We start from the raw sequence: 72,089 nt of genomic DNA on the forward strand, positions 1-72,089 counted from the left end.
GCGTGCTGCGGTATGCGGAGACACTAAAATCACCATAGTAGAACACAGATGAAGCTTCTATGATGATGTAATAGCCAGTAAGAAGTAGTCCAATTCTAGTTTTAGGTATCGATTATTGACTTTTTAGCTGGCTTTGGTGACTTGGACATGAGCTAGGACCTTAAGATTCTGCATGAAATTAGGACTAGCAGCCGAGTTGCACGGGAGAATGTGAAAGGTGTTTATATGTAGTAAAAACCTGAGAAATCCGTCCGTTTTCGTCATTTGTTATCGAATCGACTTATAGCCAGGTCGTCACATTGGTCGCTCTTCTCCCTGAAACGGTTGTACTTATCGTCTGCAAAGCTATGTCGCGTGCTGCGGTATGCAGGGACGCTAAAATCACCATAGTAGAACACAGATGAAGCTTCTAAGTTGATGCAATAGCCAGTAAGAAGTAGTACAATTCATGTTTTAGGTATCGATTATTGACTTTTTAGCTGGCTTTGGTGCCTTGGACATGAGCTAGGACCTTAAGATTCTGCATGAGAGGAGGACTAGCAGCCGAGTTGCACGGGAGAATGTGAAAAGTGTTCATATGTAGTGAAAACCTGAGAAATCCGTCCGTTTTCGTCATTTGTTATCGAATCGACTTAAAGCCAGATCGTCACATTGGCCGCTCTTCTCTCTGAAACGGTTGTACTTATCGTCTGCAAAGCTATGACGCGTACTGCGATATTCGGAGACACTAAAAACAACATAGTAGAACACAGATGAAGCTTTTAAGATGATGTAACAGCCAGTAAGAAGTAGTACAATTCAATTTTTAGGTATCGATTATTGACTTTTTAGCTGGCTTTGGTGCCTTGGACATGAGCCAGGACCTTAAGATTCTGCATGAAAGGAGGACTAGCAGCCGAGTTGCACGGGAGAATGTGAAAAGTGTTCATATGTAGTAAAAACCTGAGAAATCCGTCCGTTTTCGTCATTTGTTATCTAATCGACTTAAAGCCAGATCGTCACATTGGCTACTCTTCTCTCAGAAACGGTTGTACTTATTGTCTGCAAAGTTATGTCGCGTGCTGCGGTATGCGGAGACACGAAAATCATCATAGTAGAACACAGATAAAGCTTCTAAGTTGATGTAATAGCCAGTAAGAAGTAGTACAATTCTAGTTTTAGGTATCGATTATTGACTTTTTAGCGGGCTTTGGTGCCTTGGACATGAGCTAGGACCTTAAGATTCAGCATGAAAGTAGGACTAGCAGCCGAGTTGCACGGGAGAATGTGAAAAGTGTTCAAATGTAGTAAAAACCTGAGAAATCCGTCCGTTTTCGTCATTTGTTATCGAATCGACTTAAAGCCAAATCGGCACATTGGCCGCTCTGCTCTCTGAAACGTTTGTACTTATCGTCTGCAAAGCTATGTCGCGTACTGCGGTATTCGGAGACACTAAACGCACCATAGTAGAACACAGATGAAGCTTCTAAGATGATATAATAGCGAGTAAGAAATAGTACAATTCAAGTTTTAGGTATAGTTATTGACTTTTTAGCTGGCTTTGGTGCCTTGGACATGAGCTATGACCTTAAGATTCTGCATGAAAGGAGGACTAGCCCTCGAGTTGCACGGGAGAATGTGAAAAGTGTTCATATCTAGTAAAAACCTCAGAAATCCGTCCGTTTTCGTCATTTGTTATCGAATCGACTTAAAGCCAGATCGTAACATTTGCCGTTCTTCTCTCTGAATCCGTTGTACTTATCGTCTGCAAAGCTACGTCGCGTGCTGCGGTATGCGGAGACACTAAAAGCACCATAGTAGAACACAGATGAAACTTCTAAGTTGATGTAATAGCCAGTAAGCAGTAGTACAATTTAAGTTTTAGATATCGATTATTGACTTTTTAGCTGGCTTTGGTGCCTTGGACATGAGCTAGGACCTTAAGATTCTGCATGAGAGGAGGACTAGCAGCCGAGTTGCACGGGAGAATGTGAAAAGTGTTCATATGTAGTGAAAACCTGAGAAATCCGTCCGTTTTCGTCATTTGTTATCGAATCGACTTAAAGCCAGATCGTCACATTGGCCGCTCTTCTCTCTGAAACGGTTGTACTTATCGTCTGCAAAGCTATGACGCGTACTGCGATATTCGGAGACACTAAAAACAACATAGTAGAACACAGATGAAGCTTTTAAGATGATGTAACAGCCAGTAAGAAGTAGTACAATTCAATTTTTAGGTATCGATTATTGACTTTTTAGCTGGCTTTGGTGCCTTGGACATGAGCCAGGACCTTAAGATTCTGCATGAAAGGAGGACTAGCAGCCGAGTTGCACGGGAGAATGTGAAAAGTGTTCATATGTAGTAAAAACCTGAGATATCCGTCCGTTTTCGTCATTTGTTATCGAATCGACTTAAAGCCAGATGGTCACATTGGCCGCTCTTCTCTCTGAAACGGTTGTACTTATCGTCTGCAAAGCTATGTCGCGTGCTGCGGTATGTGGAGACACTAAAATCACCATAGTAGAACACAGATGAAGCTTCTAAGTTGATGTAATAGCCAGTAAGAAGTAGTACAATTCAAGTTTTAGGTATCGATTATTGACTTTTTAGCTGGCTTTGGTGCCTTGGACATGAGCAAGGACCTTGAGATTCTGCATGAAAGGAGGACTAGCAGCCGAGTTGCACGGGACAATGTGAAAAGAGTTCATATGTAGTAAAAACCTGAGAAATCCGTCCGTTTTCGTCATTTGTTATCGAATCGACTTAAAGCCAGATCATCACATTGGCCGCTCTTATCTCTGAAACGGTTGTACTTATCGTCTGCAAAGATATGTCGCGTGCTGCGGTATGCGGAGACACTAAAATCACCATAGTAGAACACAGATGGAGCTTCTAAGATGATATAATAGCCAGTAAGAAGTAGTACAATTTAAGTTTTAGGTATCGATTATTGACTTTTTAGCTGGCTTTGGTGCTTTGGACATGAGCTAGGACCTTGAGTTTCGGCATGAAAGGAGGACTGGCAGCCGAGTTGCACCGGAGAATGTGAAAAGTGTTCATATGTAGTAAAAACCTGAGAAATCCGTCCGTTTTCGTCATTTGTTATCGAATCGACTTAAAGCCCGATCGTCACATTGGTCGCTCTTCTCTCTAAAACGGTTGTACTTATCGTCTGCAAAGCTATGTCGCGTACTGTTGTATTCGGAGACACTAAACACACCATAGTAGAACACAGATGAAGCTTCTAAGATGATATAATAGCCAGTAAGAAATAGTAGAATTCAAGTTTTAGGTATACTTATTGACTTTTTAGCTGGCTTTAGTGCCTTGGACATGAGCTATGACCTTAAGATTCTGCATGAAAGGAGGACTAGCACCCGAGTTGCACGGGAGAATGTGAAAAGTGTTCATATGTAGTAAAAACATGAGAAATCCGTCCGTTTTCGTCATTTGTTATCTAATCGACTTAAAGCCAGATCATCACATTTGCCGTTCTTTTCTCTGAAACCGTTGTACTTTTCGTCTGCAAAGCTATGTCGCGTGCTGCGGTATGCGGAGACACTAAAAGCACCATAGTAGAACACAGATGAAGCTTCTAAGTTGATGTAATGGCCAGTAAGAAGTAGTCCAATTCAAGTTTTAGGTATCGATTATTGACTTTTTAGCTGACTTTGGTGCCTTGGACATGATCTAGGACCTTAAGATTCTGCATAAAAGGAGGACTAGCAGCCGAGTTGCACGGGAGAATGTGAAAAGTGTTCATATGTAATAAAAACCTGAGACATCCGTCAGTTTTCGTCACTTGTTATCGAATTGACTTAAAGCCAGATGGTCACATTGACCGCTCTTCTCTCTGAAACGGTTGTACTTATCGTCTGCAAAGCTATGTCGCGTGCTGCGGTGTGCGGAGGCACTAAAAGCACCATAATAGAACACAGATGAAGCTTCTAAGATGATGTAATAGAAAGTAATAAGTTTTACAATTCAAGTTTTAGGTATTGATTATTGACTTTTTATCTGGCTTTGGTGCCTTGGACATGAGCTAGGACCTTAAGATTCTTCATGAAAGGAGGAGTAGCAGCCGAGTTGCACGGGAGAATGTGAAAAGTGTTCATATGTAGTAAAAACCTGAGAAATCCGTCCGTTTTCGTCATTTGTTATCGAATCGACTTAAAGCCAGATCTTCACATTGGCCGCTCTTCTCTCTGAAACGGTTGTACTTATCGTCTGCAAAGCTATGTCGCGTGCTGCGGTATGCGGAGACACTAAAAGCACCATAGTAGAACACAGATGAAGCTTCTAAGTTGATGTAATAGCCAGTAAGAAGTAATCCAATTCAAGTTTTAGGTATCGATTATTGACTTTTTAGCTGGCTTTGGTGCCTTGGACATGAGCTAGGACCTTAAGATTCTGCATAAAAGGAGGACTAGCTGCCCAGTTGCACGGGAGAATGTGAAAAGTGTTCATATGTAGTAAAAACCTGAGACATCCGTCCGTTTTCGTCATTTGTTATCGAATAGACTTAAAGCCAGATCGTCACATTGGCCGCTCTTCTCTCTGAAACCGTTGTACTTATCGTCTGCAAAGCTATGTCGCGTGCTGCGGTATGCGGAGACACTAAAAGCACCATAGTAGAACACAGATGAAGCTTTTAAGTTGATGTAATAGCCAGTAAGAAGTAGTAGAATTCAAGTTTTAGGTATCGATTATTGACTTTTTAGCTGGCTTCGGTGCCTTGGACATGAGCTAGGACCTTAAGATTCTGCATGAAAGGAGGACTAACAGCCGAGTTGCACGGGAGAATGTGAAAAGTGTTCATATGTAGTAAAAACCTGAGAAATCCGTCCGTTTTCGTCATTTGTTATGAAATCGACTTAAAGCCAGATGGACACATTGGCCGCTCTTCTCTCTTAAACGGTTGTACTTATCGTCTGGAGAGCTATGTCGCGTGCTGCGCTATGTGGAGACACTAAAATCACCATAGTAGAACACAGATGAGGCTTCTAAGTTGATGTAATAGCCACTAAGAAATAGTACAATTCAAGTTTTAGGTATCGATTATTGACTTTTTAGCTAGCTTTGGTGCCTTGGACATGAGCTAGGACCTTGAGATTCGGCATGAAAGGAGGACTAGCAGCCGAGTTGCACGGGAGAATGTGAAAGTGTTCATATGTAGTAAAAACCTGAGAAATCCGTCCGTTTTCGTCATTTGTTATCGAATCGACTTAAAGCCCGATCGTCACATTGGCCGCTCTTCTCTCTGAAACGGTTGTACTTATCGTCTGCAAAGCTATGTCGCGTACTGTTGTATTCGGAGACACTAAACGCACCATAGTAGAACACAGATGAAGCTTCTAAGATGATATAATAGCCAGTAAGAAATAGTAGAATTCAAGTTTTAGGTATACTTATTGACTTTTTAGCTGGCTTTAGTGCCTTGGACATGAGCTATGACCTTAAGATTCTGCATGAAAGGAGGACTAGCACCCGAGTTGCACGGGAGAATGTGAAAAGTGTTCATATGTAGTAAAAACCTGAGAAATCCGTCCGTTTTCGTCATTTGTTATCTAATCGACTTAAAGCCAGATAGTCACATTTGCCGTTCTTTTCTCTTAAACCGTTGTACTTTTCGTCTGCAAAGCTATGTCGCGTGCTGCGGTATGCGGAGACACTAAAAGCACCATAGTAGAACACAGATGAAGCTTCTAAGTTGATGTAGTAGCCAGTAAGAAGTAGTCCAATTCAAGTTTTAGGTATCGATTATTGACTTTTTAGCTGGCTTTGGTGCCTTGGACATGAGCTAGGACCTTAAGATTCTGCATAAAAGGAGGACTAGCAGCCGAGTTGCACGGGAGAATGTGAAAAGTGTTCATATGTAATAAAAACCTGAGACATCCGTCAGTTTTCGTCATTTGTTATCGAATCGACTTAAAGCCAGATGGTCACATTGGCCGCTCTTCTCTCTGAAACGGTTGTACTTATCGTCTGCAAAGCTATGTCGCATGCTGCGGTATGTGGAGACAATAAAATCACCATAGTAGAACACAGATGAAGCTTCTAAGATGACGTAATAGGAAGTAATAAGTTGTACAATTCAAGTTTTAGGTATTGATTATTGACTTTTTAGCTGGCTTTGGTGCCTTGGACATGAGCTAGGACCTTAAGATTCTGCATAAAAGGAGGACTAGCTGCCCAGTTGCACGGGAGAATGTGAAAAGTGTTCATATGTAGTAAAAACCTGAGACATCCGTCAGTTTTCGTCATTTGTTATCGAAAAGACTTAAAGCCAGATCGTCACATTGGCCGCTCTTCTCTCTGAAACCGTTGTACTTATTTTCAGCAAAGCTATGTCGCGTGCTGCGGTATGCAGGAGACACTAAAAGCACCATAGTAGAACACAGATGAAGCTTTTAAGTTGATGTAATAGCCACTGAGGAATAGTACAATTCAAGTTTTAGGTATCGATTATTGACATTTTAGCTGGCTTTGGTGCCTTGGACATGAGCTAGGACCTTGAGATTCGGCATGAAAGGAGGACTAGCAGCCGAGTTGCACGGGAGAATGTGAAAAGTGTTCATATGTTGTAAAAACCTGAGAAATCCGTCCGTTTTCGTCATTTGTTATCGAATCGACTTAAAGCCCGATTGTCACATCGGCCGCTCTTCTCTCTGAAACGGTTGTACTTATCGTCTGCAAAGCTATGTCGCGTACTGTTGTATTCGGAGACACTAAACGCACCATAGTAGAACACAGATGAAGCTTCTAAGATGATATAATAGCCAGTAAGAAATAGTAGAATTCAAGTTTTAGGTATACTTATTGACTTTTTAGCTGGCTTTAGTGCCTTGGACATGAGCTATGACCTTAAGATTCTGCATGAAAGGAGGACTAGCACCCGAGTTGCACGGGAGAATGTGAAAAGTGTTCATATGTAGTAAAAACCTGAGAAATCCGTCCGTTTTCGTCATTTGTTATCTAATCGACTTAAAGCCAGATCGTCACATTTGCCGTTCTTTTCTCTTAAACCGTTGTACTTATCGTCTGCAAAGCTATGTCGCGTGCTGCGGTATGCGGAGACCCTAAAAGCACCATAGTAGAACACAGATGAAGTTTCTAAGTTGATGTAATAGCCAGTAAGAAATAGTACAATTCAAGTTTTAGGTATCGTTATTGACTTTTTAGCTGGCTTTGGTGCCTTGGACATGAGCTATGACCTTAAGATTCTGCATGAAAGGAGGACTAGCAGCCGAGTTGCACGGGAGAATGTGAAAAGTGTTCATATGTAGTAAAAACCTGAGAAATCCGTCCGTTTTCGTCATTTGTTATCGAATCGACTTAAAGCCAGATCGGCACATAGGCCACTCTTCTCTCTGAGACGGTGGTACTTATCGTCTGCAAAGCTATGTCGCGTGCTGCGCTATGCGGAGACACTAAAAGCACCATAGTAGAACACAGATGAAGCTTCTAAGTTGATGTAATAGCCAGTATTAAGTAGTACAATTCAAGTTTTAGGTACCGGTTATTGACTTTTTAGCTGGCTTTGGTGCCTTGGACATGAGCTAGGACCTTAAGATTCTGCATGAAAGGAGGACTAGCAGCCGAGTTGCACGGGAGAATGTAATAGTGTTCAAATGTAGTAAAAACCTGAGAAATCCGTCCGTTTTCGTCATTTGTTATCGAATCGACTTAAAGCCAGATCGTCACATTGGCCGCTCTTCTCTCTGAAACGGTTGTACTTATCGTCTGCAAAACTATGTCGCGTGCTGCGGTATGCGGAGACATGAAAATCATCATTGTAGAACACAGATGAAGCTTCTAAGTTGATGTAATAGCCAGTAAGAACTAGTACAATTCAAGTTTTAGGTATCGATTATTGACTTTTTAGCTGGCTTTGGTGCCTTGGACATGAGCTAGGACCTTAAGATTCTGCATGAAAGGAGGACTAGCTGCCTAATTGCACGGGAGAATGTGAAAAGTGTTAATATAGAGTAAAAATCTGAGAAATCCGTTCGTTTTCGTCATTTGTTATCGAATCGACTTAAAGCCAGATGGTCACATTGGCCGCTCTTCTCTCTGAAACGGTTGTACTTACCGTCTGCAGAGCTATGTCGCGTGCTGCGGTGTGCAGAGACACTAAAAGCACCATAGTAGAACACAGATGATACTTCCAAGTTGATGTAATAGCCAGTAAGAAGTAGTAAAATTCAAGTTTTAGGTACTGATTATTGACTTTTTAGCTGGCTTTGGTGCCTTGGACATGAGCTAGGACATTAAGATTCTGCATGAAAGGAGGACTAGCAGCCGAGTTGCACGGGAGAATGTGAAAAGTGTTCATATGTGGTAAAAACGTGAGAAATCCGTCCGTTTTCGTCATTTGTTATCGAATCGACTTAAAGCCAGATCGTCACACTGGCCACTCTTCTCTCTGAAACGGTTGTACTTATCGTCTGCAAAACTATGTCGCATGCTGCGGTATGCGGAGACACTAAGAGCACCATAGTAAAACACCGATGAAGCTTCTAAGTTGATGTAATAGCCAGTAAGATGTAGTACAATTCAAGTTTTAACTACTGATTATTGACTTTTTAGCTGGCTTTGGAGCCTTGGACACGAGCTAGGACCTTAAGATTCTGCATGAAAGGAGGACTAGCAGCCGAGTTGCACAGGAGAATGTGAAAAGTGTTCATATGTAGTAAAAACCTGAGAATTCCGTCCGTTTTCGTCATTTGTTATCGAATCGACTTAAAGCCAAATCGTCACATTGGCCGCTGTTCTCTCTGAAACGGTTGTACCTATCGTCTGCAAAGCTATGTCGCGAGCTGCGGTATGCGGGGACACTAAAATCACCATACTAGAACACAGATGAAGCTTCTACGTTGATGTAATAGCCAGTAAGAAGTAGTACAATTCAAGTTTTAGGAATCGATTATTGACTTCTTAGTTGGCTTTGGTGCCTTGGACATGAGCTATTACCTTAAGATTCTGCATGAAAGCAGGACTAGCAGCCGAGTTGCACGGGAGAATGTGAAAAGTGTTCATATGTAATAAAAACCTGAGACATCCGTCAGTTTTCGTCATTTGTTATCGAATTGACTTAAAGCCAGATGGTCACATTGACCGCTCTTCTCTCTGAAACGGTTGTACTTATCGTCTGCAAAGCTATGTCGCATGCTGCGGTATGTGGAGACAATAAAATCACCATAGAAGAACACAGATGAAGCTTCTAAGATGACGTAATAGGAAGTAATAAGTTGTACAATTCAAGTTTTAGGTATTGATTATTGACTTTTTAGCTGGCTTTGGTGCCTTGGACATGAGCTAGGACCTTAAGATTCTTCATGAAAGGAGGAGTAGCAGCCGAGTTGCACGGGAGAATTTGAAAACTGTTCATATGTAGTAAAAACCTGAGAAATCCGTCCGTTTTCGTCATTTGTTATCGAATCGACTTAAAGCCAGATCGTCACATTGGCCGCTCTTGTCTCTGAAACGGTTGTACTTATCGTCTGCAAAGCTATGTCGCGTGCTGCGGTATGCGGAGACACTAAAAGCACCATAGTAGAACACAGATGAAGCTTCTAAGTTGATGTAATAGCCAGTAAGAAGTAATCCAATTCAAGTTTTAGGTATCGATTATTGACTTTTTAGCTGGCTTTGGTGCCTTGGACATGAGCTAGGACCTTAAGATTCTGCATAAAAGGAGGACTAGCTGCCCAGTTGCACGGGAGAATGTGAAAAGTGTTCATATGTAGTAAAAACCTTAGACATCCGTCCGTTTTCGTCATTTTTTATCGAATAGACTTAAAGCCAGATCGTCACATTGGCCGCTCTTCTCTCTGAAACCGTTGTACTTATCGTCTGAAAAGCTATGTCGCGTGCTGCGGTATGCGGAGACACTAAAAGCACCATAGTAGAACACAGATGAAGCTTTTAAGTTGATGTAATAGCCAGTAAGAAGTAGTAGAATTCAAGTTTTAGTTATCGATTATTGACTTTTTAGCTGGCTTCGGTGCCTTGGACATGAGCTAGGACCTTAAGATTCTGCATGAAAGGAGGACTAGCAGCCGAGTTGCACGGGAGAATGTGAATAGTGTTCATATGTAGTAAAAACCTGAGAAATCCGTCCGTTTTCGTCATTTGTTATCGAATCGACTTAAAGCCAGAAGGACACATTGGCCGCTCTTCTCTCTTAAACGGTTGTACTTATCGTCTGGAGAGCTATGTCGCGTGCTGCGCTATGTGGAGACACTAAAATCACCATAGTAGAACACAGATGAAGCTTCTAAGTTGATGTAATAGCCACTAAGAAATAGTACAATTCAAGTTTTAGGTATCGATTATTGACTTTTTAGCTGGCTTTGGTGCCTTGGACATGAGCTAGGACCTTGAGATTCGGCATGAAAGGAGGACTAGCACCCGAGTTGCACGGGAGAATGTGAAAAGTGTTCATATGTTGTAAAAACCTGAGAAATCCGTCCGTTTTCGTCATTTGTTATCTAATCGACTTAAAGCCAGATCGTCACATTTGCCGTTCTTTTCTCTTAAACCGTTGTACTTATCGTCTGCAAAGCTATGTCGCGTGCTGCGGTATGCGGAGACACTAAAAGCACCATAGTAGAACACAGATGAAGTTTCTAAGTTGATGTAATAGCCAGTAATAAATAGTACAATTCAAGTTTTTGGTATCGTTATTGACTTTTTAGCTGGCTTTGGTGCCTTGGACATGAGCTATGACCTTAAGATTCTGCATGAAAGGAGGACTAGCAGCCGAGTTGCACGGCAGAATGTGAAAAGTGTTCATATGTAGTAAAAACCTGAGAAATCCGTCCGTTTTCGTCATTTGTTATCGAATCGACTTAAAGCCAGATCGTCACATTGGCCACTCTTCTCTCTGAGACGGTGGTACTTATCGTCTGCAAAGCTATGTCGCGTGCTGCGCTATGCGGAGACACTAAAAGCACCATAGTAGAACACAGATGAAGCTTCTAAGTTGATGTAATAGCCAGTATTAAGTAGTACAATTCAAGTTTTAGGTACCGGTTATTGACTTTTTAGCTGGCTTTGGTGCCTTGGACATGAGCTAGGACCTTAAGATTCTGCATGAAAGGAGGACTAGCAGCCGTGTTGCACGGGAGAATGTAATAGTGTTCAAATGTAGTAAAAACCTGAGAAATCCGTCCGTTTTCGTCATTTGTTATCGAATCGACTTAAAGCCAGATCGTCACATTGGCCGCTCTTCTCTCTGAAACGGTTGTACTTATCGTCTGCAAAACTATGTCGCGTGCTGCGGTATGCGGAGACATGAAAATCATCATAGTAGAACACAGATGAAGCTTCTAAGTTGATGTAATAGCCAGTAAGAACTAGTACAATTCAAGTTTTAGGTATCGATTATTGACTTTTTAGCTGGCTTTGGTGCCTTGGACATGAGCTAGGACCTTAAGATTCTGCATGAAAGGAGGACTAGCTGCCTAATTGCACGGGAGAATGTGAAAAGTGTTAATATAGAGTAAAAATCTGAGAAATCCGTTCGTTTTCGTCATTTGTTATCGAATCGACTTAAAGCCAGATGGTCACATTGGCCGCTCTTCTCTCTGAAACGGTTGTACTTACCGTCTGCAGAGCTATGTCGCGTGCTGCGGTATGCAGAGACACTAAAAGCACCATAGTAGAACACAGATGATACTTCCAAGTTGATGTAATAGCCAGTAAGAAGTAGTAAAATTCAAGTTTTAGGTACTGATTATTGACTTTTTAGCTGGCTTTGGTGCCTTGGACATGAGCTAGGACATTAAGATTCTGCATGAAAGGAGGACTAGCAGCCGAGTTGCACGGGAGAATGTGAAAAGTGTTCATATGTAGTAAAAACGTGAGAAATCCGTCCGTTTTCGTCATTTGTTATCGATTCGACTTAAAGCCAGATCGTCACACTGGCCACTCTTCTCTCTGAAACGGTTGTACTTATCGTCTGCAAAACTATGTCGCATGCTGCGGTATGCGGAGACACTAAGAGCACCATAGTAAAACACCGATGAAGCTTCTAAGTTGATGTAATAGCCAGTAAGATGTAGTACAATTCAAGTTTTAGCTACTGATTATTGACTTTTTAGCTGGCTTTGGAGCCTTGGACACGAGCTAGGACCTTAAGATTCTGCATGAAAGGAGGACTAGCAGCCGAGTTGCACAGGAGAATGTGAAAAGAGTTCATATGTAGTAAAAACCTGAGAATTCCGTCCGTTTTCGTCATTTGTTATCGAATCGACTTAAAGCCAAATCGTCACATTGGCCGCTGTTCTCTCTGAAACGGTTGTACCTATCGTCTGCAAAGCTATGTCGCGAGCTGCGGTATGCGGGGACACTAAAATCACCATACTAGAACACAGATGAAGCTTCTAAGTTGATGTAATAGCCAGTAAGAAGTAGTACAATTCAAGTTTTAGGAATCGATTATTGACTTCTTAGTTGGCTTTGGTGCCTTGGACATGAGCTATTACCTTAAGATTCTGCATGAAAGGAGGACTAGCAGCCGAGTTGCACGGGAGAATGTGAAAAGTGTTCATATGTAGTAAAAACCTGAGAAATCCGTCCGTTTTCGTCATTTGTTATCGAATCGACTTAAAGCCCGATCGCCACATTGGCCGCTCTTCTCTCTGAAACGGTTGTACTTATCGTCTGCAATGCTATGTAGCGTGCTGCGGTATGCGGAGAAACTAAAATCTCCATAGTAGAACACAGATGAAGCTTCTAAGTTGATGTAATAGTCAGTAAGAAGTAGTACAATTCAAGTTTTAGGTATGGATTATTGAATTTTTAGCTGGCTTTGGTGCCTTGGACATGAGCTAGGACCTTAAGATTCTACATGAAAGGAGGACTAGCAGCCGAGTTGCACGGGAGAATGTGCAAAGTGTTCATATGTAGTAAAAACCTGAGAAATCCGTTCGTTTTCGTCATTTGTTATCGAATCCACTTAAAGCCAGATGGTAACATTGGCCGCTCTTCTCTCTGAAACGGTTGTACTTACCGTCTGCAGAGCTATGTCGCGTGCTGCGGTATGCAGAAACACTAAAAGCACCATAGTAGAACACAGACGATACTTCCAAGTTAATGTAATAGCCAGTAAGAAATAGTAAAATTCAACTTTTAGGTACTGATTATTGACTTTTTAGCTGGCTTTGGTGCCTTGGACATGAGCTAGGACCTTAAGATTCTGCATGAAAGGAGGACTAGCAGCCTAATTGCACGGGAGAATGTGAAAAGTGTTCATATAGAGTAAAAACCTGAGAAATCCGTTCGTTTTCGTCATTTGTTATCGAATCGACTTAAAGCCAAATCGTCACATTGGCCGCTCTTCTCTCTGAAACGGTTGTATTTATCGTCTGCAAAGCTATGTCGCGTACTGCGGTATTCGGAGACACTAAAAGCACCATAGTAGAACACAGATGAAGCTTCTAAGATGATGTAATAGGCAGTAAGAAATTGTACAATTCAAGTTTTAGGAATCGGTTATTGCCTTTTTACCCTTGTTTGGTGACTTGGACATGAGCTAGCACCTTAAGATTCTGCATGAAAGGAGGACTAGCAGCCGAGTTGCACGGGAGAATGTGTAAAGTGTTCATATGTAGTAAAAACCTGAGAAATCCGTTCGTTTTTGTCATTTGTTATCGAATCGACTTAAAGCCAGATGGTCACTTTGGCCGCTCTTCTCTCTGAAACGGTTGTACTTACCGTCTGCAGAGCTATGTCGCGTGCTGCGGTATGCAGAGACACTAAAAGCACCATAGTAGAACACAGATGATACTTCCAAGTTGGTGTAATAGCCAGTAAGAAGTAGTAAAATTCAAGTTTTAGGTACTGATTATTGATTTTAGCTGGATTTGGTGCCTTGGACATGAGCTAGGACCTTAAGATTCTGCATGAAAGGAGGACTAGCAGCCTAATTGCACGGGAGAATGTGAAAAGTGTTCATATAGAGTAAAAACCTGAGAAATCCGTTCGTTTTCCTCATTTGTTATAGAATCGACTTAAAGCCAGATGGTCACATTGGCCGCTCTTCTCTCTGAAACGGTTGTACTTATCGTCTGCAGAGCTATGTCGCGTGCTGCGGTATGCGGGGACACTAAAATCACCATACTAGAACACAAATGAAGCTTCTAAGTTGATGTAATAGCCACTATAAAGTAGTAGAATTCAAGTTTTAGTTATCGATTATTGACTTCTTAGTTGGCTTTGGTGCCTTGGACATGAGCTATTACCTTAAGATTCTGCATGAAAGGAGGACTAGCAGCCGAGTTGCACGGGAGAATGTGAAAAGTGTTCATATATGGTAAAAACCTGAGAAATCCGTTCGTTTTCGTCATTTGTTATCGAATCGACTTAAAGCCAGATCGTCACATTGGCCGCTCTTCTGTCTGAAACGGTTGTACTTATCGTCTGCAAAGCTATGTCGCGTGCTGCGGTATGCGGAGACACTAAAAGCACCATAGTAGAACACAGATGAAGCTTCTAAGTTGATGTGATAGCCAGTAAGAAGTAGTACAATTCAAGTTTTAGGTATCGATTATTGACTTTTTAGCTGGCTTTGGTGCCTTGGAGATGAGCTAGGACCTTAAGATTCTGCATGAAAGGAGGACTAGCAGCCGTGTTGCACGGGAGAATGTAATAGTGTTCAAATGTAGTAAAAACCTGAGAAATCCGTCCGTTTTCGTCATTTGTTATCGAATCGACTTAAAGCCAGATCGTCACATTGGCCGCTCTTCTCTCTGAAACGGTTGTACTTATCGTCTGCAAAACTATGTCGCGTGCTGCGGTATGCGGAGACATGAAAATCATCATAGTAGAACACAGATGAAGCTTCTAAGTTGATGTAATAGCCAGTAAGAACTAGTACAATTCAAGTTTTAGGTATCGATTATTGACTTTTTAGCTGGCTTTGGTGCCTTGGACATGAGCTAGGACCTTAAGATTCTGCATGAAAGGAGGACTAGCTGCCTAATTGCACGGGAGAATGTGAAAAGTGTTAATATAGAGTAAAAATCTGAGAAATCCGTTCGTTTTCGTCATTTGTTATCGAATCGACTTAAAGCCAGATGGTCACATTGGCCGCTCTTCTCTCTGAAACGGTTGTACTTACCGTCTGCAGAGCTATGTCGCGTGCTGCGGTATGCAGAGACACTAAAAGCACCATAGTAGAACACAGATGATACTTCCAAGTTGATGTAATAGCCAGTAAGAAGTAGTAAAATTCAAGTTTTAGGTACTGATTATTGACTTTTTAGCTGGCTTTGGTGCCTTGGACATGAGCTAGGACATTAAGATTCTGCATGAAAGGAGGACTAGCAGCCGAGTTGCACGGGAGAATGTGAAAAGTGTTCATATGTAGTAAAAACGTGAGAAATCCGTCCGTTTTCGTCATTTGTTATCGATTCGACTTAAAGCCAGATCGTCACACTGGCCACTCTTCTCTCTGAAACGGTTGTACTTATCGTCTGCAAAACTATGTCGCATGCTGCGGTATGCGGAGACACTAAGAGCACCATAGTAAAACACCGATGAAGCTTCTAAGTTGATGTAATAGCCAGTAAGATGTAGTACAATTCAAGTTTTAGCTACTGATTATTGACTTTTTAGCTGGCTTTGGAGCCTTGGACACGAGCTAGGACCTTAAGATTCTGCATGAAAGGAGGACTAGCAGCCGAGTTGCACAGGAGAATGTGAAAAGAGTTCATATGTAGTAAAAACCTGAGAATTCCGTCCGTTTTCGTCATTTGTTATCGAATCGACTTAAAGCCAAATCGTCACATTGGCCGCTGTTCTCTCTGAAACGGTTGTACCTATCGTCTGCAAAGCTATGTCGCGAGCTGCGGTATGCGGGGACACTAAAATCACCATACTAGAACACAGATGAAGCTTCTAAGTTGATGTAATAGCCAGTAAGAAGTAGTACAATTCAAGTTTTAGGAATCGATTATTGACTTCTTAGTTGGCTTTGGTGCCTTGGACATGAGCTATTACCTTAAGATTCTGCATGAAAGGAGGACTAGCAGCCGAGTTGCACGGGAGAATGTGAAAAGTGTTCATATGTAGTAAAAACCTGAGAAATCCGTCCGTTTTCGTCATTTGTTATCGAATCGACTTAAAGCCCGATCGCCACATTGGCCGCTCTTCTCTCTGAAACGGTTGTACTTATCGTCTGCAATGCTATGTAGCGTGCTGCGGTATGCGGAGAAACTAAAATCTCCATAGTAGAACACAGATGAAGCTTCTAAGTTGATGTAATAGTCAGTAAGAAGTAGTACAATTCAAGTTTTAGGTATGGATTATTGAATTTTTAGCTGGCTTTGGTGCCTTGGACATGAGCTAGGACCTTAAGATTCTACATGAAAGGAGGACTAGCAGCCGAGTTGCACGGGAGAATGTGAAAAGTGTTCATATGTAGTAAAAACCTGAGAAATCCGTTCGTTTTCGTCATTTGTTATCGAATCCACTTAAAGCCAGATGGTAACATTGGCCGCTCTTCTCTCTGAAACGGTTGTACTTACCGTCTGCAGAGCTATGTCGCGTGCTGCGGTATGCAGAAACACTAAAAGCACCATAGTAGAACACAGACGATACTTCCAAGTTAATGTAATAGCCAGTAAGAAATAGTAAAATTCAACTTTTAGGTACTGATTATTGACTTTTTAGCTGGCTTTGGTGCCTTGGACATGAGCTAGGACCTTAAGATTCTGCATGAAAGGAGGACTAGCAGCCTAATTGCACGGGAGAATGTGAAAAGTGTTCATATAGAGTAAAAACCTGAGAAATCCGTTCGTTTTCGTCATTTGTTATCGAATCGACTTAAAGCCAAATCGTCACATTGGCCGCTCTTCTCTCTGAAACGGTTGTATTTATCGTCTGCAAAGCTATGTCGCGTACTGCGGTATTCGGAGACACTAAAAGCACCATAGTAGAACACAGATGAAGCTTCTAAGATGATGTAATAGGCAGTAAGAAATTGTACAATTCAAGTTTTAGGAATCGGTTATTGCCTTTTTACCCTTGTTTGGTGACTTGGACATGAGCTAGCACCTTAAGATTCTGCATGAAAGGAGGACTAGCAGCCGAGTTGCACGGGAGAATGTGTAAAGTGTTCATATGTAGTAAAAACCTGAGAAATCCGTTTGTTTTTGTCATTTGTTATCGAATCGACTTAAAGCCAGATGGTCACTTTGGCCGCTCTTCTCTCTGAAACGGTTGTACTTACCGTCTGCAGAGCTATGTCGCGTGCTGCGGTATGCAGAGACACTAAAAGCACCATAGTAGAACACAGATGATACTTCCAAGTTGGTGTAATAGCCAGTAAGAAGTAGTAAAATTCAAGTTTTAGGTACTGATTATTGATTTTAGCTGGCTTTGGTGCCTTGGACATGAGCTAGGACCTTAAGATTCTGCATGAAAGGAGGACTAGCAGCCTAATTGCACGGGAGAATGTGAAAAGTGTTCATATAGAGTAAAAACCTGAGAAATCCGTTCGTTTTCCTCATTTGTTATAGAATCGACTTAAAGCCAGATGGTCACATTGGCCGCTCTTCTCTCTGAAACGGTTGTACTTACCGTCTGCAGAGCTATGTCGCGTGCTGCGGTATGCGGGGACACTAAAATCACCATACTAGAACACAAATGAAGCTTCTAAGTTGATGTAATAGCCACTATAAAGTAGTAGAATTCAAGTTTTAGTTATCGATTATTGACTTCTTAGTTGGCTTTGGTGCCTTGGACATGAGCTATTACCTTAAGATTCTGCATGAAAGGAGGACTAGCAGCCGAGTTGCACGGGAGAATGTGAAAAGTGTTCATATATGGTAAAAACCTGAGAAATCCGTTCGTTTTCGTCATTTGTTATCGAATCGACTTAAAGCCCGATCGTCACATTGGCCGCTCTTCTCTCCGAAACGGTTGTACTTATCGTCTGCAATGCTATGTCGCGTGCTGCGGTATGCGGAGACACTAAAATCTCCATAGTAGAACACAGATGAAGCTTCTAAGTTGATGTAATAGCCAGTAAGAAGTAGTACAATTCAAGTTTTATGTATCGATTATTGACTTCTTCGTTGGCTTTGGTGCCTTGGACAAGAGATATTACCTTAAGATTCTGCATGAAAGGAGAACTAGCAGCCGAGTTGCACGGGATACTGTGAAAAGTGTTCATATGTAGTAAAAACCTGAGAAATCCGTCCGTTTTCGTCATTTGTTATCGAATCGACTTAAAGCCCGATCGTCACATTGGCCGCTCTTCTCTCTGAAACGGTTGTACTTATCGTCTGCAATGGTATGTCGCGTGCTGCGGTATGCGGAGACACTAAAATCTCCATAGTAGAACACAGATGAAGCTTCTAAGTTGATGTAATAGATAGTAAGAAGTAGTACAATTCAAGTTTTAGGTATCGATTATTGACTTCTTAGTTGGCTTTGGTGCCTTGGACATGAGCTATTACCTTAAGATTCTGCATGAAAGGAGGACTAGCAGCCGAGTTGCACGGGAAAATTTGAAAAGTGTTCATATGTAGTAAAAACCAACCTGAGAAATCCGTCCGTTTTCGTCATTTGTTATCGAATCGACTTAAAGCCCGATCGTCACATTGGCCGCTCTTCTCTCTGAAACGGTTGTACTTATCGTCTGCAATGCTATGTCGCGTGCTGCGGTATGCGGAGACACTAAAATCTCCATAGTAGAACACAGATGAAGCTTCTAAGTTGATGTAATAGCCAGTAAGAAGTAGTACAATTCAAGTTTTAGGTATTGATTATTGAATTTTTAGCTGGCTTTGGTGCCTTGGACATGAGCTAGGACCTTAAGATTCTGCATGAAAGGAGGACTAGCAGCCGAGTTGCACGGGAGAATGTGAAAAGTGTTCATATGTAGTAAAAACCTGAGAAATCCGTCCGTTTTCGTCATTTGTTATCGAATCGACTTGAAGCCAGATCGTCACATTGGCCGCTCTTCTCTCCGAAACGGTTGTACTTATCGTCTGCAAAGCTATGTCGCATGCTGCGGTATGCGGAGACACTAAAAGCACCATAGTAGAACACCGATGAAGCTTCTAAGTTGATGTAATAGCCAGTAAGAAGTAGTAGAATTCGAGTTTTGGTATCGATTATTGATTTTTTGTTGGCTTTGGTACCTTGGACATGAGCTAGGACCTTAAGATTCTGCATGAAAGGAGGACTAGCAGCCGAGTTGCACGGGAGGATGTGAAAAGTGTTCATATGTAGTAAAAACGTGAGAAATCCGTCCGTTTTTGTCATTTGTTATCGAATCGACTTAAAGGCAGATCGTCACACTGGCCACTCTTCTCTCTGAAACGGTTGTACTTATCGTCTGCAAAGCTATGTCGCATGATGCGGTATGCGGAGTCACTAAAAGCACCATAGTAAAACACCGATGAAGCTTCTAAGTTGATGTAATAGCCAGTAAGATGTAATACAATTCAAGTTTTAGCTACTGATTATTGACTTTTTAGCTGGCTTTGGTGCCTTGGACATGAGCTAGGACCTTAAGATTCTGCATGAAAGGAGGACTAGCAGCCGAGTTGCACAGGAGAATGTGAAATGTGTTCATATGTAGTAAAAACCTGAGAAATCCGTCCGTTTTCGTCATTTGTTATCGAATCGACTTAAAGCCAAATCGTCACATTGGCCGCTCTTCTCTCTGAAACGGTTGTACTTATCGTCTGCAAAGCTATGTCGCGTGCTCCGGTATTCGGAGACACTAAGAGCACCATAATAGAACACAGAAGAAGCTTCTAAGTTGATGTGATAGCCAGTAAGAAGCAGTACAATTCAAGTTTTAGTTATCGATTATTGACTTTTTAGATGGCTTTGGTGCCTTGGACGTGAGCTGGGACCATAAGATTTTGCATGAAGGAGTTATAGCAGCCGCGTTGCACGGGGGAATGTGAAATGTGTTCATATGTAGTGAATACCTGAGAAATCCGCCCGTTTTCCTCATTTGCTATCGAATCGACTTAATGCCAGATCGTCATATTGCACGCTCTTCGCTTTGAAACGGTTACATTTATCGTCTGCAAAGCAATGTCGCGTGCTGCGGTATGCGGAGACACTAAAAGCACCATAATAGAACACAGAAGAAGCATCTAAGTTGATGTGATAGCAAGTATGAAGCAGTACAAATTAAGTTTTAGATATCGACTATTGAATTTTTAGACGGTTTTGGTGCCTTGGACATGAGCTAGGACATTACGATTTTGCATGAATGGAGGTCTAGCATCCGCGTTCCACGGGTGAATGTGAAATGTGTTCATATGTAATGAAATTCTGAGAAATCCGCCCGTTTTCGTCATTTGCTATAGAATCGACTTTTGCCAGATCGTCATATTTGCCGCTCTTCCCTATGAAACGGTTACAATTATCGTGTGCAAAGCTATGTCGCGTGCTGCGGAATGCGGAGACACTACAAGCACCATAGTAGAACACAGAAGAAGCTTCTAAGTTGACGTAATAGCCAGTAAGAAGCCGTAAAATAATTCTTTTAGCTATCGATTATTGACATTTTAGTCGGCTTTGGTGCACTGGACATGAGCTAGGATATTAAGATTTTGCATGAGGGAGTTCTAGCAGCCGCGTTGCACGGGGGAATGTGCAAAGTGTTCATATGTAGTAAAAACCGAGAAATCCGCCGATTACGTCATTTGCTATCGAATCGACTTTTGTCAGATCGTCATATTGGCCGCTCTTCTCTCTGAAACGGTTACATTTATCGTGTGAAAAGTATGTCGCGTGCTGCGGTATGCGTAGACAATAAAAGCACCATAATAGAACAGAGAAGATGTTTCTAAGTTGGTGTGATAGCCAAAACGAAGCAGTGCAAATCTAGTTTAAGTCATCGATTATTCACTTGTTAGACGGCTTTGGTGCTTTGGACATGAGCTAGGACCTTAAGATTTTGCATGAAGGGAGGTCTAGCAGCCGCGTTGCACGGGGGAATGTGAAAAGTGTCCATATGTAGTGAAAACCTGAAATATCCGCCCGTTTTCGTATTTGTTATCGAATCGACATAATGCCAGATCGCTATATTGGCCGCTCTTCTCTCTGAAACGGTTACAATTATCGTGTGCAAAGCTATGTCGCGTGCTGCGGTATGGAGAGACACTAAAAGCACCATAATAGAACACAGAAGATGCTTCTATGTAAATGTGATAGCCAGTAAGAATCAGTGCAATTCAGGTTTTAGTTATCGATTATTGACTTCTTAGACGGCTTTTGTGCCTTGGACATGAGATAGGACCTTAAGATTTTGCATGAAGGGAGGTCTAGCAGCCGCATTGCACGGGGGAATGTGAAAAGTGTTCATATGTTGTGAAACCCTAGAAATCCGCCCGTTTTCGTCATTTGCTATGGAATCGACTTTTGCCAGATCGTCATATTGGCCGCTCTTTTCTCTGAAACGGTTACATTTATCGTGTGCAAATCTCAGTAGCGTGTTGCGGTATGCGGAGACACTAAAAGCACCATAATAGAACACAGAAGAAGCTTCTAAGTTGATGTGATAGCTAGTACGAAACAGTACAATTTAACTCTTAGTTATCGATTATTGAATTTTTAGACGGCTTCGGTGCCTTGGACATGAGCTAGGACATTACCATTTTGCATTAAGGGAGGTCTAGCGACCGCGTTGCACGGGGGAATGTAAAAAGTGTTCATATGTAGTGAAAACCTGAGAAATCCGCCCGTTTTCGTCATTTGTAATCGAATCGACTTAATGCCAGATCGTCATATTGCCCGCTATTCTCTCTGAAACCGGTACATATATCGTGTGCAAAGCTATATCGCGTGCTGCGGTATGTGGAGACACTAAAAGCACCATAAAAGAACACAGATTAAGCTTCTAAGTTGATGTGATAGCCAAAACGAAGCAGTACAATTCAAGTTTTACCTATCGATTATTGACTTTTTAGACGGCGTTGGTGCCTTCGACATGAGCTAGGACCTTAAAATTTTGCATGAATGGAGATCTAGCAGCCGCGTTGCACGGGGGAATGTGAAAAGTGTTCTTATGTAGCGAAAACCGGAGAAATCCGCCCGTCTTCCTCATTTGCTGTCGATTCGAGTTTTGCCAGATCGTCATATTGGCCGGTTTTCACCCTGAGAAGGTTACATTTATCGTTAGGAAAGCTATGTCACGTGCTGCGGTATGCGGAGTCACTAAAAGCACCATAATAGATCAAAGAAGAAGCTTCTAAGTTGATGTGATATCCAGTTCGAAGCAGTCCAATTCAAGTTTTAACTATCGATTATTGACTTTTTAGACGGCTTTCGTGGCTTGGACATGAGGTAGGTCCTTTAGATTTTGCATTAGGGAGGTCTAGCAGCCGCGTTTGACGGGGGAATGTGAGAAGTGTTCATATGTACTGAAAACCTGGGAAATCCGCCCGTTCTCCTCATTTGCTATCGAATCGACGTTTGAAAGATCGTCGTATTGGCGGCTCTTCTCACTGAAACGGTTACATTATTCGTGTGCAAAGCCATGTCGCGTGCTGCGTTATGCGGAGACACTAAAAGCACCATAATGGATCACAGAAGAACCTTCTAAGTTGAAGTGATAGCCAGTAAGAAGCAGTACAAATCAAGTTTTAGTTATCAATATTGACTTCCTAGACGGCTTTGGTGCCTTGGACATGAGCTAGGACCTTAAGATTTTGCATGAAGGGAGGTCTAGCAGCCGTAATGCACTGGGGAATGTGAAAAGTGTTCATATGTAGTGAAAACCTGGGAAATACACCCGTTTTCGTAATTTGCTTTCGAATCGACATTTGCCAGATCGTCATATTTTCGGCTCTTCTCTCTGAAACGGTGACATTTATCGTGTGCAAAGCTTTTTCGCGTGCTGCGGTATGCGGAGACACTAAAAGCACCATAATAGAACACAGAAGAAGGTTCTAAGTTGGTGTGATAGCCAAAACGAAGCAGTACAATTCAAGTTTTAGTTATCGGTTATTGACCTTTTAGACGGTTATGGTGCATTGCACATGGGCTAGGACCTTAAGATTTTCCATGAAGGGACGTCTAGCAGCCGCGTTGCACGGGGTAATGTGAAAAGTGTTCATATGTAGTGAAAACCTTAGAAATCCGCCATGTCGTCATTTGCTATCGAATCGACTTTTGCCAGTTCGTCTTATAACTGGTCTTCTCTCTGAAACGGTTACATTTATCGTGTGCAAAGCTATGTATCGTGCTGCGGTACGCGGGGACCCTCAAAGCACCATCATAGAACACAGAAGAAGCTTCTAAGTTGATGTGACAGCCAGTACGTAGCAGGACTATTCTAGTTTTTGTTATCGATTATTGACTTTTTATACGGCTTTGGTGCCTTCGACATGAGCTCGGACCTTAAGATTTTTCATGAAGTGAGGTCTAGCAGCCGCGTTGCACGGCGGAATGTGAAAAGTGTTCTATGTAGTGAAAACCTGAGAAATAAGCCCGTTTTCGTCATTTGCTATCGAATCGACTTAATGCCAGATCGTCATACTGGCCGCACTTGTCTCTGAAACGGTTACATTTATCGTGTGCAAATCTATGTCGCGTACTGCGGTATGCGGAGACACTAGAAGCACCATAATAGAAAACAGAAAAAGCTTCTAAGTTGATGTGATAGCAAGTACGAAGCAGTACTATTCAAGGTTTAGTTATGGATTATTGAATTTTTAGACGATTTTGGTGCCTTGAACTTGAGCTAGGACTTTACGACTTTGCATGAAGTAAGGTCTAGCAGCCGCGTTGCACGGGGGAATGTGAAAATTGAACATATGTAGTGAAAACCTGAGAAATCCAGCCATTTTCGTCATTTGCTATCGTATCAGCTTAATGCTGATCGTCATATTGCCCGCTTTTCTCTCTGAAACCGTTAGATTTATCGTGTGCAAAGCTATATCGCGTGCTGCGGTATGCGGAGACACTAAAATCACCATAATAGAACAAAGAAGAAGCTTCTAAGTTGATGTAATAGCCAGTACGAAGCAGTACAATTCAAGTTTTATCTATCGATTATTTTCTTTTTAGACGGCTTTGGTTCCTTTGAGATGACCTAGGACCTGCAGATATTGCATAAAGGGATGTCTAAGAGACGCGTTGCACGGGGGAATGTGAAATGTGTTCATATGTAGAGAAAACCTGAGATATCCGAGCGATTTCATCATTTGCTATCGAATCAACTTAATTTCAGATCGACATATTGCACGCTATTCTCTCTGAAACCGCTACATTTATCGTGAACAAAGCTATGTCGCGTGCTGCGGTATGCGGAGACACTAAAAGCACCATAGTAGAACACAGAGAAAGTTTCTAAGTTGATGTGATAGATAGTACGAAGCAGTAAATTTCAAGTTTTAGTTTTAGATTATTGACTTTTTAGACGGCTTTTGTGCCTTGGACATGAGCTAGGACCATAAGATTTTGCATGAAGGGAGGTCTAGCAGCCGCGTTGCACGGGGGAATGTGAAACGTGTTCATATACAGTGAAAACCTGAGATATCCGCCCGTTTTCGTCATTTGCTATCGAATCGACTTTTGCCAGATCGTCATATTGGCCGCTCTTTTCTCTGAAACGGTGACATGTATCGTGTGCAAAGCTTTGTCGCGTGCTGCGGTATGCGGAGACACTAAAAGCACCATAAAGGATCACAGAAGAAGCTTCTAAGTTGATGTGATGGACAGTACGGAGCAGTCCAAATCAAGTTTTAACTATCGATTATTGACTTTTTAGACGGCTTTCGTGGCTTGGACATGAGGTAGTTACGAACGATTTTGTATGAGGGAGGTCTAGCAGCCGCGATTGACGGGGGAATGTGAGAAGTGTTCATATGTAGTGAAAAACTGAGAAATCCGCCCGTTTTCGTCCTTTGCTATCGAATCGAATTAATGCCAGATCGTCATATTGGCCGCTCTTCTCTCTAAAACGGTTACATTTATCGTGTGCAAAGCTATATCGCGTGCTGCGGTACGCGGAGACCCTCAAAGCACCATAATAGAACACAGAAGAAGCTTCTAAATTGATGGGATAGCCAGTACGTAGCAGTACAATTCAAGTTTTTGTTATTGATTATTGACTTTTTATAAGGCTTTGGTGCCTTCGACATGAGCTCGGACCATAAGATTTTTCATGAAGGGAGGTCTAGCAGCCGCGTTGCATGGGGGAATGTGAAAAGTGTTCATATGTATTGAAAACCTGAGAAATCCGCCCGTTTTCGTCATATGCTATCGAATCGACTTGATGCCAGATCATCATATTGCCCGCTGTTCTCTCTGGAACCGTTATATTTATCGTGTGCAAAGCTATGTTGCGTGCTGCGGTATTCGTAGACACTAAAAGCACCATAATAGAACACAGAAGAAGTTTCTAAGTTGATGTGATAGCTAGTAAGGAGCAGTAAAATTCAAGTTTTAGTTATCGATTACTGACTTTTTAGACGTCTTTGGTGCCCTGGACATGAGCTAGGACCTTAAGATTTTGCATGAGGGAGTTCTAGCAGCCGCGTTGAACATGGGAATGTGCAAAGTGTTCATATGTAGTAAAAACCTGATAAATCCGCTGATTACGTCATTTGCTATCGAATCGATTTTTGCCAGATCGCCATATTGGCCGCTCTTCTCTTCGAAACGGTTACATTTATCGTGTGCAAAGCTATGTCGCGTGCTGCAGTATGCGGAGACACTAAAAGCACCATAATAGGACACAGAAGAAGTTTCTAAGTTGGTGTGATACCCTAAAGGAAGCAGTACAATTCTAGTTTAAGTTATGGATTACTGATTTTTTAGACGGCTTTGGTGCCTTGGACATGAGCTAGGACCTTAAGATTTTGCGTGAAGGGAGGTGTAGCAGCCGCGTTGGACGGGGGAATGTGTTCATATGTAGTGAAAACCGGAGAAATCTGCCCGTTTTCGTCATTTGCTATCGATTCGACTTTTGCCAGAGTGTCATATTGGCCGCTCTTCTCAATGAATCGGTTACAATTATCGTGTGCAAAGCTATGTCGCGTGCTGAGGTATGCAGAGACAATAAAAGCACCATAATAGGTCAGAGAAGTAGCTTCAAAGATGATGTGATAGCCTGTACTAAGCATTACAATTTTTGTTTTAGTTATCGATTAATGACTTTCTACACGTCTTTGGTGCCTTTGACATGAGCTAGGACCTTAAGGCATTGCATGAAGGGAGGTCTAGGAGCTGTGTTGCACTGGGGAATGTGAAAAGTGTTCATATGTAGTGAAAACTTGAGAAATCCGCCCGTTTTCGTCATTTGCTATCGAATCAGCTTAATGCCAGATCGTCATATAGCCCGCTTTTCTCTCTGAAACCGTTACATTTATCGTGTGCAAAGTTATGTCGTATGCTGCGGTATGCGTAGACACTAAAATCACCATAATAGAACACAGAAGAAGCGTCTAAGTTGATGTGATAACCTGTACGAAGCAGTACAATTCAAGTTTTAGTTATCGATTATTGACTTTTTAAACGGCTTTGGTTCCTTTGAGATGAGCTAGGACCTTAAGATATTGCATAAAGGGATGTCTAAGAGAAGCGTTGCACGGGGGAATGTGAAAAGTGTTCATATGTAGAGGAAACCTGAGATATCCGAGCGTTTTCGTCATTTGCTATCGAATCGACTTAATTTCAGATCGTCATATTGCCCGCTATTCTCTCTGAAACCGTTACATTTATCGTGTGCAAAGATATGTCGCGTGCTGCGGTATGTGGAGACACTAAAAGCACCATAATGGATCACAGAAGAAGCTTCTAAGTTGATGTGATAGCCAGTACGAAGCAGTCCTATTCAAGTTTTAACTATCGATCATTGACTTTTTACACGGCTTTCGTGGCTTGGACATTAGGTAGTTCCTTAAGATTTTGCATGAGGGAGGTCTAGCATCCGCGTTTGACAGGGGAATGTGGGAAGTGTTCATATGCTGTGGAAACCTGGAAAATCCGCCCGTTCCCCTCATTGCTATCGAATCGACATTTGCCAGATCGTCATATTGGCGGCTCTTCTCTCTGAAACGTTTACATTTATGGTTTGCAAAGCTATGTCGCGTGCTGCGGTCTGCGGAGTCACTAAAAGCTCCATAATAGAACATAGATGAAGCTTCTAAGTTGCTGTGAAAGTCATTACGTAGCAGTACAATTCAAGTTTTAGTTATCGATTAATAACTTGTTAGACGGCTTCGGTGCCCTAGACATGATCAAGGACCTAAGATTTTGCATGAAGCGAGGTCTAGCAACCGCGTTGCACTTGGGAATGTGAAAAGTGTTCATATGTAGTGAAAACCTGAGAAATCCGCCCGTTTTCGTCATATGCTATCGTATCAGCTTAATGCCAGATCGTCATACTGGCCGCACTTGTCTCTGAAACGGTTACATTCATCGTGTGCAAAGCTATGTCGCGTGCTGCGGTATGCAGAGACACTAGAAGCACAATAATATAAAACAGAAAAAGCTTCTAAGTTGATGTGATAGCCAGTACGAAGCAGTACTATTCAAGATTTAGTTATCGATTATTTAATTTTTAGACGATTTTGGTGCCTTGAACATGAGCTAGGACTTTACGACCTTGCATGAAGTAAGGTCTAGCAGCCGCGTTGCACAGGGGAATGTGAAAAGTGTTCATATGTAGTGAAAACATGAGAATTCCGCCCGTTTTCGTCATTTGCTATCGAATCGACTTAATGCCAAATCGTCATATTGGCCGGATATCTCTCTGAAACAGTTACATTTATCGTGTGCAAAGCTATGTAGCGTGCTGCGGTATGCGGAGACACTAAAAGCCCCATTATAGATCACAGAAGAAGCTTCTAAGTTGATGTGATAGCCAGTTAGAAGCAGTACAATTCAAGTTTCAGTTATCGATTATTGAATTTTTAGACGGCTTTGGTGCCTTGGACATGAGCTAGGACCTTAAGATTTTGCATGAAGGGAGGTCTAGCAGCCGCGTTGCATGGGGGAATGTGAAAAGTGTTTATATGTAGTGAAAACTTGAGAAATCCGCACGTTTTCCTCATTTGCTATCGAATCGACTTGATGCCAGATCATCATATTGCCCGCTGTTCTGTCTGAAACCATTATATTTATCGTGTGCAAAGCTATGTTGCGTGCTGCGGTATTCGTAGACACATAAAGCACGATAATAGAACACATAAGAAGCTTCTAAGTTGATGTGATAGCCAGTAAGAAGCAGTAAAATTCAAGTTTTAGTTATCGATTACTGACTTTTTAGACGTCTTTGGTGCCCTGGACATGAGCTAGGACCTTAAGATTTTGCATGAAGGGAGGTGTAGCAGCCGCGTTGCACGGGGGAATGTGAAAAGTGTTCATATGTAGTGAAAAGCTGGGAAATCCGAACGTTTTCGTCATTTGCTATCGAATCGACTTAATGCCAGATCGTCATATTACCCGCATTTCTGTCTGAAACCGTTACATTTATCGTGTGCAAAGCTAAGTTGCGTGCTCCGGTATGCGTAGACACTAAAAGCACCATAATAGAACACAGAATAAGCTTCTAAGTTGATGTGATAACCAGTACGAAGCAGTACAATTCAAGTTTTTGTTATCGATTATTGACTTTTTAGACGGCTTTGGTGCCTAGCACATGAGCTAGGACCTTAAGATTTTGCATGATGGGAGGTCTAGCAGCCGCGTTGCACGAGAGAATGTGAAAAGTGTTAATTTGTAGTAAAAAACAGAGAAATCAGTCCGTTTTCGTCATTTGTTATCGAATCGGCTTTTAGCTAGATCGTCACATTGGCCGGTCTTCTCTCTGAAACGGTTACATTTATGGACTGCAAATCTATGTCGCGTGCTGCGGTATGCGGAGACACTAAATGCAGCATAGCAGAACACATAAGAGGCTTCTAAGTTGATGTAATAGGCAGTAAGAAGTAGTACAATTCAAGTTTTAGTTATCGATTATTGACTTTTTACCCTTCTTTGGTGCGTAGGACTTGAGCTAGGACCTTACAATTTTGCACCACAGAAGAACTAGCAGCCGCGGTACAAGGGAGACTGTGTTCACAAGTAGTAAAAACCTGGAAATCCGTCCGTTTTCGTCATTTGTTATCAAATCGACTTAAAGTGAGATCGTCATTTGCTATCGAATCGACTTTTGCCAGATCGTCATATTGGCCGCTCTTTTCTCTGAAACGGTTACATTTATCGTCTGCAAAGTTAAGTCGCGTGCTGCGGTATGCGGGGACAATAAAAGCACCATAATAGAACACAGAAGAAGGTTCTATGTTGATGTAACAGCCAGTAAGAAGTAGTACATTTCAAGTTTTAGTTATCGATTATTGACTTTTTAGCCGGCTTTTGTGCCTTGGACATGAGCTAGGACCTTAAGATTTGGCATGAAGGGAGGTCGAGCAGCCGCGTTGCACGGAGGAATGTGAAATGTGTTCATATGTAGTGAAAACCTGACAAATTCGGCCGTTTTCGTCATTTGATATCGAATCGACATAATGCCAGATCGTCATATTGGCCGCTTTTCTCTCTGCAATGGTTATATTTATCTTCTGCAAAACTATATCGTGTCCTTCGCTATGCTTCGACACTAAAAGAACCATAGTAGAACACAGAAGAAGACTCTCAGAAGATGTAATCGGCCAGTACGAAGCATTACAATTCACATTTTACTTATCTATTATTGACTTTTTTAACCGGCTTTGGTTATTTGTACATGAGCTATGACCTTGAGATTGTTCATGAAACGAGGTCTGTCTGCCACGTTGCGCGGGAGAATGTGAAAAGTGTTCATATGTAGTAAAAACCTGAGAAATCCTCCCGTTTTCGTCATTTTCTATTTAATCGACTAATTGCCAGATCTGCAAGCTTATGTCGCGTGCTGCGTTATGCGGAGACAGTCAAAGCATCACAGTAGAACACAGATGAAGCTTCTCTGTTGGTGTAATCAGCGAGAAAGAACCAGTAATAAGTTGTACAATTCAAATTTTAGTTATCATTTATTGACTTATTAGCCTGCTTTGGTACCTTGGACATGAGCTAGGGCCTTAAGATTTTGCATGAAACGCGGTCTGGACGCCACGTTGCACGGGATGATGTGAAAAGTGTCCATTTGTAGTAAAAACCTGACAAATCCGACCGTTTTCTTCATTTGCTGTCGAATCGACTTATTGGCAGATCGTCACATCGGCCGCTTTACGCTCTGAGACGGTTAAATTTATAGTCTGCAAACTTATGTCGCCTGCTGCGGTTTGCGGAGACACTAAAAGCACCACAGTAGAAGACAGAAGAAGGTGTTAAGAAGATGTATTCGGCCAGTAAGAAGCAGTACAATTCAAGTTTTAGTTATAGATTACTGACTTATTAGCCGGCTTTGGTGCCTTGGACATGATCGAGGACCTCAAGCTTTTGCATCAAACGAGGTCTGAACGTCACGTTGCACGGGGAAATGTGAAACGTGTTAATATATATTAAAAACCTAAGAAAACCTTTCGCATTTATTTAAGTTCCTTTAGTACAATAAGAATCTGTTAAATACTGACTACAATAATCATAATCTTGCTGTACAAGGGAAGTAGCTACTATTATTAACAGTATTTATCAACAGCAAATAAAACAAAAGGTAAAACAGAAAGATTATCAAACGTCTAATGGCACAGTAAGGAAACTGAAAACAGTTCGCGATAATTTCTTCTGAAATTATTTCACCAGGAAACAACAAGAACACCGATTGGAGACTACTAAAGTTCCAAAATAAACCACTATACACAAACAACTAATTAGTACTTAGCTTTGGATGCGCCGCTACAGCTGCAACTGGTCAGCGCGGAATGTAAACACAGGTAAGAAGTTAAGTTGCTCGATACGAAACACTCGCAAATATCAGGTCACAACCCAAGAAAGGCGGAGGTGAATGAAGAAACCATTAATAAGCATCTTATATAGTAAATATTATCACAAAAACCGTTTAAATATGTATCTGAAACCTATAAATGTATGAAAACTTAGAGAGCGATTTCACACGCACTCACGCGCCTAATCGTAATGCCAGATCGTCGCAGTGGCAGCTTTGCTCACGGAACTGTTTACATATACATCTGGAAACTTACGTCATGTGCTGAGGTATGCGGTCGCACCACAAACAACAAAATAGGAGCTTCTCATTTGATGCAATCGGCAGGTAAGAAGTAGTACTACTCAAGTTTTAGGTATCGAAAATTCAACTGTAGGCCGGTTCTGGTGTCTTGCAGTTGATAGAGGACCTTGGAACATGCCTGTATTTTTACCCCCCTCCCCCCTCGTAAGATGACTGTCTACGTACACCCGCCACCCCCCCCCCCCCCTCGTAATATGTCTGCCTACCTACTCACGCCTTCTGAAAATGTGTGTCTACCCACTTCCCCCTCAGAAGATGACTCTCTACTTATCCCCCCAACCGGAAAACGTCAGTTTTCCCACCCCCTCCCTCCTCAGAAGATGACTGTCTACCTACACACCCTCGGAAGATACTTGTCTACTTAACCCCCCCCCCCCCTCGTTTGGAACATGTCTGCCTACCTACCAGCCTCTCAAAATATGTCTTTCTATCTACATCCCCCACCCCCCTCAGAAGATCACTCTCTACCTACTCCGCACGTGGATGATGCCTGTCTCCCTAACCCACCCTTCAGAAGATGTTTGCCTACATACCCCTTCTTGGAAGATGTCTGTCTACCTACACACCTTTGGAAGAGGCCTGTCTACCTACCCCCTCCCCACCCCTTGGAAGATGTCTGCCCAGCTACCCTCCATCTAAGAAAATATTTGTCTACATACACCCCCTTCGGAAAATGTCTGTCTACCTACTACTGCTCTGATGATGTCTGTCTCCCTACCCCACCCTTCAGAAGATGTCTGCCTACCTTCTACTCCATGGAAGATGTCTCTATACATACCACCTATCGGGTGATGTTTGTCTACTCGCCCCCCCCCCCACCCCATAACATGCCAATCTAACATCCCCCCCTGTGAAGATGCCTATCTATCGCCTAGCTCGGAAGCTACCCCAACTCAGAAGATTCCTATCTACCTGCACTTGGAAGATGACTATCTCTCCATCACCTTCAGAAGACTCTTATCTACCCCTCAGAAGATGGCTGTCTACATACCCCACCCTCAGAATATGACTGTCTCTGATCTCCCACCCTATCTGTCTGTCTACCATTCTCACACATCGAGAGAGGTGGTACAGTGGTTAGCACACTGGACTCGCATTCGGGAGGACGATGGTTCAATCCCGTCTCCGGCCATCCTGATTTAGGTTTTTCGTGATTACCCTAAATCGTTTCAGGCAAATGCCGGGATGGTTCCTCTGAAAGGGCACGGCCAATTTCTTTCCCAATCCTTCCCTAACCCGAGCTTGCGCTCCGTCTCTAATAACCTCGTTGTTGACGAGACATTAAACACTAACCACCACCACCACCATTCTCACAATCAGAAACTGTCTGTCTACCTACCTCCCCCCCCCCCCCGAAGATGTCTGCCTATCTTCCTAGGTACCGCCATTTAGAAGGTGTCTGCCTACCTACACCCACTTCAAAAGATGTGTAACTGACTACCCCACCTCCGAAGATCTCTGTCAAACCCTCCTCCCATCCCTGGAGGATGTATGTGTGCAGACCCCCCTCTTGGAAGACATTTGACAACCGAAAAAACCGCTTTGGAAGATGTATGACTTCCTACCACTACCCTCGGAAGGTGTATGTCTACCTAGCACCCCCTCGAAGATGCCTGTCTATCTACCGAACCACGGAATATGCCTGCCTCACCCTGTCAGAATATGTCTGTCTACATACCCCACATGGAAGATGTCTGTCTACTTACCCCCCCCCCCCCCCTTGGAAGATGTTTGTCTACCTAGCCCCTCTTGGAAGATGTCTGCCCACATAAACACACACTCGGAATATGTATGACTAGCCACCACTCCCCTCGGAACATGTATGTCTACCTACCCCACCTCCGGACATGTCTCTCTACCTACGCCCCCACTCATAAGTTGTGTGTCTACCAACCCGCCATTTGAAGATGTCTGTCAACCTGGCCCTCCCTCAGAAAATGTCTGTCTACCTGCCCACCTTGGAATATTTATGTCTACCAAAACCCGGAGGATGTCTGTCTACCCAACACCCCCTCAGAAGATGATTGTCTACCTACCCCCGGAAGATTTCAGTCTACCTGCCCCCCCTCACTTCTGAAAGATGCCTGTCAATCAACCCCTCCAACAGAAAATGTCTGTCTACCTACTGCCCCTCGAAAGTTGTATGTCTACCACCCCTCCTCGGGAGATGTCTGTCTACCTACCCCCCTTCAGAAGATGTCTATCTACCTACCCCCCATCCCCTCGGTAAATGCCTGTCTACCCAACCCCCTCTCGGGAAAAGTATGTCTACCTATCCCCACTCGGAAGATGGCTGTCTACCTACCACCTCCCTCGGAATATGTCTGTATATCGAACCCGACCTCGGAATATGATTTTCCACCTAATGCATGGGAGATGTCAGTCCACCTGCACCCCACTTTGTAAAATGCCTGTCTACTTTCCACCCCTTTGGAAGATGTCTATCATCCCACCTCGGAAGATGTCTGTCTACCTACCCCCCTCTGAACATGATTGCCTACTAAACCACAACTCAGAAGATGATTGTCTACTGACCACCCAGAAGATGGAAGCCTACCTGCCCCCTCCCACTACAACAGAAGATGACCATCCATCTAACCCCCTTGGTGGATGTCGGTTCATCTCCCCCCCCCTTGGAGGACTTTGTCTTCCTACCCCCTCGGAAGATGTATGTATTCCATTCGCCCCTCAGAAGAGGTCTATCTTCCAACCCCCCTAAGAAGATTTTTGTCTACCTACCCTGCCTTGGTATATGTATGTCTTCCTACACCCCCTCATACGATGTCTGCATACCTACCCCCCTCGGAAGAAGTCTATCATCCCTCTGTTAGAGAATTTCTGTCTACCTTGCCCCCCCCCCTCGGAAGATATATGTCTTCATATCCTCTACCCTTGGTGCCTACATACTCAACCTCAGAAGATGTCTACCAACCTACCCCACCTTATAAGAAATCTTTCTACCTACCCCCCCCCCCTCATAATATGTGTGTCTACCACCTCATGGAGGATGTATGTCTACTCCCCCCCCCCCCTCGTAAAATGTCTATCTTTCCCAGTTGGAAAGATGTCTATCATCCCACTCTTAGAAGGTGTCTGTCTACCTGTCCTCCCACTCTGAAAATGTCTGTGTACCTACCCTCCCTCAGGAGATATCGGTCTAATTGCCCACCGGGACTATGTCTATCTACATACTCTCAGCCTTGGAAAATACGTGCCTACCTACCCCACCCCCTGTAAGATATCTGTCTACCTACAACCTGCCCTCGGATACTGTCTGTCTACATACACCCTCTAATAAGATGTCTGTCTACCTACCCCACACTGTCTGTCTTCCTACCCCAACCATCCTCGGAAGATGTTTGTCTACCTACCCCTCCTTGGAAAATGCCTGTCTACCTAAATCTCGCTTGGAAAATACCTGTCTACCTACCCCCCATCCTTGGAAGGTGTCTGTCCACCAACTCTCCTGTCGGAAGATGTATGGCTACCTAACCCCCCTCAGAAGATGTCTGTCTATCTATCTGCCTGTGGAATGTGTATGTCTACCTAACTCCCTTAGACAATGTCAGTCTACATACCCCCCTCGGAAGATACCTGTCTACCAATACTCTTCCCTCTACATGCCAAAACTAATAAGATAGCTGCCAACCTAACCCACCTCAAAAGGTCTCTGTTTATGCACACAAACTGAACATGTATGTCTATCTACCCCCCAGAAGTTGTCTGTCTACCTGCCCCCTCAGAAAATGTCAGTCGACCTACCCCCCTTGGAAGATTTCTGTCTACCTATAACACCTCACGGAAAATATCTGTCTACCAGCCCCCTCTCAGAAGATGTCTGTCTACCTACCACCCCCTCAGAAGTAGTATATCTATCTACCGTACCCTTGGAACATGTCTACCTACCCCCCCTCCCAGTCAGCAGTTGTCTGTCCACCACCTACATAAGTTGTCTATCTACACCCCCTCGGAAGATGTCTGTCCAATACACCACCCTCAGAAGATATCTGTCCTACCCCTCTTGAAAATGTTAGTCTACCTACACCCCAGATAATAAATGTCTACCAACCCCACCTCGGAAGATGTTTGTCTACCTACCCCATGGAAGATGTGTTTACCTACCACCACTCGTAGTATGTGTGTCTACCTACCCCCATTGGAAAATATCGGTCTACCAACTGCCCTTGAAGATGTATGCCTACATACCCAACACCCTCGGAAGACGTCTGGCTACCTAGCTCCCCCCCACGAAGATATCTGCCTTCATACCCACTTCTCTTGGAAGATGTCTGTCAACAGACCCAAATTCAGAAAACGACTGCCTACCTACCCCACCTCAAAAGATGTCTGCCTACCAACCACCCCTCGGAATATGTATGTCTACCTACACTCATTCGGAATATTGCTTTCTACCACCCCTCCCTCTAAACATGTCTATCTACCTACCTCCCTCAGAACATGTCTATCTACCAACATCCCCCACCTCTTATGAAGTCTCTCTCACTACCCCCCCCCCTTCGAAAGTGACACCCTACCTACCATCCTCAGGAAATGTCAGTCTTCCTACTCCCCATACCTCAGAAGGTGTGTCTAACTATCCCCATGGACAATGTCTGTCTACATACCCCTAGCCTCAGAAAATACTTGTCTAACTACACCCCTCAGATTATTTCTGTCTACCTACAACCCAGCCTCGGATAATGTCTGTCTACCTACCCCCTCACTAATTGTCTCTCTACCTAAGCTACCTTAGAAGATATCTGTCTACATATCCCTCATCCTCTGAAGCTGTATGTCTACTACCCCTGCTCAGAAGATGTCTGTCTACTTAAAAACCCCTCAGAACATGTCTGTCTAACAACCCCCCCCCCAGTTGTCTGTCTACCTACCCCCTTGAAGATGTCTGTCTACCTACCCCCAGTAAAATGTCTCTGTACCCATCTTCCCCTCAGAAGATGATTGTCTACCTACCCCCATACAGAAGATGCACCCCTTTCAGAAAATGGCTGTCTACCTACCCCATCCACACACGGAAGATTCCTATCTACCCACTTTGGACAATGCCTTTCTACCCCAACTCAGAAATGTCTATCTACTACCATCTCAGAAGATGTCTGTCTACCTACCCCCCATTGAATATATCTGCCTACCCAACCCATCTTTGGAAGATGATTGGCTACCTACCCCATGGAAGATGTCAGGCAACCTGCCCGCTCACTTAGGAAGATGCCTACCTCCCCCTTGGAAGTGGTCTATTTTCCACCACTCAGAAGATGTCTGTCTAACTACCCCCTCTGAATGTATATGTCTATCAACTATGTCTGTTTACCTACTCCCATAAGATGTCTATCATCCCCCTCAGAAGGTATCTTCCTATATACTCCCTCCCCTTGGAAGATGTCTGTCTACATACCCAAACTAAGATGATGTCTGGCAATCTACTCCCCCACAGAAGATGTCTGTCTACCTACCACCCTTGGAACATCTATGTCTTTCTACTCCCCGGAAGATGTCTGTCAGTCTGCCCAACTTGGAAAATGTCTGTCTACGTGCCCTCCTTCGGAAGATGTCTATCATCCCCAGCCTCAGAAGAATTATGTCTATTTGTCCCGCACCAACAGTAGATGTCTGTGTACCTACCCCCTTAAGAAGAAGTCTGTTTACCAACCCCCCTTCAGGAGGTTCTCAAACCACCCACCAGGAAAGTCTCTGTCTACCTATCCCTCCCCCCCCCCCTTTGGGAGATATGTGTCTACCTACAACACAACTCGGTAAATGTCTGTCTACCTACCCCTCAGAAGATGTCTGTTTATCCACACCTCCACAGATGATGTCTATCTACCTACCCCCTGCCCCCATCCTCCGAGGATGTCTGTCTTCCTACACCCTCAGAAGATGTCTGTCTACCAACCCCCCTTGGAAGATGTTGGTCTACTTACCCCTCTAGATGATGTCTGTATACGTACACCCCTCAGAAGATGGCTGTCTACCAATCCACCAATGGGAGATGTCTGTCTACCAACCCCCTCGAAAGGTGCCTTTGTGCCTACCCCCTCAGAAGATTGTCTACCTACGAACACTCAGTAAATGTATGTATACCTACCCCCCCCCCTCGGAAGAAGTCTGTCTAATTATTCACCACCCCTTGGTAATTTCTGTCTACATACCACTCCCTTGCAAGATGTCTGTGTACCTACTCCCTCTTGAAAGATATCTGTTTACCTACATCTTCTGTGGGGAGGTAGGAAGACACACATCTTCCGCGAGGGGTAGGTAGACAGACATATTCCAAAGCAGGGTACATGGTCAGACATCTTTTGAAGGGTGGTAGGTAGACAGACATCCTCCAAGAGGGGGGGGAGACATTTTCTGTGGTGATAATGGTAGACAAACAATTCCAAGGAGGGGTAGTTAGACAGTCATCTTCTGAGTGGTTGTTTCTTAGTCAGACGTCTTCAAGGGGGAGGATTGGTAGACCGACAGTTTCCAAGGGGGGAGACATTTTTCGATTGGGGCCAAATAGGTAAACAGATATCCTTTGAGAGGGAGGTAGACATTTTCCGGGGGGGGGGGGGAGATATTTTCGAGGGGGAGAGTAGATTGACATCTTCTGGGAGGGGGGAGATAGTATTCTTCCATGGGGGGAGGTGAGTTGTCAGACATCTTCAAAGGTTGGGGGGGGGGGGGGGTCGGTAGACAGACATCTTCCAAGAAATGTCGGTAAGTAGACAGACATCTTCTGTGGGAAGTGATGGTATGTACACTTACATCTTCTGATGGGTTCGGGTAGATAAACAGGCATCTTTCATGATGGGGGGATAGAGCTCCTCGAAGATGGGGTGTAGATGTCTTTGGCAAGGAGGGTAGATAGACATATTCGGAGAGGGGGTTAGATAGATTTCTTCCATAGCGGGGATAGATAGACTTGTCCCGAGTTTGTGAGGTAGACAGACATACAGACATCTTCCTAGAATTTGGAGGTAGACAAACATATTCAGAATGGGCAGTAGACACATTCCAAATGAAGGGAGGCTGTAGAAATCTTCTGAGTCTAGGATAAATGTTCTCTGAGAGGAGGGGCTAGATGGAAATCTTAACAGGGGTGGGGTAGGTAGTCAGACATATTCTGAGAGGAGGGGGTTGATAGACAGGCATCTTTCATGAGGTGAGTTATCCGCCTGGGGGATAGACATCTTCTGAGGTGGGGATAGGTATCTTCCAGTGGGTGTAGATATCTGTGGGTGGGGTAGATAGACATCTTCTGAGGTGTTGGTTGATAGTCACCTTCCTAGTGGAGGGATACAGATATTTTCCGCCTGGGCTGGGTAGATAATCTTCTGAAGGGGGGTAGACGTCTTCCAAGGGGGGGTAGAGAGACAGCTTCTGAGGGGGGTAGATAGACTTTTCCAAGGATGGGGGCAGATACACATCTTCTGAGGGGGTAGATACACCTCTTCCGAGGAAGGTATGGATAGATAATCTTATGAGGTGGGTGTTGGTAGGCATCAGCTGAAGGGGGCTAGATTGGCATCTTCCGATGTGGAAGGGTTTAGGTAGGCATTTTTAGAGGGAGGGATTTCTTCCCAGGGGTTTAGATAGGCATCTTCCAAGTGGGTGTAGAATGACATCTCAGAGAGGGGGTAGACAAAATCTTCCGAGAGGGGGTAGGTAGAAAGACATCTTTCGATGGGAGAGTAGGTAAGCAGACATCTTTTGAGTGGGGTTGGTAAACTGACATCTTCCAAATGGGCAAGGTAGACATATAGTTTCTGAGGGTGGGGCATAGGTAGACTGACACTTTCCGATGTGTGGTAAGTAGAATTACATCTTCTGAAGTGATGGGGTAGGTAGACAGACATTTTCCGAAGGGGTGTAGGTATACAGACATATACCTAGGGGGAAGGTAGACAGACATGTCCCGAGTGGTGGTAGGTAGACAGCCATCTTCCAGTTGGGTAGGTACACAGGGAGGTTAGAAGGACAGACATTTTCCATGTGGGGGTTGGTAAACATAAATCATCTGAGGGGGGAGAGACATCTTTTGAGGGGAGGGTACATAGACGGACATCTTCAGAGAGGAGGTAGTCATCCTCCGAGAGGGAGATAGTCATCCTCCGAGAGGGGGAGTAGATGTCTTCCGAGATGGGAGGCCGTTGTACATCTTCTACTGGTCTTAGCTAGGCAGACATCTTCTGAGGGAGGGTGTGTAGACAGACATCTTCTGAGGGGGATAACGTCGACAGTCATCTTCTGATCGGGGTGGGTGGGTAGACAGACATCTTCCGAGTGGTGGTAGGTATGGAGACATCTTCTGAGGCTGGATTCGGTAGACAGGCATCTTCCAAGGGGGGGGTGTTGGAAGACAGATATTTTTCAAGGGGTGGGAAACATCTTCTAAAGGATGCAGTTTGGTAAGCAGTATCCTCCGAGAGGGGTCTAGACATTCTGTGAGGGGGATAACGTCGACAGTCATCTTCTGATTGGGGGGGGGGGGGGGGGGGGTAGGTAGAAAGACATCTTCCGAGGAGTGTTAGGTATGGAGACATCTTCTGAGCCTGGGTGCGGTAGAAAGACATCTTCCAAGGGGTGGAGGGGGGTGTTGGAAGACAGACATCTTCCAAGGAGTGGGAAGCACCTTCTAAAGGATGCAGTTTGGTAGACAGACATCCTACGAGAGAGGATGTAGACATTCTCAGATGGGGAGTGTATATCTTCTGAGAGGAGTGGTAGATTGACATCTTCCGAGAGGGGGGAGATACTTTTCTTCCATGGCGGCAATAGATAGATATCTTCCGAGAGGAGGTACATAGATAGACATGTTTAAATGTGTGGTGAATGTACACAGACAACTTTCGAGAAGGGGGGTAGGTATACAGACATCCTCAGAGGGGGTGGGTTGGGAGACAGACATCTTCCGAGATAGGGATAAGATAGAGACAAATCATTCAAGGTGTGGTAGATAAATATACAGATTCTGAGGGGTTTAGGTAAACATTCATATTATGACGGGTTGTGGGTGTAGGTAGACAGAAACCATCCGAGGAGGGGTATTTAGGCAGATAATGTCTGAGAGGGTTTATGTAGACTGGCATCTTCTGAGGGGTTGTAGGAGGACAGATATCTTCCAAGTGGAGGGTTGGTAGACAGACATCTTCAGATGTGGGGTGGGGTAGGTAGCCAGACATCTTCCAATAGGGGGTTGGTAGGCAGACATATCATGTGAGGGGATGGTTTAGACAGCCTTCTTCTGATGGGTGGGTGGGTAGACTGACATCTTCCATGATGGGGCGTAGGCAGAGAGACATTGTCCGAGGCAGGGTGACTATAGACATTTTTCGAGAGGGCGGGTAGTTAGACAGACTTCTTCTGGGGGGTTGTAGGTAAACTGACCTCTTCAGAGGGGTGGCGTAGAATGACATTTGCCAAGAGGGGTAGGTAGAGAGACATTTTCCGATGGTGGAAAGTAGACAACATCTTCTGATGAGTGTAGGTAGACAGACATCTTCCGAGGGGGATGTGTAGGTGGACATACATCTTCCGATGGTTGGTGGGTACATAGACAGACATATTCCAATGGGTGCGGTAGGTAGACAAACATCTTCCAAGTGCGGGCGTCGTAGACAGATATCATACAAAAGTTCATGTAGGTAGACATACATCTTCTGAGGGGGTGTAGGGAGACAGACATTTTCCGAGGGGTGTACATAGACATACATTTTCCACGTTGGGTCTAGGTAGACAGACATCTTCAGATGAGGGGGTAAATAGACAATCATCTTCTGGGGTAGGCTGACAGACATATTCAGAAGTATGGGTTGGTAGACAATACTTTATGACTGGAGGGATGTAGAGAGACATCTTCCAAGGGGTGTAAGTAGGTAGACAGACCTCTTCTGTTGTGGGATTTGTAGGTAGGCAGACATCTTCCGAAGCAGAGGTGTTGGTAAACAGACAATTATCATGGACAGGGTTAGGTAGGCAGACATCTTCCCAGTGAAGTTTTGTAGACAGACATCTTCCAACGAGGGGTTAGGTAGACTGACACCTTCTGAGGCAGGGTAGGTAGATAGTCATCTTCGGAGGAGTGTTTGGTATACAGACATCTTCCGAACGGGTGTAGGTATACAGACATATACCTAAGGGGGAGGTAGACTGACATCATGGGAGTGGGGGTACGTAGACAGACAGGTGGGTAGGTATACAGACATCTTCCGAGGGGGATTAGGAGGACAGACATTTTCCATTTGAGGGTTGATAGACTTACATCATCTGAGGGAGGAGAAATATCTTTTGAGAGGAGGGTATGTAGACAGACATTTCAGAGAGAGGGTAGACATCATCCGAGAGGGAGGTAGTCATCCTCCAACACAGGGGTAGATATCTTCCAAGAGGGGTGTAAATAAATATCTTCCAAGATGGGAGGTAGATGGACCTCTTCCGAGGGTTTTAGGTAGGCAGACATGTTCCGAGGTGTGGCATGTAGACATACACCTTCTGAGGGGAATAAGGTAGACAGTCATCTTCTTATGGGAAATGGGTAGGTAGACAGACATATTCCAAGGGAGGGGGGGTAGGTAAGGAGGAGATATATTCTGAGGGTGAGTTCAGTACTCAGACATCTTCTGAGGGGTGTTCATGGTAGACAGACATCTTTCAAAGGGAGGGAGACATCTTCCAAAGTATGCGTTTTGGTATACAGACATCCTCCAAGAGGGGTGTGGACATTCTCTGATGTGGGAGTAGATATCTTCCCAGAGGAGTGGTAGTTTAACAACTTCCGAGAGGGGGGGGGGGTTGGGTAGGCAGACAGATATCCTCAGAGGTAGGGGTAGGGAGACAGATATCTCCCACAGGAGGGATAAAATCGAATCATTTGAAGGGGGTAGATAGGCATACATCTTCTGAGGGATTTAGGTAGACAATCATCTTATGACAGGGGAAGGGGGTAGGTAGACAGATCATGCGGGGGGGGGGGGGGGGGATATGTAGACAGATATCTTACGAGAGGGGGGTAGTTAGGCAGACATATTCTGAAGAGTTGTAGGAGGACGGACATATTCCAAGGGGGTAGGTAGACAGGCATCTACAGAGGGGGTTAGGTAGACAGTCTTATCAGAGGTGTATAGGTAGACAGACATCTTCTAAGGGGTTTGGTAGACCAACATTTCCTAAGGAGTGGCAGGTAGACAAACTTCTTCCGAGTGTGGGTGGGTATGTAGACAGACACCAGTAAGGAATTGTAGGCTGACAGACATCCTTTGTGATAGATGGTAGGTAGGCAGAAATATTCCGAAGGGAGGGTTGGAAAACATACATCTTCCAATGGAAGGGGTAGGTAGTCATACATCTTCTGAGGGCTGGGTTTAGGTATACAGAGATCTTTCCAAGGGGGGGCAGGTAAGTAGACAGACATATACTCAGGGTAGGGGGATGAGAGACAGACATTTTCCGAGGGGGAGGGGTAGGTAGACAGACATCTTCTGATGGTTGGGTAGGTAGACAGACATCTTCCGGGGTGGACAGCTAATCGGACATGGTTTGAGGGAGCTTAGGTAGACAGACATTTCCGATGGGGAGTGTAGGTAGACAGACATATTCTAAGGGTGGGGAGATGAGAGACATTTTCTGATGTGGAGATAGGTAGACAGACGTCTTCTGAGGGGTTGTAGGTAGACAGACATCTTCCAAGCGGGAGCTGTAGGTAGACAGACATCTTCAGAAGGAGATTGTAGGTTGATGGACATATTTTGTGCAGGTAATGATAGATAAACAAATTCCAAGGGGTGGTAGTTTAACAGACATCTTCCCAGGGGGGCTGAGTAGATAGACAGACATCATCCAACGTGGGTAGACAGACATATTCCAGGTGGAGTAGACATCCTCCAAGGGGTAGACATCTTCGAATGGTGGTGAGGGTAGGTAGACATCCTATGAGAGTGGGGTTAGAGATTCTCTGAGAGGGAGGTGTAGATAGCTACCAAGAGTGGAGGTAGATAGACATATTCCGAGTGGGGGGGTTGGATAGAAATCTTCTGGGGGTTGAAATTTGGCAGTTGGTAGACTGGGCTTTTCTGAGACTGTGTTTGGAAGACATTTTCCGAGGTGGGAGGTAGACAGATATATTCCGAGGCAGTTGGTAGGTAGACAGACTAATTCCAGGGTGGTTGGTATGCTGACAGACATCTTCTGAGGGGGGGGGGGGGGTAGACAGACATCGCCTGAGGGGCTGGAAGACACCTTCCAAAGTTTGGGGGTCTCTAGACATCTTCCGAGACAGGGGTAAACAACTTCCGAGTGGGGGGGCTGAGTAGGGGTTGGGATAGGTAGACAGACAAATTCCGAGAGGGCAGGTAGGTAGATAGACTTCTCCTTAGTGTGGGGGGGGGGGGGGGGTGTTGAGAGACATCTTTCAGGGTGATAGACATCTTACGAGGTGGGGAGAGAGTTTTTGTGGGGGTATAGATAGACATCTTCACAGGGTGAGGTAGGTGGACAAACATCTTCCTTAGGGGGGTGAGGTAGGCAGACATCTGACGAGGGGGCAGGTAGACAGACATCTCCTGTGGAGAGTTACGTAGACTGACATTTTATAAGGAGCAAGTAGGTAGAATTACATATTAGGTGGTGGGGCAATGAGAGACAGACAGCTTTCGATGGGGTAGAGGTAGTATGAAATCTTCCGATGTGGGAGGTGTAGGTAGATATCATCTGAGAGGGGTAGGTACACAGACATCTCCCGAGGGGTGGGGTAGGTAGACATTCATATTCTGTGGGGAGGGGTAGGTAGTCATACATATTCTAAGGGGGGGGGGGAGGATTTAGGTAGACACACATATTCCAAGGGTGTGGGTAGGTACACAGACATCATCTGAGGGGGGAGGGGCGGTGCAGGTTGACAGAGATCTTCCATGGATGGGTAGCTCGGTAGATATCTTCTGAGGGGGATAGATAGGCATATTTCGAAGGTGGGGTAGATAGCCACCTTCCCAGGGGGGGAGGGGGGCAGATCATCATGGGTGTGACGTCACGTGAGCTGCACTGCTGTTGAAATAGCTTGTTAATGTTTTATAAATTTTAGACTTCATTTACGTATTTTAAAGTTTTTTTGTGTTATTATTTTTGCCGTAAAAGCAAATTATTAGTGGATATTCATTTATCTCAGTGTTTCTTCCTGTGGTATTGACTCGAGTGGTCTATTATGTGTAAGTGTGCTTCCATGGTTCGTCTAAGCCTCGCGCCTCATCAGCGTGTTTACATTTTGCGGCGTGCACTGCATCTGCAGCGGTTATAAGCTAAGTACTGACGAACTTGTTTGTGCTCTATAATACGTTATTAAACTGAATAGATTGCAGTGGTGTTGCTTGCCATTTTTGGCGAAATAATGACTTAATAAACTCTTGTAATCGTTCGCTCGCTGTGTTTTATAGAGTTTTCAGTGTGTTGAAGTCGTTTAGTAAATTTCGTGCTTTAGTTTTCAACTGGCGTTTAGTTTAAATTTTTTGGTTTTAGCCAATAATTTTGTGAAGTTTTGCTGGTATTGGTATCGGCTGTGTTGTAGTAGTATTAATACAAGTAGCTGCTTTCTTAGTAGGCAGAGAATTTCGAGACCATAGTTGTTAGTTCTTAAATAGTGCTGCTTTTGTAACTGAACTTTGGTAACGTAGACGTATAGTTTTTTTTAGTAACTGTAAAATTTTATCGTGAGTGAGAAGTGATTGCTATGTCGTAGGTTTGTGAGTAGTGGATTAAGCTGTGGGATTTGTTCAAAGTATTTTCATTGGGGGGAATGCGGTGGGGAAGCCAGTGGTCATTTGAGGGTGATCCTGTCCTGGGAATGTAGAATCTGTAATAGAAACAAGTTAATAGAGGAGCAGGAGCGTAAGATCTGTGCCCTTCAGGTGCAGTTACAATGCGCAAAGGAGGAACTAGATAAGTTGAGGAGGGTGAAGGGTGCTGGGGAATGGGAACTGGCAGTTGACAAGAAGATAGATAGGAAAAGGAGGTAGTCAGACAGTTTTACTTTGCATACATGCAATAGATACGACAAACTGTCAAAGTTGAGCGGAGAGGAGCCTCGTGTAGCTGTATATGGAGGTAACTTGCAGCCGTCCTCAGCAATTAGGAGGCCTAGGTTCTGCTGCTAGGTAGTTACCGGGTAGAGGTGTGGGCCAGCATTTGCAAGAAGTTTTGTGGAGTGAGTACCAGGTCACAAGCATTGTGAAGCCTAATGCAGGGTTGGCTCAGGTGGCTGAAAGCATAGGGGAGTTATGTAAGAATTTTACAAAGGAGGATCAGGTAGTGATAGTGGGTGGTGCTGGGAGCAGTCGCAATAGGGACAGGGGGTATGATGTCAGTGGTGACTTGGTTAAGATAGCTACTCAAACTGGTGGCACTAATGTGCTTTTCGTGCAACTGTTTCAGCATAGTGATCGGCCACACCTTAATGCGGCTGTTGGGGGCGTAATTGTGGGGCTGGGGAGTGCAGTGATGGGAGAGGGCATGGATCACATCTCAGTGGTGCCAGTTGGGTCTATCAGTAGATGGGGTTTCACTAGGCATGGCCTGCACCTCAATAGGTATGCGAAGGAGAGGCTACCTAAGCTTATAGGTGACAGTGTAGTGGGTGGTGGTGGCGGTAGTGGTGTCACTCATGGAAAAATTCCTGTAGTATTTGGTGTTAGAGCTGCACCTTTTTAATACTGAAGTCAGCTGATTGGTATACCAGCTTAAAGGAAGTGCCTCTAAGGTTCAAAAATGGTTCTAATGGCTCTGAGCACTATGCAAATTAACATATGGGGTCATCAGTCGCCTAGAACTTAGAACTAATTAAACCTAACTAACCTAAGGACGTCACACACATCCATGCCCGAGGCAGGATTCGAACCTGCGACCGTAGCAGTCGCGCGGTTCCGAACTGAGCGCTTAGAACCGCAAGACCACCGCGGCCGGCGTGCCTCTAAGGGCTCTCCTCCAGAGGATGTAATGTTTCCAAGTAGAGAAGGAATTGGCATATTTCATCAGAATATAAGAGTTATTAGAGATAAAGTTAGTGAACTGCTAACAGATGTTAACGCTGAAATTATTTGTATATCAGAGCACCACTTCAATAAATTGATAATTTATAGGCTTCCTTCACCAGGCTACATATTACCTGGCTGTTTCTCAAGGAGTTCCTTGCGGGGTGGGGAGGTGTCTCCGTACATAAAAAACAGTACGTTACTTGAGTCCATAGACTTATCACGACACTGCACTGAACAGATATTTGAAAGTTGTGCAGCATTTGTTGAATTTAGTGAAACTCAACTTCTAATTGCTGGTGTTTATAGGGCCTCTAACTCAAACTTCAGAGCATTTTTGCTTAAGCTAGAGAGGGTTCTTGATTCACTTTGTAGGAAGTACCAGAAAGTAGTTATATGTGGGGACTTCAATATTAATTTTGTATATGATTATGCAAGAAAAAGGGGGGTTGGGTTGTTTGGGGAAGGAGACCAGACAGCGATGTCATTGGTCTCATCGGATTAGGGAAGGATGGGGAAGGAAGTCGGCCATGCCCTTTGAGAGGAACTAACCCAGAATTTGCCGGGAGTGATTTAGGGAAATCACGGAAAACCTGAATCAAGATGGCTGAACGCGGGACTGAACCGTCGTCCTCCCGAATGTGAGTCCAGTGCCTTAACCACTGCGCCACCTCGCTCGGTCCCAAGAAAAATGATGTTGGTAGATCTCCTAAATTCATATGATCTGATGCCAACTGTGTTTTGTTTTTTTTTTTCAAACTAGGGTGCAGGCGAATAGTAGCACAATTATAGACAATATTTTTATTCGTTCTTCAATACTAGATGGGCATCCTGTTAGTAAAAAAGGGAATGGCCTTTCAGACCATAATGCACAAATTTTAACACTAAAAGGTTTTTGTACTCAACCGAATGTCATATTTAGTTACAAAGAACGTAGGAAAGTCAATCCAACAGCAATAGAGTGTTTTTAAAACTTGTCAAGGAACAAGAGTGGCAAGATGTTTATAGTGCCAATAATACACATGATAAATACAATGCTTTCCATGGCACATTTCTCATGCTCTTTCAGAGTTGTTTTCCATTAGAACATTCTGAATGGGGTACTAGCAGTAATAGACAGCACAGTTGGCTGACTAGTGGGATAATGATTTCATGTAGAACATAGGGCGAATTATATCAAAATGTTAGAAGTAGTCACAATCAAGCTAAATAAAAATTTAGTTTCAACAGGAAATCATACAAATTTCTTCGCAAATACCTTTCTGAGATTGACGTCTGAAATACTCCTCTGTGATACAAACAAGAGAGAGATTGAGTCAATAACTATATCACTGAAGACTAAGGACTCTCATGGATATGATGGAGTGCCTAGAAGCATATTAAAGTACTGTGCTGCACATGTTAGCCCTGTATTTAGCCATATTTGCAATTTTTCCTTTAGAGTTGGTCAGTTTCCTGACCGATTAAAGTACTCATCAGTAAAGCCGCTTTATGAAAAGGGAGAAAGGGATAATATAGATAATTTTAGACCTACTTCTATGCCATCAGTGTTTGCAAAAGTTACCGAAAAGGCTGTGCATGTAAGGTTAATTGATCACTTGATATCACACAATTTGCTGTCAAATGAACAGTTCGGTTTTAGAAGCCGTCTGACAACTGAAAATGCTGTATTCTGGCGTACAGACCTACTTTTATGCAAAATCGTAAGATCCTAGCTCTTGTCCAATGCACCAAAGCCGACAAATAAGGGAATAACCGATAACTAAAACTTGAATAGTACTGCTTCTTACTGGCTACTACATCTTCTTAGAAGATATTTCTGTGTTATAATATGATGTTTTCAGTTTTCTCCGCATACCGCAACACGCGACATAATTTTGCAGACGATAAATGTAACCGTTTCAGAGAGAAAAGCGGCCAATGTGAAGATGTGGCAATAAAGTCGATTCGATAGCAAATGACGAAAGCGGGCGGATTTCTGAAGTTTTTACTACGTATGAACAGTTTCCACATTCTCCCGTGCAACGTGGTTTCCAGACGTGGTTTCATGCTGAATCTTTAGGTCGTCGGTCATGTGCAATGTACCAAAGCCGGCAAATAAGTGAATAACCGATAACTAAAACTTGACTACTACTGCTTGTTACTGGCCGATAACATCTTCTTAGAAGCTTCTTCTGTGTTCTACTATGGTGCTTTTAGTGTCTTCGCATACAGCGGCAAGAGACATAACTTTGCAGACGATGTATGTGACCGATTCAGAGAGATAATCGACCAATATGACGATCTGGCGTTAAGTCGATTCTTTTGGCAAATGACGAAAACGGGCGGATTTCTCATGGTGTTACTACATATGAAAGCTTTTCTCATTCTTCCGTGCAACGTGGCGTACAGACGTACTTTCATGCAAAATCTTAAGAACTTAGCTCATGTCCAATGTACCAAAGCCGGCAAATAAGTGAATAAACCGATATTTAAACTTGAATAGTACTGCTTCTTATTGGCTATTACATCTTCTTAGAAGCTTTTTCTATGTTCTAATATGATGTTTTCAGTTTTTTCTGCATACCGCAACACGCGACATAATTTTGCAGCCGCTACATGTAACCGTTTCAGAGAGAAAAGCGGCCAATATGACGATCTGACATTAAGTCGATTGGATGGAAAATGTCGAAAACGGGCGGATTTCTCATGTTGTTACTACATATGAACATTTTTTATATTCTCCCGTGCAACGTGGCGTACAGACGTACTCTCATGCATAATCTTAAGGTCCTAGTTCATGTCCAATGCACCAAGGCGGCAAATAAGTGAATAACCGATAACTAAAGCATGTATATTACTGCTTCCTACTTTCGATTATATCTTCTTTGAAGCTTTTTCTTTGTTCTAATATAATGTTTTCAGTTTTTTCCGCATACCCCAACACGCGACATAACTTTACAGACGATAAATGTAACCGTTTCAGAGAGAAAAGTAGCCAATTTGACGATCTGACAATAAGTCGATTCAATGGCAAATGTCGAAAACGGGCGGATTTCTCATGTTGTTAGTACATATGAACACTTTTCACATTCTCCCGTGCAACGTGGCGTACATACGTACTTTCATGCAAAATCTTAAGGTCCTAGCTCATGTCCAACCGTGCGACTGCTAAGGTCGCAGGTTCGAATCCTGCCTGGGGCATGGATGTGTGTGATCTCCTTGGGTGAGTTAGGTTTAAGTAGTTCTAAGTTCTAGGGGACTAACGACCTCAGCAGTTGAGTCCCATTGTGCTCAGAGCCATTTGAACTGATGTTTAATGCACCAAAGCCGGCAAATCAGTCAATAGTATAGTTCTGCTTGCTACTTTCGATTACATCTTCTTAGAAGCTTTTTTTGTGTTCTAATATGATGTTTTCAGTTTCTTCCGCATATTGCAATACGCGACATACATTTCCAGAAGATAAATGTAACTGTTTCAGAGAGAAAAGCGGCCAATGTGACGATCTGGCATTAAGTCGATTCGAAGGATAATGTCGAAAACGGTCGGATTTCTCATGTTGTTACTACATATGAACATCTTTTACATTCACCCGTGCAACGTGGCGTACAGACGTACTCTCATGCAAAATCTTAAGGTCCTTGCTCATGTCCAATGCACCAAGGCGGAAAATAAGTGAATAACCGATAACTAAGGCTTGTATATTACTGCTTCCTACTTTCGATTACATCTTCTTAGAAGCTTTTTCTGTGTTCTAATATAATGTTTTCAGTTTTTTCCGCATATTGCAATAAGCGACATAAATTTCCAGGCGATAAATGTAACTGTTTCAGAGAGAAAAGCGGCCAATGTGAAGATCTGGTAATACTTTCGATTCGATAGCAAACGACGAAAGCGATTGAATTCCTCAGGTTATTACTACGTATGAACACTTTCCACATTCTCCCGTGCAACGTGGCGTACAGACGTACTTTCATGCAAAATCTTAAGGTCCTAGTTCATGTCCAACCGTGCGACTGCTAAGGTCGCAGGTTCGAATCCTGCCTGGGGCATGGATGTGTGTGATCTCCTTAGGTGCGTTAGGTTTAAGTAGTTCTAAGTTGTAGGGGACTAATGATCTCAGCAGTTGAGTCCCATTGTGCTCAGAGCCATTTAAACTGATGTCCAATGCACCAAAGCCGGCAAATTAGTAAATAACCGATAGCTAAAACGTGAATAGTACTGCTTCCTACATTCGATTACATCTTCTTAGAAGCTTTTTTCGTGATCTAATATGATTTTTTCAGTTCTTTCCTCATATTGCAATACGCGACATACATTTCCAGACGATAAATGTAATTGTGTCAGAGAGAAAAGCTGCCAATGTGAAGATGTGGCAATATAATAGATTCGGTAGCAAATGACGAAAGCTGGCGGTTTTCTGTAGTTTTTACTACATATAAACAGTTTCCACATTCCCCCGTGCAAAGTGGTTTCCAGACGTCGTTTCATGCAAATCTTTAGGTCGTCGGTCATGTCCAATGTACCAGAGGCGGAAAATAAGTGAATAACCAATAGCTAAAACTTGAATAGTACTGCTTCTTACTTGCGATTACATCTTCTTAGAAACTTTTACTGTGTTCTAATATGATGTTTTCAGTTTTTTCCTCATACCGGAAAACACGTCAAAATTTTGCAGATGATAAATATAACCGTTTCAGAAACAAAAGCGGCCAATGTGAAGATGTTGCAATAAAATAGATTCAGTTGCAAATGACGAACGCGGGCATTTTTCTCTAGTTTTTACTACATATGAACAGTTTCCACATTCCCCCGTGCAATGTGGTTTCCAGACGTCGTTTCATGCAAAATCTTTAGGTCTTCGGTCATGTCCAATGTACCAAAGGTGGCAAATATGTGAATAACCGACAACTAAATCTTGAATAGTGCTGCTTCTTATTGGCGATTACATCTTCGTAGAATGTGCTTCTGTATTATACTATGTTGTTTTTGTGTCTCCACATACTGCGGCAAGCGACATACCTTTGCAGACGATGAATGTCTTTACTACATATGAACACTTTTCACATTTTCATATGCAGCGCGTCTGCTAGACCTCCCCTCATGCAAAATCTTAAGGTACTAACTCATGTACAAGGCACCAAAGTCGGCTAAATATTCAATTTTCGGTAATTAAAACTTGAATTGTATTGCTTCTTGCCGGCTACTACATCAACTTAGAAGCTTCTTCTGTGTTCTACTATGGTGCTTTTAGTGTCTCCGCATACCTCAGAACGCAACATAGCTTTGCACACGATAAATGTAACCGTTTCAGAGAGAAGAGCAGCCAATGTGACGATCTGGCATAAAGTAGATTCGATAGCAAATGGCGAAAACGAACGAATTTCTCTGGTTTTTACTACATATGAACACTCTTCACATTCTCCCATGCAACGTGGCTGCTAGTCCTCCCTTCATGCAAAATCTTAAAGTTCTAACTCATGTCTAAGGCACCAAAGCCGGCTAAAATATCACAAGTCGATAACTGATTTTGAGTCGTACTGCTTCTTACTGGTTATTAATTCAACTTAAAAGCTTCTTATGTGTTCTACTATGGTACTTTTAGTGTCTTCGCATTCCGCAGCACGCGACATAGTTTTGCACACGATAAATGTAACCGTTTCATACAGAAGAGCGGCAAATGTGACTATCTGACACTAAGTCGATTCGATAGCAAATGACGAAAACGGGCGGATCTCTTACGTTTTTACTACATATGAATTCTTTTCACATTCTCCCGTACAACGGGCTGATAGTCCTCCCTTCGTGCAACATCTTAAGGTTCTTGCTCATGTCCAAGGCACCAAAACCGGCTAAAAAATCCAAAATCGATAACTAAAACTTACATTGTACTGCTTCTTACTGTCTATTACATAAACTTAGAAGTTTCTTCTGTGTTCCACTACTGTGCTTTCAGTGTATCCGCATATCGCAGCACGCGACATAGATTTGCACACGATACATGTAACCGTTTCAGAGAGAAGTGTGGCCAAAGTAAGGATCTGACATTAAGTCGATTCAATAGCAAATGACGAAAACGGGCGGATTTCTCAGGTTTTTGCTACATATGAACACTCTTCACATTGTCCCGTGCAACGTGGCTGCTAGTCCTCCATTCATGAAAAATCTTAATGTCCAAGCTCATGTCCAAGGCACCAAAGCTGGCTAAGAAGTCAAAAATCGATAACTAAACTTGAGTTGTACTGCTTCTTACTTGCTATTACATCAACTTATAATCTTATTCTGTGTTCTACTATGGTGCTTTTAGTGTCTCCGCATATCGCAGCACGCAACATAGCTTTGCACACGATAAATGTAACCGTTTCAGAGAGAATAGCGGCCAATGTGACCATCTGACATTAACTCGATTCGATAGCAAATGACGAAACGGGCAGATTTATTAGGTTGTTTCTACGTATGAACACTTTTCACATTCCCACGCGCAACGTGGCTGCTAGTCCTCCCTTCATGCAACATCTTAAGGTACTAACTCATGTCCAAGTCACCAAACAAGGCTAGTGAGTCAATAATCGGTAACTAAAACTAGAATTGTAGTACTCCTTACTACCCGATTATATCAACTTAGAAACTTTTTCTGTGTACGACCATGATTCATTTAGTGTCTCCGCATACTTCAAAACGCTACATAGTTTGGAAGACGATAAATGAAACCGTTTCAGAGATATGAGCCTCCAATGATTCGATCGTTCATTAAGTCGATTCGATAGCAAATGAAGAAAACGGGAGGATTTCTGAGGGTTTTACTACATATGAACACGTTTCACATTCTCCCGTGCAACGTGGCTGCTAGTCCTCCCTGCATGTAAATTCTTAAGGTCCTACCTCATGTCCAAGGCACCAAAGCCGGCTAAAAATTCAAAAATCGATAACTAAATTTGAGTTCTACTGCTTCTTAATGTCTATTACATCAACTTAGAAGCTTTTTTGTGTTCTACTATGGTGCTTTTAGAGTCTCCGCTTATCGCAGCACGCAACATAGCTTTGCACACGATATATGTAACCGTTTCGGAGAGAAGAGCGGCCAATGTGACGATCTGACATTAAGTCGAGTCGATAGCAAATGACGAAAACGGGCGGATTTCTTAGTTTCTTACTACATATGGACACGTTTCACATTCTCCCGTGCAACGTGGTTGCGAGTCCTCCCTTCATGCAAAATCTTAAGGTACTAGTACATGTCCAAGGCACCAAAGCCGGCTAAAAATTTAAAAATCGATCGCTAAAACTTAAATTGTACTGCTCCTTGCTGGCTATTACATCAACTTAGAAGCTCCTTCTGTGTTCTACATTGTGCTTTAATGTCTCCGAGTTTCGCAGCACGCAACAAAGCTTTGCGCACGATAAATGTAACCGTTTCAGAGAGAAGAGCGGCCAATGTGACGATCTGATATAAAATCGAATCGATAGCAAACGACGAAAACGGGCGGATGTCTTAGGTTTTTACTACATATGAACACTTTTCACATTCTCCCGTGCAACGTGGCTGCTAGTCCTCCCATAATACAAATTCTTACTTTCCTAGCTCATGTCCAAGGCACCAAAGACGACTAAAAAGTCAATAATCGATAGCTGAAACAATTATTTTACGGCTTCTTACTGTCTATTACGTCAACTTAGAAGCTTGTTCTGTGTTCTACTACGGTGCTTGTAGTGTCTCCGCATTCCGCAGCACGCGACATAGCTTAGAACACGATAAATGTAACCGTTTCAGAGAGAAGAGCGGCCAATGTGACGATCAGACATTAACTCGATTCGAAAGCAAATGACGAAAACGGTCGGATTTCTTTGGTTTTTACTACATATGAACACTCTCCACATTCTCCCATGCAAGGTGTTAGCTAGTCCTCCCTTCATGCAAAATCTTAAGGTCGTAGCTCATGTCAAAGTCACCAAAGCCCCCTAAAAAGGCAAAAATCGATAACTAAATTTTATTTGTACTGCTTCTTACTGGCCATTACATCAACTTAGAAGCTTCTTCTGTGTTCTACTATGGTGCTTTTAGTGTCTCCGTATATTGCAGCTCGCGACATAGCTTTGCACGCGATAAATGTAACCGTTTCACAGAGAAGAGCGGCCAATGTGACTATATGACATTAAGTTGATTCGATAGCAAATGACGAAAACGGGCGGATTTCTTAGGTTTTTACTACATATGAACACTTTTCACATTCTTTCGTGCAACGTTGGTGCTAGTCCTCCCTTCATGCAAAATCTTAAGGTCCTACCTCATTTGCAAGGCGCCAAAGCCGGCTAAAAAGCCAAAAATCGAAAACTAAACTTTAATTGTACTGCTTTATACTGGCTATTACTTCAACTTAGAAGCTTCTTCTCTGTTCTACTATGGTTCTTTTAGTGTCTCCGCATTTCGCAGCTCGCGACATAGCTTTGCACAAGATAAATGTAACCGTTTCAGAGCGAAGAGCTGCCAATGTGACGATCTGACTTTAAGTCGATTCGATAGCAAATTTATTTATTTATTTATTTATTTATTTTTTATTTAACCTGACAAGATTAGGGCCATTAGTCCCTCTCTTACATCTAACCAGGCATTCTACTTATTTTACAGTCATATGTCGTAGTAGGCATGTTAAACTACATCTAATACAAAAAGTGAGATAAACAATTAGAAAGGTACACCTCGAAAAATACATTATTGAAGAGAAAGATTTCAGATAGGAGTGCTGGCAGCAGGGAGTGTGGGGGGAACTCATGGTGAAGGGAGGAGAGGAATAGAGGTACATGATGAAACATAATTAAGGAAAATATAAAGGAAAAGAAGACTGCGTGGCTAATAGAGATAGATGAAGAGGAAGGCATCTCAGAAGCAAGATAGGAGACGCTAGCTTTGCTATTTGACATATGAGAGGATTGGCCTTGCACATTAATTTTGTGGAGAATTTTCATGCGGATGATAGTAGGAAATGCTTCAACTTCTTCTTAAAAGCAACAGGAGATTGAATTTTCCTCAAGGTGAGGGGCAGTTTGTTCCAGAGGCGAACAGCGGCAACTGAGAAGGAGTTTGCAAAAGTTTTTGTTTTGTGAGTGGGCACAGCTAGGATACCAGATAAGAGCGACCTCGTGTTTCGATTATGATGGCATTACACGTTTTTAATCTCTGAAGCTAGGTACTGGGGTGCTTGCGCGACGAGGAGTCGGTGAAGTAGACATATAGTGTGGTAGTCACGCAGTTTGTCCGGCCGCAGCCACCCTAGCTCGGAGTATGAAGCACTAACATGATCATATCGGCGAATGTTGCAGGTGTAACGCACACAGGCATTCATGGTTAGCTCTAGCCGTCTTTTGTTTTCACTACTCATGCCTTGTTGAATCACATCACAATAGTGGAGGTTCGGTAGAACGAGTGCTTGCACGAGCTGGCGTTTCAAGTTCTGTGGGAATATGTTCCGAAACTTTTTGAGAGCATAGAGAGAAGCAGACGTCTTTCGGCACACTGCGACTGTATTCTCCGCCCAGTTGAGATGCTCGTCCAAAGTTACACCCAAGTTTTTCACTGTTTTCTGATATGGTATTGGAGTACCTTCGAGCAGAATAGGAGGTAGCCGTTCGCGGAAATCTGAACTTATTAATTTCTGATGGGCTATTAAGATTACTTGCGTCTTTTTTGCGTTTAATTTAAGCCCCTGGTTTTTCGCCCATGTCACTACTGAAGACAGATCATCATTCATCAGAGCGATTGCAGTGTTTACGTCTTCAGGTCTGACGCTTAGGTAGAGCTGGAGGTCGTCGGCATATGTTTACAGGAGGACAAAACCGACGAAAACAACAGTGGTCCTAAGACTGATCCTTGTGGCACTCCCGAAGAAACATGTTTCGAGGAAGATTTTTCATTTGCGCAGACAACACATTGCTGTCTGTCTTTTAAGTAGCTTTCAAACCATCTCATTGCACTATCAGAGAAATTAAGCTGTTGCATTTTTCTGAGTAATATGTCAAAGTTAACAGTGTCAAAAGCTTTGCTGAAGTCCAGTAGCGTCAATATTGTTGCCTTTCGATTGTCGATGGCATATTTCAGGTCATCAGTTACTTTAATTAGAGCAGTGTTTGTGCTGTGATGTTTACGGAAACCAGATTGAAATTTGTCATTTAGACTGTATTCATGCAAGTGTTCAGTGATTTGGTCATGAACAATATATTCAAGTGCTTTGGAAACAGCTGGCTGTATGCTAATTGGTCGGTAATAACTAGGCAGTTGCGGGTTTTCGATCTTAGGGATGGGTCGAATTATGCTTCTTTTCCATGCAGTGGGGTATATTCCGTTCACGAGGGAAAAATTAAATATGTCAGTTAAGACAGGTACTAAGATATCGGCAACATTCTTAATCATGGTTATACCGATAATGTCGTTGCCCATTGCATCAGAAGAGATTCTCATTATTGCTATTCTTGCCGTATTTGTTGTTACATGTTTTAGATGGAAGGTATCGTTGTTAGTTATCCTGTTTGGGGATTCTTGTGGACGGTAATTATCAGCCGTGCTGGTAATCAGAGGTGCAGAGAAGAATTCATTTAATTCGTTAGCTGACACATGAAAAGTAGTTTCCGATTTTGCCTTTCCGACCCCCAAGCTACGGAGATTCTTCCATAGAGTCGTGGGTTTCAGATCGCTGCATACAAGGGAGCGAGCGTGCCTGATTTTGGCATTGCGAATGCATTGTTTCACTCTGTTCCGTAGCTTTCTATATTCTTCGAAACGCTCGGTTTTCGGATCTGCCTTGAAACGCCTGTGGGCAGCATCACTATTAGTCATCCTTTGACGTAATTCAGCTTTCAGCCATGGAGCAGGAGATTTTCTTACACGGACTGTGTGCGCAGGTGCATGTTTGTCATAGAAGGCAAAGAGTTTATCACCAAGTTCATTAATTTTGCCGTCGATTGAAGGTTCTCTGATTATTTGATGCCATGAGATTTCTGAGCAATCGGCTGTTAGAGCGTCAAGGTCAATACTTTTCATGTTCCTACAAGTTATGTAACGCGTAAAGTCAAAAATCGATAAATAAATTTGAATTGTACTGCTCCTTACTGGCTGTTACATCAACGTAGAATCTTCTTCTGTATTCTACTATGGTGCTTTTTGTGTCTCCGCATATCGCAGCACGCGACATAGCGTTGCACACGATAAATGTAACCGTTTCAGAGTGTAGAGCAGCCAATGCGACGATCTGACATAAACTCGATTCGATAGCAAATGACGAAAACGGGCCGATTTCTTATGTTTTTACTACATATGAATATTTTTCACATACTACCGTGCAACGTGGCTGCTAGTCCTCCCTGCATGCAAAATCTTAAGTTCCTAGCTCATGTCCAGTGCCCCAAAGCCGGCTAAAAAGTACAAAATCGATAACTTGAATTGCACTGCTTCTTACTGGCTAGTACATCAACTTAGAAGTTTCTTCTGTGTTCTACTATGGTGCTTTTAGTGTCTCCGCATTCCGCAGTACACGACATAGCTTTGCACACGATAAATGTAACCGTTTCAGAGAGTAGAGCGGCCAATGTGACGATGTGACATTAAGTCGATTCGGTAGCAAATGACGAAAACGGTCGGATTTGTTGGATTTTTACTACATATGAACACTTTTCACATTCCCCCGTGCAACGTGGCTGCTAGTCCTCGTTGCATGCAAAATCTTAAGGTCATAGCTTATGTCCAAGGCACCAAAGCCGCCTAAAAATTGAAAAATCGATAACTAAACTTAAATTGTACTGCTTCTTACTGGCTATTACATCAACTAAGAATCTTCTTGTGTTCTACTATAGTGCTTTTAGTGTCTCCGAATATCGCAGCACGCGTCATAGCCTTCCACACGATAAATGTAACCGTTTCAGAGAGTAGAGCTGCCAATGTGACGTTCTGTCATTAAATCGATTCGATAGCATATGACGAAAACGGGCGGATTTCTTAGGTTTTTTCTACATATAAATAGGTTTCAAATACTCCCGTGCGACGTGGCTGCTAGTCCTCCCTGCATGCAAAATCTTAATGTCCTAGCTCATGTCCAAGGCTCCAGAGAAGGCTAAAAAGTAAAAAAATCGATAACTATACTTGAATTTTACTGCTGCATACAGGCTATTACATCTACTTAGTAGCTTCTTCTGTGTTCTACTATGGTGCTATTAGTGTCTCCGCATATCGCAGCACGCGACATAGCCTTCCACACGATAAATGTAACCGTTTCAAAGTGTAGAGCGGCCAATGTGACGAACTGACATAAAGTCGATTCGATAGCAAATGACGAAACCTGGCGGACTTCTTAGGTTTTTACTACATATGAACACATTTCACATTCTCCCGTGCAAATCGGCTGCTAGTCCTCCTTTCATGGACAACGTTAAGGTCCTAGCTCATGTCCAAGGCACCAAAGAAGGGTAAAAAGTCAATAATCGATACCTAAAACTTGAATTGTACTACTTCTTACTGGCTATTACATCAACTTAGAAGCTTCTTCTGTGTTCTACTATTGTGCTTTTAGTGTCTCCGCATATCGCAGCACACGACATAGCTTTGCCCACGATAAATGTAACCGTTTCAGAGAGAAGAGCGGCCATTGTGGCGATCTGGTATTTCGTCGATTCGATAGTAGATGCCGAAAACGGGAGGATTTCTTAAGTTTTTACTACATATGTTCAGTTTTCACACATTCTCGTGTAACGTGGCTCCCAGACCTCGTTTCATGCAAAATCGTAACGTCGTCAGTCATATCCCTGGCGCCATAGGCGGCTAATAATTCAATAATCGATAGCTAAAACTTGAATTGTACTGCTTCTTACTGGCCGATTACATCAACTTAGAGCCGGCCGCGGTGGTCAAGAAGTTCAGGCGCTCAGTCCGGAACCGCGGGACTGCTACGCTCGGAGGTTCGAATCCTGCTCGGGCATGGATGTGTTTAATGTCCTTAGGTTAGTTAGGTTTAAGGAGTTCTACGCTCTAGGGGACTGATGAAAACAGATGTTAAGTCCCATAGTGCTCAGAGCCATTTGAACCAATAACTTAGAAGCTTCTTCTGTGTTCTATGGAGTTGCTATTAGTGCCTCCGCATGCCGCAGCCAGGGACATAAGTTTCCAGACGATAAATGTAACTGTTTTATAGAGAAAAGCATCCAATGTGACGATATGTCATTACGTCGATTCGACGGCAATTGACGAAAACGGGACGATTTCTTAGGTTTTTACAACACATGAACACTTTTCCAATTCTATCGTGTAACGTGTCTTCCAGACTTCGTTTCATGCCAAATCTTAAGGTCGTCGGACATGTCTGAGGCACCAAAGCCGGATAATAAGTCAATAATCGATTACTAAAATTGAATTTTACTGCTTCTTACTGGCTGATTACATCAACTTATAAGTTTCTTCTGTGTTTTACTGTGTTGCTATTAGTGCCTCCGCATACCGCAGCACACAAAGTAAGTTTGAAGACGATGAAGGTAACCGCTTCACAGAGAAATTTCAAATTCTGTGTCTGTGTCTATTGCCTGCTCATATTGTTTAAAGCAGGTTGCTCTAAATGCCCAGTGGATCTGATTCCCTTGATACCCATTCTAAACAATCTCGGATTGGGAAAGACCAAGCTCTGCTTATACTTATAGTCTGGGAAGTTGACATATCTTAGACAGTAAAATATGATGGTTAAAGATGTCCACTGAGTATTCCCATATACACTGAAGTTAGCTTTGAACAACAAATTATTAATTGGCCACCTACTCTTGACTCAATAGCTACTAAGATCTTTCACTGGTGAAGGAGGTGACAACGTTGTTACGTCCATTAGAGGCTTCTGTAGTTTGCTGAGAATGATGTGATATAATTGTGCCTTGTGATTTTCTGTGGAGTTCCAGAGTAAGTTCTACACTGGTGCAGGACATCCATTATTGCTGTTCTCATTCGAGGCAATCCTGGATTCTAAATCTCAAGCACCAGAGGATTAGAAACAGCAATGCAACCTCTGTCTTCCTGGCTGTCCACTATTTCAAAGTGCTGTGGTTGACAGTCTCTTCTCATTGTGCAGTGCTTGTAGATTATTGTAAATGGATAAACTGCAATATTTAGAACATCTCATTCTAAACTTTCTAAAGAACGAGACTTTTCTGTCACGACCACTTTTTGTGTGAGGTGATAAATACCAGGAATTTGGTTGTATTTTGAGAACCTAATGGTGACATACATTAGTGTCTGTGTAAATTAATGGAACTGGATTTTTCCTGAGGTCGGCAGTTTTCCGAAGGTCGGCGTTTTCCCACGAGGTCGGCGTTTTACCCCGAGGTCGACGTTTTTCCCTCGAGGTCTGCGTTTTTCCCAGAGGTCGGCGTTTTTTCCCTAGGTCTGCGTTTTTGCACTGAGGTCGGATCGGCGATTTTTTCCCCGAGGTCTAGAAATCTATCGGTATATTGAAAATCCAAAGTATTTTGATGTATATCGAACTATACTGATATGTCAAGTCAACTTGAAACATATATCCGACCACTAGATATCGGTATTTATCGAGATAGCGATATATTTCGATATACCTATTTATTTCGAGAATCGTTTTCTTAGGGGTACAGATTTTTTTCAAGACGTCCATTCTTTCCCATTATTGATTCATTTCGATATATCGACTTATGTCGAAGCACTCATTATATCGAGATGTCGATTTATTTCGAGATATCTATCTATATTGAGGCATCCATTTATTTCGAGGTATCAATTGATTTCGAAGTATCCGTTTATGTCGAGATATCGATTTAGTTTGATATACCGAAACAAATCGGGTTGTCTGTTTATTTCGAGCTATCGATATATTTCCATGTATCGGTGTACTTCAGATATCGATTCCTTTCGAGATATCGATAAATATCAAGAAACCTCTATATCTCAAGTAATCCATAAATTTCTAGATATTGTATTTTTAGAGATATCTTTATATTACTAGGTACCAATATATTTCAAGATATCGATATATTTCTATACCTTGATTTATCTCGAGAGGTCCGTGAGATTCGAGATATCGATCTATATGGTAAGCTGAAATGCGTATACATGTCGATATATTTCGGGATATCGAATCATTTCGATGTAGCTGTCTTTTGGAGATGTCGATTTATTTCGAAGTTTCGATTTTTTTCATGGTGTCGATTTATTTCGAGGTTGCGATTTATTTCGGGCTGGCGATTTATTTCTGGGTGTGGATTTATTTCGAGGTGTCGATATATTTCGAGGTGACGATATATTTCGACGTTACTTGTCGACTGCATCAGCTTAGAACCTATTTCGTACAGAGTGGTGCGACTGCATACCTCAGAAGGCGACATTGATATCCAGACGATGAATGTAAACGTTTCCGAGAGAAAAGCGTCCAATGTGACGAATTGGCACTACGTCATTATGAAAACAAATGACGGAAACGTGAGGTTTCTGCCACTCAAAGTGCTGCCAACTTTCACCCCACCCCCTCCTCACTCTCCCCAGTCGTGGCGATCAGCTGGTGTGATAGAAATGGACACAGGAAAGTAATAACGTTCCATGAAATCCCATTCTAGGGAGGTTCAAGGGTAAATGTTCCAGACGGTTTATTTGCATTAAGACACGCATACTGGACATCTACAATGTCACATCTGCCAGATCGTTTCTATTGTCAGCAGTGGAAAACAAAACAGCGTACTGAAAAAGCCATAGTGAGACGCGGTTTTTGGTAGACGAAATAATAGGAATACTCTAGGCACTGATAATGATGATCTAATGAGAATTCTGGTATTGTTTTGAAAGATGCATTTAAATATGCATTGAACGTAGCTCCAAATTATTTTGAGAATTATAATTGCGGTATGATGGATCTACATTGGAGATTTGGTAATGCAAAACATTTCGATCTGAGAATACTTTACGTGATAGAACGGCATTGACCTTGTGTGTCATTAGGGTAAAGTTAATTTGCCGCCATTAACATAAAATTTATCCGCCATTAACATAAAATGTATTTTTCAGCTTACTTCAATAAGGACTCACTTCAGATGATTGGACAACTAAAGAGAACTCAAACCGTTATTTTAATAGTATTCGTAGGTCCAATGCAGCATTTACCGTGGACAGTCCCTGAGTCAAGACTGTCCGTTTTATGTAGGGAGCACTCCTTTAAGAAAGCACTCCGTGTTCAGGCCACAAGTGGCCAGTCAGGACCATCCGACCGCCACGTCATTCTCACTGAGGGTGGAGGAGGAGCTGGCTCTCCCACTCGTTGTGGTAGTTTCCTTTGACTGGAGCCGCTACTATTCGGTCGAGTAGTTCCTCAATTGGCATCGCAAGGCTGAGTGCAACCCGAAAAATGCCAACAGCGCATAGCGGCCCATATGGTCACCCATCCAAGTGCCGACCACGCCCGAAAGTGCTAAACTTCAGTGATCTGACGGGAACCGGTGTATCCACTGCGGCAAGGCCGTTGCCCCTACCACTTTTACATGATATTTTTGATCGTAGATCAGGTCTGATGGCTGGAAAGAATGGACGTTTACCATGTTATGCACATTTATATTTTCACTACGTCGACACAGCTGGTCCAATTTCGACCAGCGGTGATGGTAGCCATAATGATCGAGCCAAGCATCCTGTGTACATTGGTTGCACCCAAGTGTGTGGGGATCACAGCATTCGTGACATTTAAATTTGTTACTTCTTTGCTACTATATTCGCAATAAATTTTGCAGACAGTATCCGCATATGACGCTGAATGCACCTACAAAATTATATCATTGTACGACACATGTTTCAGGAGATACGTCATAAAAACTCAGGACAAGGCCAGACGCTGCATAGTACGGACGTGGACGCACAGCTGTAAATAAATGCCTGGTCAACACCAAGCTTTTCCGCTAGTCATCTATAAAGATAAAAAATCCCCAATATTGTCCACCAGCATATTTTTGAAAAACCTTTATTTTGTCATCCATTTCTTTTTCCTGTAAAAATCGTAAAAGCCGCATCATTGTGTTTTTAAAAATCGTTTCCTATTGTCATCTCTTTTTATGTATTTTAAACCATTTATCGCTTGTGTAACCTGTGGCTACAAGTCCATTCCCTTTATGGGGTAATCGAAATAATGAACAACGGAAAAAAGTGTGGGTCAATTTCTTCCTCATTTTTCGGAACTTCTGATAATAGTAAATCGTTGGCTGTTTGAGGGCGTGGTAGGTACATACAAGAGATTAGTGTAAGATTAGAATTTGGGTTAGATACAGTGCCAGGAGGTTCTGTTTCTATCTGGCTAGCTTCAAAGTACTTCACCATCTACTAAGTGATGCGTTTCATTGTGAATGGTGTGGTCTGTGCTAGGTCTACCCTTTACTCCACAATGCTGTTCCTTCGATGCTATTAAAACCAGGATGTTATCAAAAGATATGCACAGTGGCAGACTGGAGTCTGCATAAATATTTCCAGTGGTGGGGAGGGGGGAAGGCGCGTCGGGGCTGGAGTGCATGATTCTGAAACTGGCACTCTGTGTACAAATCAGCTGGTCAGTTACGAGGTGCATCAAGCTACAAGACCCTAACTCTATAAGCGCTACAACTGGTCAAAGCTAAGGTTTAGCAGTATTGTGGAGAATTCTTATCTGGAAGAGTATGAGTATACTGTAACGAATAAAAACTCTTTACTCCAGATTCCAAGGATGGTTAGGGGCGACGGGTGAAAGTGCCCTTTTGCCTATCCTCCCCTCCCCACCTCCTCCCCTCCCCCTCCCCTTCCCCCTCGCGGACGCCAATGGCTGGCCCGTTCATTTTGATAACATCAGAGTTGCAGTAACCTTTCTGAGAAACTGTTCTAGATGTCCTTGCGCGTCAATCTTACCACTCACAACAGCAGTGGGAATGTCGGTTATCGCTCAAACAACTGGTTTTCGGCTCTTATCAGTTTCCCAGCCTCACTTTAACCTAATTGTTAAAGCCCGTCACAATACCAGTTCTTGTAATAACCGATTTTCAGTATTTTGTTTACATTATTTCCTCTTGTAAACGTAGAAATCAAACAAAGATAAAAATTTTTACTTTCTCAGTTTCTTGATAAATGGAATCAAAACGTCAAATACATTTATGATGACCTGCAGCCGTCCAGAACGAAATTAGAATTATATTAATACCGTCAGCTGCTCACGGGTGTCGATATATATCAACGGGGACAGGTGACAATGTGTGCCTGTCTGGGACTCGAACCAGGGATCTCCTGCTTACATGGTAGGCTCTCTGCCCATCTGAGCCACCGAGGGCACAGACGATAGTGTGACTGCAGGTACTATCTCGCGCACGCTTCCCGCGAGACTCACATTCTCACCTTCCATGTCCACGCACTACATTCGTAGTGTCCCACACCAACACATTCATTACTCGTGGAACACATTCTTACCAAGTCCCGTAACAGTTCGGGGAATACTTGTGCATCTTCACAGAAGAAGGTCATGGCTGGTATTGCCAGAACCATATACTTATATGGATATGGACATGTCTTCCACGAGGAATGAGTGTGTTGGAGTGGGACTCTACGACTGTAGTGTATGGACATTCAAGGTAAGAATGTGAGTCTCGCAGGAGGCGTGCGCGAGATAGTCCCTGCAGTCGAACCATACACTGTGCCCTCGGTGGCCTAGATGCATAGAGCGTCTGTCATTTTAGCAAGAGATCCCGGGTTCGAGTCCCGGTCGTGGCACACATTTTCACTTGTCCACGTTGATATTTATCAACGCCCGTGAGCAACTGACGGTATTAATATAATTCTAATTTCTTTAAATTAAATAGTCCAATAAAACTTTGTCCGCTGTTCGCTGTTTCTCTCAAAATATAGCGAGTACTTCTATACCACAGAAAACTGCCAGTATTATCCTACTGATTTTAGTTTTTAGAACTCTGCTCAAAAATTATATTTAAATCGGTTATCACAGCACTATGCGGGCATTACGTATAATCCAGCGATAAAGAGTGAAAACTGCGGCAGGAGAACTCTCTTTTTCGTTTTAATTTCTCAGTTAACGGGTAAAAGCAGATATCGTAGACACAGGCAGCAGATCAGGCACTTTCTATTTTTATCCCGAACTATGAATGATTTGTAAAATTTTAACTTTTTTCCTTGTATGATGTCGCAAGTCGACCAAATCGACCATTGTGCTTCACTCGTACTGCATATCGTAAAATACTTCCAGGCTTCCAGATGGTGCCATTCTGTGTTACAACTGACGTTCGACAACAGCGAGAAACTGCGTCCATTCTCGCGCACTGCTTGTATAACAGGCACAGTATTGTCTCGGCAATGTTGGACCAATTCACTTGTTGCTCGTTTCTATCAGCAGTGTTATTAAAGTGGCATACATCACTTTTCCCATTTTTTCTGTAATAACGCAGTATTTAAGAGCTATGGAAATCTTACGAATAAAAATTACTCGTCTTTTTTAAAAAAGGTTTATTTGAAAACTAAAAATTTTACTACGACAACTGTGGCTAATTGGTATATCTGTTTTTACGTGGTTATCAGGAAAATATAAAAAGATACTTGTTATAACCGAGAGCAAACAAATACCGAAAGACATCGGTTATTCAGAACTAAAATACCCATGTCGTTTTAACTGATCGGTTTTTCTATCTCTAAACTGCAGTGTCGCGACAGAAAAGTGTGTCGTTCCATCAATGTACATAGCAACGTTGAGATATGTATGTGTTTATGCGCAATATCGGCAAATGGAAACACGAAGAGGTAATAAGCACATGAGCGATAGAATTTATTTCACAGTCAGAAAAGTCGAGTGACAGACAAGACTGAATCACTGTAATAGAAATTATATGGAAAGCTGTGTAAAGGAAAATTTCCAGTTCTTTCGTGGATTCCAAAATTGAAGCAAATTCCGGGACATCAAGGTGACATAGTCTTATACGGATAGTATTCCATGACTAACGTAATTGGCCCACATACTGTACTGGTATACTGATAATATTACACTACTAAGGTAATTTACCTGAAATAATTTACAAACATGTTACTATAACATTCGCTACTACTCATTACGCTAATTGACCTTCAGCCATTAAGCGCAAGCGCAGATCTCAGTTATGATACGTGCGCCATCCAAAAATTTATCAAGGTGGTAACTCAACACAACTACAAACGATCATTGTGTGCAAAATAAATAGAACACCTCATAAGAAGAACATGACGGGTTTGAATCATTCCCACCGCAAAGGATGAAAAATTCAGGCTCGCACACAAGACCACTTGATAACTAACCAGAAATTCAGATTAGTTGTAGCTTCGGTGACAATCGCCTTTTTTACATTTTCCCCGTAAACTAGATAATTATGAAACGTAAGCAACTACTGTAAAATATCTGCGGCAACGGCCTTGCCGCGGAGGTTGCATCGGTTCACGTGGGATCACCGAAGTTAAGTGCGTTGTCGGCGTTGAAGGCACTTGGATGGGTGATCATCCAGGCCGCCATGCGCTCTTGCCATTTCTCGGGGTGCACTCAGCCTCATGATGCCAATCGAGGAGCTACTCGGCCCAATAGTAGCGGCTCCGGTCAAAAAATACCAACATAACGACCGGGAGAGCAGTGTGCTGACCCCCGCCCCTCCTGTTCGCATCCTCCACGGATGATGACACGGCGGTCGGATGGTGCTGTCCCAGTAGGTCACTCGTGGCCTGAAGACGGAGTGCTTACAAAGCAAACTACTCTCCAGTGGATGGTCGTACTACTGAGACCTTGATGCCTGGCATCAATAACAGATGGCAGCATAAGAGGTTGGCTTACGCCTACTGCCGAATTTTGCGATCTGTCGTAAGCCTGCGTAAGCACGTGGGGCCTTCCGTCTTAAGTGCAAGCATATCCATTGCGTTTTCTGCCGCGCGACTTGAGTGGAATGTTTCATTATTTCTGAAATATTATAGAAATGTTTTTCGTTGTATATCCTCACCATCGGTACTGAATTTACTGTAAAATTACTTGCTCACTTTTCGGAACTTCCGTTCATAGTAAATCGATACTATTTGAAGCCGTGGTAGACACGAGTCTAGTGTGCTTCACCTTCAGCACCTTCTGTGTCAGTCTCGGTTCCTATGTCCCTGATTTCACAACGAACAGTTCGTTGTCTACTGAGTATACTGTCTGTTGCACGACACTATCCCTCCCACGCTGCTAAATGTAGGTCGTCGGCAAAATATGACTGCAGTGGAACAAGGGCGTCTGCAGAAATTTCCCCAGGAGGTGGTGATGGCATTGTTAGTGGTGTGTGTGTGTGTGTGTGTGTGTGTGTGTGTGTGCGTGTGTGTGTGTGTGTGTGTGGAGGCCATTACTATGAAATTCACACAGTCCAGACCGCCAAGGAAAATAAACCTTGAGATTTGGAAAGGTTGTTGATCTTATACCGCTTATACTGCATATTTCGAAATTCCACCTCTAAGGGGGATACACAGGAAATGAAAGGATTTTTGAAACATGTAGCTATTAAGGTAATTTTGAAGCTAGGCAGACGAAAATTTGTATCTGGTTTCTAGGTCAGAAATAAAGAAATATGTGTTCCAGTATTATTGGGAATTTAACCTCTATGAGGTGAAATAGTAGGTGAACATTTTATCTTGAGATAAAAAATTATGGAAGGACTATGGAAGTATTTTTAAGGCTATATCTACGAAAATTGGTATTTGACTTCAAGGTTACAAATAAGAAAATACGTATTTTCGTGTTTTTGGAAGTTCAACCCCTAAGGGGATGAAATAGAGTGAGCTGGTGCGTTTCTGGCGCCAGTTTCCGTCGATCGATGTTTCGATCTTTGAGTCGCGGTCCAGAGGACACTGCTCGCTAACCGACTGTAGTAGTTCTCTGTGCGGCCCAACATCGGGCTTACCGCGCTTACACTGGACACAGTTGCCAACAAATCGCATGCCATCGCCATATAGGTTGGGCCAAAACATGTGTTCCCGAACTCTGTTCAAGGTCTTGTAGAACCCCAAATGATCCCCTACCGCCGAATCGTGGAAATATCTGAGTGCCATGCTAACTCGTTCCTGTGGAATACAGACCTTCCCTTCACCACGGTTGTCTTCCCCTTTACACAAGACACCCCCCGCCCACCCCACCCCCCGAAGACCTCGCCATCCGCCAACTGCTGCCGAATCGGTCCCCACCCGGGGTCCTCGGCCTGTTTGCCGGCTAAGTCGCAGAAGAAGCCGGGTGTCTCGGAGAGAAGGAAATTGACCCCCAGATCCGGCTCCACGTGGCCCTTGCCTTCCCCAGACTCTGCCGCGAACATACGGATAAGAGCGTCGCCAATTCATTGTCTCTGCCACTAATATGGCGAACCTGGAGATAAGTCTCGTCATCTTAACTTCGGTATGATTTTTAGCGATCTTATTAATCAAAGTTTAAGGGCTGGCACTGGCCAAGTAACTCACGGAGGCTCATTGGTTTCAGTCCAGTTGTATTGCTCACCTGTTCTCCAGATAGGGTTGTGTAGTTTATGTCTCAGAAAATTGTCTGCTCTTGATGTGTGTTGTGTTTGAGATAACTGGCAGCGGTCGACGCTAGCATACTGGGAGCAGAGCACCACGGCGGCAGAGAGATATTTGAGGCCATGTCCTCTCCTTTACATCTTGGGTTATGTTGTCACTTTTGCGTGATTCCATCTTTCCGGTGCTGAACTATAGCATCCAAAGTTCAATTGCATTGCCATGTTGAGTATATTTCTATGTCATTCTCTGCCTCGTGGATCTCTTGTATTGATTTGAATCCTTGGTCTGCTCGCGTCTATCGCCAATTCACACGAAATATTGAAGCAACCTTATTTTAAGGGTATTGTCATATAGTCATGTTCTAGTTGTAATCATTCTAAGAATATTGTTGATTAATCAACTGAGTAAGTAAATTTGAAGGTCCGTTTAGTCAAAATTAAAGGACCCCCTTAATTGTTTTAGTCATTTTTATACAGTTTTGTTTAGGAAAGTTGGCAAGCCGAACGTTAAATATCTGTATTCTTACGCTTAATCTGTTTCTCCCCTGATTGCAAGTAGTGAGAGTTCTGCTATGAATTTTATGGACATTTGTGCTATTTAAGTAAAGCTTTACCTAAGTATATATACCTAGTCATATTCAAATTTCAAGTTTTACGGGTCTCGTTCCACTTAACGAAATTTATTTATTATTTGTCCAACTGATCTGGCCTTGTGATTTTATAATGCTTTTGATTGTAATAAAATATGTAGCAACTACAACGGATTACTATTGTGATTTTGGTGTGTCACTACCATACCCCATTTCATAGAGGATGAAATGTTTCATGAAATATATGAAAACCTGTTTTTGATACATTCAACGATTAAGAGGGTGGAATATAGGATGTAATGTTTTATGAAAGTATTTCAGTGCGAAAGAGTTTTTAAAGCGAAATCTATGAATATTGTGTTATTGAAAACTACGTGTTTCACTGTTTTTGGAACTACAACCTCCAAGAAGGTGCAATAGGGGCACAGGTTTCACTGACCCATAGCCTTCCAGCCCAACCTGCAAAGTATACGGACTTGAAATTTGATGAAGGTGTAAATCTTACGCTGAAAGCATCATTTAAGAAGAGATTGTTCGAAATTTCACTCCTATGGGGGTGAAACATGGGTTGAAAGTCTTTTTTTTTAAATATGTCCCTATGTCCCTATTGAAGCTATAACTACAAAACTACGAAAATTGACATTTGGTGTCTCAGTCAGATACAAAAAAGAAACAGGTTTTTAGCATTTTCCGAAATTCTTCCATTGGGGGATAAAATAATTAGTGAAGGTTTTTTGAAAATAAATCATTATTAAAGAACTACTGAAGCATTTTTATAGCTACATCTATGAAAATAGGTATTTGACATCTCGGTTGGATGTAAAAAAAAATGTGTTTCGTTGCTTTTGGAAATTTAACTCACTAATAGAGTGAAATAGGGGATGTAATGTTTTATGAAATATTTCACTATGAAAGCATTTTTAGAATTAAATGGATGAAGATTTGAATTTGGCTCCTCGGCTCTAAATAGAAGAATACGTGTTTAATTGTTTTTGAAACCCAACCCCTAAAGGGTGTGAGATGTTTCAGAAAATGGTTCATTATGAAAGGATTGCTAAATATATCTGACAATTCGTATTCGGCTAATATGTTACAATTTTTAAAAACTACGTGTTTTTCTGGTTTTGGAACTTCGAGCATAAGGGGATGAAAATTTTAATGAAATATTTATTGCGTTATATAAAAATATTTTAAATCTGCATCTATGAAAACCGGTATTTCACTTCTCAATTAGATATAAAGAAATATGCGTTAGGGAATGAAAGACTGTACGGAGATATCAGCACAAGAATACAAACGGCTTGATTAACAAAAACCTTGGACTCCAGCTGTCAGCATTGCTTTTTGATCATTCAGTAAAAGACCATGCTTCAACGGCGCTAAGTTTAGAAAGTTTAGAAAGTGTTGCAGTTTATAAAAGACATAAAAAAACGATGAAAGAAAAAAATTCTTTGCAGACCATGAACGGTCTACGCAAGTAAAGAAGCGTATGATAAGATAGCTCTTTATGCAAATGAGTTGGTCAGTTTAAGTTCCGAGACATGTCATGCAGCAGGAACGGAATCCTATAGTTGCTACGATTGGCTAAAGGAAAAGTTTTGCAGAATCACTCGAAATCACTTCTGCAAGTGGCTAAGAATCTCGTAATGAATAAAAATTCTGTACTGAGAATTCCAAGTTGGGAGATGCAAGATTCCTCCCCCCCCCCCCCCCTTCCCCCTCCTCACAATGCTATCCTTCTTTACCTACAGCAAAAAATAAATAAATAAATTAATAAATAAAACTAGAGAAATTTCTACTGTGAAACTATTTGCATACAAGAGAACGGCCCTTGAAATTTAACTCTTCAAAGTTTTAAGCCCTGCTCATTCCGGATATTGATTAGAAAGTGTTAATCCACATGTGAAACCTGAGTATATAATCCCTGTGACATTTGATCAACGGTGTTCCATAAGGACAGGTTCTCATTCAAAACGTTCGAAAATTCAATTTCTTTGTAGTTGCATTTTTTAAAGGTGTACTTGTCTAGACTCTTGGAACAGAAAGTTTTTTTTTTTAATCCGTGCTTTACAAAAGTTTCTACAGTCCATTGTTTGAAGCAGTGTCACGGCTGCCATGAGCCGCGCGGGGTACCCGCCATGTGTCCAACGCCTTGTCACGGTTCGCGCGGCTCCCCCTGTTGGAGGTTCGAGTCCTCCCTCGGGCATGGTTGTGTGTGTGTTGTCCTTAGCATAAGTTACTGTAAGTAGTGTGTAAACATAGGGACTGATGGTTCAAATGGCTCTGAGCACTTTGGGACTTAACATCTGAGGTCATCAGTTTCCTAGAACTTAGAACGACTTAAACCTAACTAAATTAAGGACATCACACACACCCATGCTCGAGGCAGGATTTGAACCTGCGACCGTAGCGGTCGCGTGGCTCCCGACTGAAGCGCCTACAACCGCTCGGCCACATCGGCCGGTCTATCATGTATTCTAGAAGAGTTGCAAGGTCGTCAGTGGCGCCTGTTCTTTCGAGAGCAGTTACTATCTTCATATCTATGGTTAAACGTTACCCAGCCATTGACCTTCGTCTGTGCGAATGCGCACAGGTTGCCGGAACTCTTACGGGAATCGTCACCTTAGTGTGAGCCAGTAATGAGTGGATGGACAAATACCTATTAAGTACATTACGTATGCGGATTGTGGACGGTTGGGGATGTGAGTCTCACGGGAAGCGTGCGAGGGATAAATTCCTGCAGTCGTGCTGTTCATGTGTGCCCTCGATGGCTCAGATGGATTGAGCGTCTGCCTTGTAAGCAGGAGATTCTGGGTTCGAGTCCCAGTAGGGG

The 72,089-nt window shown here is 42.9% G+C and overlaps 1 non-coding gene across 1 annotated transcript in view; it reads left to right on the plus strand.

Moving 5' to 3' along the window:
- The first annotated feature begins 72,016 nt into the window (after positions 1-72,016).
- Positions 72,017-72,089, plus strand: part of Trnat-ugu (transfer RNA threonine (anticodon UGU)) — a 75-nt gene continuing 2 nt past the window's right edge. Inside the window, exon 1 of the tRNA in view lies at positions 72,017-72,089. This exon is cut by the window's right edge and continues 2 nt beyond it. This is a non-coding gene — a tRNA (tRNA-Thr).

Source organism: Schistocerca gregaria, unplaced genomic scaffold, assembly GCF_023897955.1.
Source record: "Schistocerca gregaria isolate iqSchGreg1 unplaced genomic scaffold, iqSchGreg1.2 ptg000335l, whole genome shotgun sequence".
In the NCBI taxonomy this organism is placed as follows: Eukaryota; Metazoa; Arthropoda; class Insecta; order Orthoptera; family Acrididae; genus Schistocerca; species Schistocerca gregaria.